The sequence below is a fragment of the Lolium perenne genome, chromosome 3 (genome assembly GCF_019359855.2).
Source record: "Lolium perenne isolate Kyuss_39 chromosome 3, Kyuss_2.0, whole genome shotgun sequence".
NCBI classification, from domain to species: domain Eukaryota; kingdom Viridiplantae; phylum Streptophyta; class Magnoliopsida; order Poales; family Poaceae; genus Lolium; species Lolium perenne.
This window is the reverse complement of record NC_067246.2, coordinates 307,959,662-308,031,750: the sequence shown is the minus strand read 5'-3', so window position 1 is coordinate 308,031,750 and position 72,089 is coordinate 307,959,662. Positions and strand designations below refer to the sequence as shown.

General features: G+C 44.2%; 3 protein-coding genes across 3 annotated transcripts; 2 read left to right on the top strand and 1 right to left on the bottom strand.

Moving 5' to 3' along the window:
* Positions 1-25,725: 25,725 nt before the first annotated feature.
* On the top strand, positions 25,726-27,187 carry LOC127338825 (uncharacterized protein At4g15970-like). The gene is made up of 2 exons (XM_051364794.2): positions 25,726-26,036; positions 26,161-27,187. Exons 1-2 carry the CDS (start codon positions 25,836-25,838, stop codon positions 27,079-27,081), a joined length of 1,122 nt encoding a protein of 373 aa, XP_051220754.1. The 5' UTR covers positions 25,726-25,835; the 3' UTR covers positions 27,082-27,187.
* A 31,068-nt stretch (positions 27,188-58,255) lies between these two features.
* On the top strand, positions 58,256-59,748 carry LOC127338824 (uncharacterized protein At4g15970-like). The gene is made up of 3 exons (XM_051364793.2): positions 58,256-58,514; positions 58,581-58,949; positions 59,092-59,748. The coding sequence occupies exons 1-3, from the start codon at positions 58,299-58,301 to the stop codon at positions 59,617-59,619; spliced, it is 1,113 nt and encodes a 370-aa protein (XP_051220753.1). The 5' UTR covers positions 58,256-58,298; the 3' UTR covers positions 59,620-59,748.
* An 8,592-nt stretch (positions 59,749-68,340) lies between these two features.
* On the bottom strand, positions 68,341-69,525 carry LOC127340249 (uncharacterized). Its single transcript, XM_051366021.1, has one exon. It carries the CDS (start codon positions 69,523-69,525, stop codon positions 68,341-68,343), a length of 1,185 nt encoding a protein of 394 aa, XP_051221981.1.
* Positions 69,526-72,089: the final 2,564 nt, after the last annotated feature.

Sequence of the window (72,089 nt, the reverse complement as noted above, 5' to 3'; positions counted from 1 at the left end):
CCCTTCCAGTATTAAGTTGCAAACAACAGACAATTGCATTAAGTATGGTGCGTAATGTAATCAACACAAATATCCTTAGACAAAGCATCGATGTTTTATCCCTAGTGGCAACAGCACATCCACAACTTTAGAACTTTCTGTCACTGTCCCAGATTCAATGGAGGCATGAACCCACTATCGAGCATAAATACTCCCTCTTGGAGTTACAAGTATCAACTTGGCCAGAGCCTCTACTAGCAACAGAGAGCATGCAAGAACATAAACAACATATATGATAGATTGATAATCAACTTGACATAGTATTCCATATTCATCGGATCCCAACAAACACAACATGTAGCATTACAAATAGATGATCTTGATCATGATAGGCAGCTCACAAGATCTAACATGATAGCACAATGAGGAGAAGACAACCATCTAGCTACTGCTATGGACCTATAGTCCAGGGGTGAACTACTCACACATCAATCCGGAGGCGATCATGGCGATGAAGAGCCCTCCGGGAGATGATTCCCTGCCGGAGGCGATCTCCTGAATCCCCCGAGATGGGATTGGCGGCGGCTGCGTCTCTGGAAGGTTTTCCGTATTGTGGCTCTCAGTACAGGGGTTTTCGCGACGAAGGCTTTAAGTAGGCGGAAGGGTAGGGTTGGAGGCGGTGCGAGGGGCCCACCCCATAGGGCGGCGCGGGCCCCCCTCTGGCCGCGCGGCCCTATGGTGGCGGCGCCTCGTCGCCCCACTTCGTAACCCTTTCGGTCTTCTGGAAGCTTCGTGGAAATATAAGACCCTGGACGTTGATTTCGTCCAATTCCGAGAATATTTCCTTTGTAGGATTTCTGAAACCAAAAACAGCAGAAAAACAGCAACTGGCTCTTCGGCATCTCGTCAATAGGTTATTGCCGGAAAATGCATAATAATGACATAAAGTGTGTATAAAACATGTGAGTATCATCATAAAAGTAGCATGGAACATAAGAAATTATGGATACGTTTGAGACGTATCAGTTTATCGTTACTTCATTTTGCTCGCTGCGGCGGCGCCATTGACGTAGAGAAGCGGAGCACTAGACTCCGATGTTGAACTCCGTGTTTGTATGAACAATCTCTGGCGCGAATCAAATGTTTGAATTTGCAGTTTATTTAACGCGTATCTGAACTGCGTGTGCTATTTTCGAACCCCAAATCCCCGTTGGGGTGCCCTGGATACGCGGATTTGGGGTTTGGGGTTTGCCGTATCTACTAGAGATGCTCTGAGCGCTGCCGCGGATGCAGTAGGCCGCCAGGGAGTTCTCGTTCCCTTCCAGCCGTGAGAGGTTGTGCCCGTAAGTGCTGTCATTGTGCAGTTGGTGTCGAACGCTTCCCTCGTTATCATCGTGGTGGACACTGTCAACTCGATCAGCTGCTCCGCGTGGTTGTTCTGTGCTGGCGTGGTGGGACCAGAGGAAGGACGCGACCAAGAAGACTACTTTCGCTGTGGTCCACGGAGAAGATGCGTGGAGGACGTCCACGGCGAGGCCATGCAAAATTTCTGCCCGAGGAACGTTCTCCGATCAACGAAGACCTGGAGGTCACATCCGTGTCCGCTCGCTCTCTGAGCCCACCAGAGCGACGCCCACAACCAGACCTGGCCGAGCGTCTCCTTGCGTCCTCGACTCTGGCGAAACCCGTCGAAAGCAAGTTCCGGCGATTGGAATTCTCGATTTTGATCGCAAATTTGGATTTATTTGGTTTGATGCAGGGCCACGATTGCTACTGTATTTAAAGACTCAAAAAGAGTATGAGAAGGGAAAACGAGAGGACAACTCGGGTCTAGCCAGGATACCAAAGTTTCTATATGATGGGTTTCCTTCACGAGCACGAACGGACCGACCTAACATGAGGGAGGGAAAACTGTATCGATTAACCAAACCACGGAAACACTTCGTACTTTATTATTAGGTATATATATAGATAGATATATTGGTTAAAAAAGTTCTACACCATGTGTCATCGTCCGGATTACCTAGGGTTAGATCCCCCCGTCTCATAGTAGCATTCGTTGGTGAAAAAGGGAAACGAGAGGAAACCCTGGCCTACCGGTCGCTCTCGGGCGACTCCGAGGCGCCCCCCGCGCCTCCGCCACAACCCCCTCCCAAACCTCGACGGAGGCAGCGAGGAGCACCCCTGGCTCGATTCTCCCCCAAAAATCCAAATCCCCCCAAGTTCCCCCCCTTCCTCGCGTGCCTAGGTGCGCCGCCGGCCCGGCCATGCTCGTCTTCGTCGCCCCATGCTCATCCACCCTCGGATGTGCTCCTTCTCGAGGGCCTGCTGGCGCGCTCGGCCCCTTTTCACGCCGGCGGCGCGAGTTCCTGCGCGCCGCGCCCTGATACGTCTCCAACGTACCTATAATTTCTGATGTTCCATGCTTGTTTTATGACAATACTTACATGTTTTGCTTGCACTTTATAATGTCTTTATGCATTTTCCGGAACTAACCTATTAACGAGATGCCGAAGGGCTAGTTGCTGTTTTCTGTTGTTTTTGGTTCCAGAAAGGCTGTTCGGGCAATATTCTCAGAATTCGACGAAATCAACGCCCAGAACCTTATTTTTCCCGGAACCTTCCAGAAAGTCAGAGGGGGACCAGAGGGGTGCCCTGGGGGCCCCACACGTGGTGGCGGCGCGACCCAGGAGGGGGGCGTGCCACCCTAGTGTGAGGAGGCCCCATGGCCCCTCCGACTCCGACTCTTCGCCTATTTAAGCCCTGGTGACCTAAAACATCGATACCGATTGACGAAACTCCAGAAAGACTCCAGGGGCGCCGCCACCATCGCGAAACTCCAATTCGGGGGACAGAAGTCTCTGTTCCGGCACCCTGCCGGGACGGGGAAGTGCCCCCGGAAGCCATCTCCATCGACGCCACCACCTCCATCATGCTCCGTGAGTAGTTCCCCCATGGACTACGGGTTCTAGCTATAGCTAGTTGGTACTCTCTCCCCCATGTACCTCAATACAATGATCTCATGAGCTGCCTTACATGGTTGAGATTCATCTGATGTAATCGGTGTTGTGTTTGTTGGGATCCGATGGATTGTTATATTATGATTAGTCTATCTATATAAGTTTGTGAAGTTATTGTTGCTGCAATCTTGTTGTGTTTAATGCTTGTCACTAGGGCCCGAGTGGCATGATCTTAGATTTAAGCTTTATACTTATTGCTTAGATTGTATCTACAAGTTGTATGCACATGTCTATGTCCGAAACCAAAGGCCCCAAAGTGACATAAATTGGGACAACTGGAGGGGAAGGCTTAGATATGAGGATCACATGTTTTCACGGAGTGTTAATGCTTTGCTCCGGTGCTCTATTAAAAGGAGTACCTTAATTTCCAGTAGATTCCCTAGAGGCCCGGCTGCCACCGGCTGGTAGGAAAAAAGATGTTATGCAAGTTTCTCATTGCGAGCACGTATGACTATATATGGGAAACATGCCTACATGATTAATAATCTTGATGTTCTGTCTTAATGCTATTTCAATCCTATCAATTGCCCAACTGTAATTTGTTCACCCAACGCTTGTTATTGGAGAGTTACCACTAGTATAGATAGCTGGGAACCCCGGTCCATCTCTCATCATCATATACTCGTTCTACATGTCATTGGAAGTAGTATCAACTATTTTCTGGTGCCATTTCTCTCATATTACTGCTACTGCTGCTGTGTTACTGTTACTACTGCTCTCATATTACTGCTACTTTCACATCACCCCTGTTACTAGTGCTTTTCCAGGTGCAGCTGAATTGACAACTCAGTTGTTAAGGCTTATAAGTATTCTTTACCTCCCCTTGTGTCGAATCAATAAATTTGGGTTTTACTTCCCTCGAAGACTGTTGTGATCCCCTATACTTGTGGGTCATCAAGACTATTTTCTGGCGCCGTTGCCGGGGAGGCATAGCTCTACTCATAAGTTCACCTGGGGAGTACACTCTACCTCTCTCTCTGTTTTATTTTATTTTGTTTTACTTAGTTTACTTCTGTCTAGTTTATTTGTGCTTAGTTTATTTCTGTCTAGTATTAGTTTGTCTAGTTTCTTTTTGTTTTGTTTTACATTTCCCTATATACCCAAAAATCCATAAAAATTTGAAAAATCGAAAAATTAAAAACTGTTTTGTTTTACAACCTATTTGGAGCTTATTGAATTATATAGTAATTATAGAGAATCAAGAACGGGAAAAGTTATGAGTGCTGTGATAGAAAAACTGAATACAATTGCTAAAATCTTGCTTAAACGCCATGATATAAACTGTTGCTCTAAACAGGATACTAAACATCTTAAATTTCAATGTGGCTTTAGTGAGGAAGTTTTAATTAAGAACTATAATTGGAATAGCTATCTTCATTTTGGGTTCGAAGAGGTAGAACAATTTGTCATATTTATGGGAGCCTCTGAGATAGAATCCTTCATTGCTAAAAATTATGAAACTTGTGTTGTTTGTAAGGACCTTAAAGATTATGTCTCTTCTATCCTTAATTTTTGCATAGAAAGCTACAGTGATAACCCTTATATCATTGATTATAAAGAGAGACTCATTAATGCACAAGAATGCACTCACAATTTGCAGGAACCAGTGGAAGAAGAAATTGATGAACATGAAAGCTAATTGGATGAAAAAGAGGAGGAAATTGATGAACCTGAAAGCTCATTGGATGAAAAAGAAGAAGAGAGTGATGAAAAAAAGGAGGAAGAATGGATTAGCTACCCATGCCAACCTTCTAATGAGAGTAACTCTTTATCTCTTACACTATTTGATTGTCCTCCATGCTTACCAAAGGAGGTTGAATGTTATGTTCCTGTGGATTCTCTTGCAATATTGCCTATGAGTAAAACTTGTGAGAATAATTATGCTACTGTTATCTATGATAATCCATGCTACTTTGATAAATCTTATGATAATGCTTTGTTTATGCCTGATGTCGAAATGCATGGTACAAAAGAGTTTTGCGTAGCAAATGTTTATGATAAATATCTAGATGATGGTCCTATGTTACTTGATAATATTAATTGTACTACTAATGAAAATGGGATTGGAAAGGTCTTGACTTTATCTAGGAGTCCCATATCTCTTGAGATTGATCAATCATCTTGTTATATTATTGCTAAAAGTGGGTTTGAAAGTTTTAATTCCACTATTTTTGAGCTTGAAGAAAATTATGTGCTTATGGATCAAGCATGCTTTATGTGATAGTTATATTGTTGAGTTTATCCATGAAGCTACTGAAAATTATTATGAGAGAGGAAAATATGGTTGTAGAAATTTTCATGGTACTAAAACACCTCTCTATATGCTGAAAATTTTAAAGTTACTCTTGTTTTATCTTCTTATGCTTGTCACTTTGTTCTTCATGAATTTATTTGTGTACAAGATTCCTATGCATAGGAAGAGGGTTAGACTTAAATTTGTTTTGAACTTGCTTTTTGATGCTCTCTTTTGCTTCAACTCTTATTTCTTGCGAGTGCATCATTAAAATTGCTGAGCCCATCTTAATGGCTATAAAGAAAGCACTTCTTGGGAGATAACCCATGTCTTTATTTTGCTACTGTTTTGTTGTGTCTTGGAAGTTGTTACTACTGTAGCAACCTCTCCTTATCTTTATTTTATTGCAATGTTGTGCCAAGTGAAGTCTCTAATAGAAGTTGATGCTAGATTTGGATTTCTGCGCAGAAACAGATTTCTTGCTGTCACGAATCTGGGTATGATTCTCTGTAGGTAACTCAGAAAAATCTGCCAATTTACGTGAATGATCCTCAGATATGTACTCAACTTTCATTAGTTTTGAGTTTTCTGATTTGAGCAACGTAAGTACCTCTTAAAAATTCGTGTTTACTGGCTATTCTGTTTTGACAGATTCTGTCTCTGTTTTTTGCATTGTCTCTTGTGGACTTTAAGCAAGGTTTTCTAGACGTGGAGAGCTGTAGCTAATGTTTTATTGAGTTCTTGCAATGTGTCACTACAGGGCTAAAGTGGATTAAAGTTTTTTTGAGTACTAACCCCTCTAATGAAGTTTATGAGAAGTTTGGTGTGAAGGAAGTTTTCAAGGGTCAAGAGAGGAGGATGATATATGATCAAGAAGAGTGAAAAGTCTAAGCTTGGGGATGCCCCCGTGGTTCATCCCTGCATATTTCAACAAGACTCAAGCGTCTAAGCTTGGGGATGCCCAAGGCATCCCCTTCTTCATCAACTTATCAGGTTTCTTCTATTGAAACTATATTTTTATTCGGTCATATCTTATGTGCTTTACTTGGAGCGTCTGTGTGTTTGTTTTTATTTTTGTTTATGTTTGAACAAATTCGGATCCTAGCAATCCTTGTTTGGGAGAGAGACACGCTCCGCTTTTTCATATGAACACTCGTGTTCTTCGCTCTTACTTTTAATGTTCAATGACAAAAGTTGGAAGCTATTGCACTCATTGTTATTTGGTTGGAAACAGAAAATGATTCATATTGTCTTGGATAATTTGATACTTGGCAATTTTTTGAGCTCTCAAGTAGATCATGATTAAGCTCTTGCATCATGTAGTTTAAACCTATTAGTGGAGAAATACCGCAGAGCTTGTTGAAACTGGTTTGCATGATTGGTCTCTCTAAGGTCTAGATATTTTCTGGTAAAAGTGTTTGAACAACAAGGAAGATAGTGTAGAGTTTTATAATGCTTGCAATATGTTCTTATGTAAGTTTTGTTGTACCGGTTCATACTTGTGTTTGCTTCAAACAACCTTGCTAGCCAAAGCCTTGTACTGAGAGGAAATGCTTCTCGTGCATCCAAAACCTTGAGCCAAAACCTATGCCATTTGTGTCCACCATATCTACCTACTATGTGGTATTTCCTGCCATTCCAAGTAAATACTTCATGTGCTACCTTTAAACCTTCAAAATGCTTCTCAATTTGTGTTGATGTTTTATAGCTCATGAGGAAGTATGTGGTGTTTATCTTTCAATCTTGTCATTTACTCCTGACAGACTTTCATAATGGACTAGTGGCACATCCGCTTATCCAATAATTTTGCAAAAAGAGCTGGCGCGGGGTTCCCAGCCCCCAATTAATCAACTTTCATTAATAATTCTCTTCACATGTTTTGCTCTGATTCATCAGTAAGCAACTTAATTTTGCAAATAGACACTCCTTCATGGTATGTGAATGTTGGAAGGCACCCGAGATTCGGTTAGCCATGGCTTGTGAAAGCAAAAGGTTGGGAGGAGTGTCATCCATAAATAATGAAACTAAAATACATGTGTAAACAAAAGAGAAGAGGGATGATCTACCTTGCTGGTAGAGATAACGTCCTTCATGGGAGCCGCTCTTGAAAGTCTGGTTGATAAGGTAGTTAGAGTACCCATTACCATTCGTTGACAACAACAAACACCTCTCAAAATTTTACTTGTATGCTCTCTATATGATTTCAAAACTTAAAAAGCTCTAGCACATGATTTAATCCCTGCTTCCCTCTGCGAAGGGCCATTCTTTTACTTTATGTTGAGTCAGTTTACCTACTTCCTTCCATCTTAGAAGCAAACACTTGTGTCAACTGTGCATTGATTCTTACATATTTGCTTATTTGCACTCATCATATTACTTTGTGTAGACCATTATCCATGAGATATGCATGTTGAAAGTTGAAAGCAACTGCTGAAACTTAAATCTTCCTCTGTGTTGCTTCAATGCCTTTACTTTGAATTTATTGCTTTATGAGTTAACTCTTATGCAAGACTTTTGAGGCTTGTCTTGAAAGTACTATTCATGAAAAGTTTTGCTATATGTTATCTATTTGTTAGCAACTATAGATCATTGCCTTGAGTCACTGAATTCATCTCATATGCTTTATAATAGTGTCATCAAGATTATGTAAGTAGCATGTCACTACAGAAATTACTCTTTTTATCGTTTACCTACTCGAGGGCGAGCAGGAACTAAGCTTGGGGATGCTGATACGTCTCCAACGTACCTATAATTTCTGATGTTCCATGCTTGTTTTATGATAATACTTACATGTTTTGCTTGCACTTTATAATGTCTTTATGCATTTTCCGGAACTAACCTATTAACGAGATGCCGAAGGGCCAGTTGCTGTTTTCTGTTGTTTTTGGTTCCAGAAAGGCTGTTCGGGCAATATTCTCGGAATTCGACGAAATCAACGCCCAGAACCTTATTTTTCCCGGAACCTTCCAGAAAGTCAGAGGGGGACCAGAGGGGTGCCCTGGGGGCCCCACACGTGGTGGCGGCGTGGCCCAGGAGGGGGGCGCGCCACCCTAGTCTGAGGAGGCCCCGTGGCCCCTCCGACTCCGACTCTTCGCCTATTTAAGCCCTGGTGACCTAAAACATCGATACCGATTGACGAAACTCCAGAAAGACTCCAGGGGCGCCGCCACCATCGCGAAACTCCAATTCGGGGGACAGAAGTCTCTGTTCCGGCACCCTGCCGGGACGGGGAAGTGCCCCCGGAAGCCATCTCCATCGACGCCACTGCCTCCATCATGCTCCGTGAGTAGTTCCCCCATGGACTACGGGTTCTAGCTGTAGCTAGCTGGTACTCTCTCCCCCATGTACCTCAATACAATGATCTCATGAGCTGCCTTACATGATTGAGATTCATCTGATGTAATCGGTGTTGTGTTTGTTGGGATCCGATGGATTGTTACATTATGATTAGTCTATCTATATAAGTTTGTGAAGTTATTGTTGCTACAATCTTGTTGTGTTTAATGCTTGTCACTAGGGCCCGAGTGGCATGATCTTAGATTTAAGCTTTATACTTATTGCTTAGATTGTATCTACAAGTTGTATGCACATGTCTATGTCCGGAACCAAAGGCCCCAAAGTGACATAAATTGGGACAACTGGAGGGGAAGGCTTAGATATGAGGATCACATGTTTTCACGGAGTGTTAATGCTTTGCTGTAACGGCCCCGGGTAATACCCCTATTGGAATTGCTTGTTCTTTTTCTTTATGCATCATCATGTCATCATGCATCATCTCATTCACAAGATTTTATCAAATAAAAACTATTTTGTTTTCCCCTTCTCATATGGTTTATTTAATAAACCTCCTCTATGTCTTTTCATCTAACAAAAACCTTAAAACCAAGACTATAAAATAAATAAATTATTTCCCCAATTATTTTCTATTGCTTGGGTTTTATTTGACAAGGATTTTACGAACCAGTTTTAAAATTAAAGAGAAAAAGGTTTTCAAAATAAAACCTAACCCCTAAAACCTCCTCCTCCCTGGGTTTCTCTCTCCCCTGGCCCATCTGCCTCTCTTCCTTCTCTCACCCGGCGGCCCAGACTCTCAGCCCACCTCGCCAGCCACCAGCAGCCCACCTCTAGCGCATACCGTTTCACCCTTTTCTTTTCCGTCGATGGGGTGTGCCCTGTTCTTCTTCCTGGCGAACGGCGTGAGCTCCCGTTCACGGCCACCTGCTCCCTCCCTCACGTGGTTCTCCCCCCTCCTCCACTTTTTCCTCTCCATAAAGCCGTCTCCAACGCGCAGGCAAACCCTAGCCTTGCTCCCTCTCCTCGCGCCGCCATCTCCCTCCTCCTTTTCTTCTCTGTGAGAAAACCACCGCGAGTTCCTCGTCGTCAGCCGGCCATCTCCGTCATCCCCTCGCTGCGCCGCCGCCACCAATCGACGCGCCTCGATCCCCTCTGCAACCTGGCGTAAGGAATCGAACCAAGGCGCCCTATTCCGACCGCTATTTCGCGGATTCCTCGCGCCGGACGTCGTCGTCCACCTCCGATTCCGGTGGCTGTGATGCGTCTCCGGCCTCCCCGTCTGCACGTCGAGCTTCAGAGTAAGCTTGTGCATCTCCTAGACACCGTCTTCCCCCTCGTTGCTTCCTGTTTGCCCTTCTCACCGTTGATGCCGACCGCCTTCCTGCAGATGCCTGTCACCGGCGAGCCTCCGGTGACCTCCAGCCGGCGGCGCCACCTCCTCCACGTCCGCGCCGACGAGGCGCACCTCCTGCAGCCACGCCCGCTTCCTGGAACGCCCTGTGTCGCCCGCGCGCGTCCACGCCGTGCCGCAGGTGGTCACCGCTGCTCCCCGCGCCGCGCACGGCATCGAACACCTTCAGCGCGTGCGCGGATGGTCCGCCAGCATGGTTGCCACGTTCTCAGCCTCGTCAGCGCCACGCGGCGTCCACGTCAACCCGCGGGGCCCAGCCGTCAGTGCCCCGGGCTAGCCCCACGCTGGTGAGAAACGTTCCCAGATCCAGATTGGATATGTTCCTTTTCAGTTTGCCCCTGTAACCTTTTCTTCCTCAACCCGCAGCCCCTGACGCGGATGTTTTTCATCAGAACCCCCTGCATGTTTGTAAAACAACCCGGGGTCCTTCCCCCTTTTCAGAAATTAAAACCGGACCCCTTTGCCTTTTAAAAATAAGTCTGTTTATCTATTTTCAATAATAAAAACTATTCTGTTAATAACTTTTAATTGGTAACTCGAAATAAAATGTTTTATATATGAAAATTGATCAGAAAAACATAAGGAACATGAATATGCCATCCATGCTTGCTGTTGCATCCTGCATCATAAAAATTCGTGGTAGTTTGCATTATCACCTAATATGGAACATATGGAATATGTGGGATATTATATAAATGTTGTCCCGGTTCCATTTAACTTTGTTGTAGCTCACCCCTGCCATGTTTGCTATGCTAATCCACCCTTAAATTTGTCGGTAGAGATGCAACTCCAATCTAATTTGTTTGTCCGGGGTTCCGACTCCGCTTAAATTGGATAAGTGCATTGCATCATCGTTGCCATGTCATGCATACCATCTTGATCATGCCGGTTCTTTATCCGTAATTGTAAGATTTGCATCCGTTGTTTGTTGTAGCATTTGCTTCTTCCCGGATAGGATCACGAAGTGTTGATGTGAGATACGACGAGTTCTCCGACAAGTTCTTCATCAGCTTTTCACAGGCGAGCCCTCTCTCTTCACCTATTATATACTCTTCCTCGCATTGCTATCCTTATGTTGCGCTTCTTTATCGAGTCACGTGTCCTATTCCACTTGTTTACCATGATAATCCTATATATATCATTCCTTACCCATAGCCGTTGCTTGATGTTTGAGCCTTGCGAGTCGTAGGCGTGTTTAGGCTCTATTGTTTATCTCGATCTGTTATCGGGATATGTTGGGTTGTTGGGAGGGTATCACATGCTATATCTATTGTTGGAGATACACATGCTTTACTTAATTGTTAACAACTAAAGTTGTAAGCAGAGGCATCTGTGAGCCCCTTTGCGAAAGCATCGGAACTTTGACTCGCTAATGTCCCCTAGGACCCGAGTTCTTGTTATCTGTTCCGAGATTGAGCGCTCTACCCGTACGTGGGGATGATTATCGGGACCCCCCCTCACCCTTTACCTTTTCTCAAGTCAGTTGAAAAGGGGGCCACAACCTTGGTTTTATTTGCCTATGCCATGTATGCCATGCTTTACTTCCTGTTGCTTTCGGGTGTTTACTTCCTGTTGCCTTCGGGTGTTTATATTCTGTACTGTACCCCGCGGGACGTTTAGCGAAAGCGTGTGGTTCGCATGCCTAGCCACCGTCGCAAACCCTGAGTCCGCTTCGGAGTACGGCCGGACTTCGTCACGGGTAGCTTAGTTGGGTGGCCCCCCTAGACTTTCTTGTTGAACTGGGAACGGTCTTGTTGTGAGACATCCACCTGTCGTAAGTGGGTCGAGCATAGGGCTGGAATTCGAGTCGAGCCGAGCCAGGTTGGCTCGATTCGCTAAAGCTCGATCAACAATCGAGTTAGCTCGACTCGACTCATTTAACAATCGAGTCGAGATTTGAAACTCGGCTCGACTCGCAAAGTTCGCGAGTAACTCACGAGTAGCTCGTTTAAAACTATCAAAGAGAACATGTAAAATGTATAATGCATTTTCCCAAATATTTAGGCATGAATGATGAATAACAATCATTAGAGCTACGGTACCAGAACAATATAAACCACAACAATCAATATATCAAGAGAATAAGATTGCTAAGTTGAGAAACCATAAATATATTTGCCCATTTTGGTGGGCTTAGGCCGACTTCATTTTTTACCGAGCTAAACGAGCTACTCACGAGTTCGATGAGCTCGGCTCGTTTAGCTTGAACTCGTTTAGCGAAAAATATGAAACTCGGCTTGGCTCGTTATACGCCGAGTTTGAGTCGAGGCGAGTCGAGTCGCGAGTTACTCGTTTAACTCACGAGTTTCGAGTTTTAATTCCAGGCCTCGAGCATGCGTATGGTTACATTTGGGCAACCCCTGCAGGGTGTACATCTTATCGATAAGCCGTGTCTGCGGTTATGGACGACTTGGAATTGTATAGCTTGATCATAGAACAACTTACATCGTTATCTTGTTGCTAATAATTTGTTGATAACTTGCGTAGTAATATAGCACTACTACAACCGATACCTAATAAAACTTGTCCACCGTTGAGTGCCTTTTACATTGCCTCTTCGCCTTGTTGGAGGGGATATGTGTATTTGGCTGGGTTATGTTTGTGTAGTATTTAACCTGTTACCTTATGCGCTCTCTTATCTTATCTGAGTAGACGGATGTTGTAGTGTGTCTCTATTGGTTATAGTTTTGCTGCCGCTAAACCTACCATATAGCCCCAGGCGATATATATATATACTCGCCCGGCGAGCATAGCCATTTCTAGTCTCGCTAAGTACGCGCTGGAGTTCGTTCCTTGGTACTTACTCTCGCCTTTCCTCTTTCTCTTTTGCTTCCTTCCTTTTGTCGGCAACCGATGGCCCGACTTTGATAGGTACGAGATGACGACGTTAGCAAGGTTACCCTTCCGGCTTGGCCTGGGCAGGGTTATGGACGCCACTGGTTATCTTCAGGACTCTTAGTCCAATTTGTATCTTGTCCGTACTCGGACGTATTTGATCTTCTGTATGATTCAGATCTTTTATATTTGTATCTTGACTCGTTGGAGTCGTTGTTGTAATATATGTCTCTTGTGGGCTCTATTGTAATCCTGTTGTAATGTTACCGCTCGTGTTAATTCCTCTGGCATCACGTGTGTGATTCTTCGCGCACGTCGTGTCGGAGGGCGTCTCTGAATCGATATCATGCGGATTTCGGTGGGTTCGCTGGGATCCTCATGGTACCGGTTCCGGGGCGTCACATTTGCTCCGGTGCTCTATTAAAAGGAGTACCTTAATTTCCAGTAGATTCCCTAGAGGCCCGGCTGCCACCGGCTGGTAGGACAAAAGATGTTATGCAAGTTTCTCATTGCGAGCACGTATGACTATATATGGGAAACATGCCTACATGATTAATAATCTTGATGTTCTGTCTTAATGCTATTTCAATCCTATCAATTGCCCAACTGTAATTTGTTCACCGAACGCTTGTTATTGGAGAGTTACCACTAGTGTAGATAGCTGGGAACCCCGGTCCATCTCTCATCATCATATACTCGTTCTACATGTCATTGGAAGTAGTATCAACTATTTTCTGGTGTCATTGCTCTCATATTACTGCTACTGCTGCTGTGTTACTATTACTACTGCTCTTATATTATTGCTACTTTCACATCACCCCTGTTACTAGTGCTTTTCCAGGTGCAGCAGAATTGACAACTCAGTTGTTAAGGCTTATAAGTATTCTTTACCTCCCCTTGTGTCGAATCAATAAATTTGGGTTTTACTTCCCTCGAAGACTGTTGCGATCCCCTATACTTGTGGGTCATCACGCCCCTGGCGAAGAACCCGCTGATGACTTCCTTCATCGCCTGGTCCTGCGCTTCGCCACCCTTGGCGGCGGGCGCCTGCCTCTCTGGTCCTCCTTCCCCGTGGTTCTGGCCGTGGAGGCCAGGGGTCTGGGCCAGGGCTTGCCGGCTGCGCTCCTGTCCTCTTTGGACCATCGGTGGTTCGACCGCTGCCAGACCGGTGGCCCGTGTCCACCTTGGTTGTGGTTTCCGCTGTGTGGGGGAGGTCGGCTTGTCCCGACGTGCATGCCTTTTCTTCGAGAGAAATCGCTGTTCCGGGCATGGTCCGGAACTGGCGGTGACGGCGCTCTCTGCGTCGTTCTTCCTCCTTGGAGGCACCGTTCTGGAGCTTCGCACGCGTCAGACAGATGTGCCTCTCGTCTTCCCGCCAGCCCTTGGGGTGTATCCTTCGAGGGCTAGCTGTTGTCATGGTGGCCCAGGTGGGGCTGCCTGGACGTCCTGGGGTGGCCTCAGCTAGCGTTGCCCTTCGACGACGGGGGTGGCACACCGGTGTCGTCGCCCCAGTCTCGGCTATCCGACGCCATTCAGCTGTGCTTGGTCTCGGCAGCACATCGCCCTTCGGCTTCGCCGAGGGCACACCGGTGTCATCGCACGGTCTCGGCTATCCGATGCCTTTCGATCGTGCCAGTGATGCTTATTCGTGTGCCCAATGTCTGGTGTCCACGTATTCCACTGCCTGTTCCTCTGGGCTGATTTCCTTTGGTGTCGAGGTATCACCGGAGGCCTCCCTGGCGGACGGCTTGAGGCCCTCAAGGCGGCGGTCTGGTTGTGACTTTGCTCTGGTTCGCGCCTTGTGGCATGACTTGATTCTGCATCGCCATTCGACCACGGGGTCGACACACCGGTGTCGTCGCCCCAGTCTCGGCTATCCGATGCCTTTCGACTATGTTTGGTCTCGGTTCTGCAGGTCCTTCGTCGTCGCTCGTCGGTCGCCTTTCCAAGTCGTGGTGCTCGTCCTTTGAGATGCTTGCCTCCCAGGGGGTTCGGTTGGCTTGGTATGTAACCTCCCCCCTTCCTTTTGTTCCCCGTTTCTAGTAGGTTTTTTCTGTATTTTTTTCTGTCTTCTCTCCCTTGTACCCCTGTATTTCTCCAATCTGTTTATAAGAACTTGAGCTTTCCAGGCTACTTTCGATGGAATGCAACAAGCGGTGGGGATTTCTCCCGTCAACCTCGAAAAAAATAGTAGCATTCGTTTCAGCTAGTCTATCTCTCCTTCTCTCAAAAATGGCGCGTATTCAATATTTTCTTAGGGTTGACTTTCTAGGAATCATCATGTGGACATAGTTTCTGTTCTACTCGAAGATTTGTCTCTCCTCCATAATTGTATTTCCAAGCTTCAACAAGTCACAAAACAAGTCAACTGTGTATGTGATAAAAAGTAACTCGTGCAAATTGCATAACAAGTTAGGAAATTTGTGAATTGCTAAAAATCATAAGCTGATACATATTTATGTTAGGTTACAAAATTTGGAACTTAGTATGCAGCTCGAATATTTACTTATCAAAAAGGTTCTTTCTCAACAATAGATATGTAAGATAAATCGAGAGAGAAATCATAATCTTTATCTCTAATGTTTATGGGAGATGTAGCAAACTTAGCATCAGGAGACAGTTTATATCTAACAACTCGCCTTGCAAGAAGAGTTTTAATAACACTTGCATCTCTAGTAGCATGACATTCTTCAATAAAGTTATCATCGAGTTCAATATAAGTTTCACCAAGATCATCACTAGGATCCCCTCTAGGCTCAGGTGAACTAACATGTGTAATAGTATTTTCAACATTTTCAATTTGTTTAGCTCTAGAAATTATAGTATCTAGAAAAGGATCTAATGAACCACTGTTATCAAGCACAGTAGAAGCATCATCAAAATCATCAGGAGCATTTTTAGATTCAGCAGAAGTAGCAGTATGTGTAGCATGTGGATGTGGCGGAGTAAGAAGCTTACTCATAACAGATGGCGAATCAAGAGCAACATAGGTGTTCAAAGTTGTACCTCTTCTTGTAGTGGATGGAAATATAAGGAATTTCGCTTCACGAGCCTTCCCCATAATAAATAAATTGCAGCGAACAATATCACCTTCAAGTGGGCTTATAAATAAAGCTATGCTCCCTGGCAACGACGCCAGAAAATAGTCTTGATGACCCACAAATATAGGGGATTGCAACAGTCTTCGAGGGAAGTAAAACCCAAATTTATTGATTCGATACAAGGGGAGCCAAAGTATATTGATAAGCTTTAACAGATGAGTTGTCAATTCAGTTGCACCTGGAAATAGACTTGCTCGCAACAGTTTATCAGTAAAAATAGTTTTATAGCAGTGGTAGTAGTGAAGTAACGACAGTAATGAAATAAAAACAGCAGTAACGATGATTGCAGTAGACAACATGATTAAAATACTGTAGGCACATGAATGGATGAACGGGCGCTGCATGGATAAGATAGTTCATATAATAAGCAAGACATGGGCATTGCAAGTAATAATGATAAAACTTCCTAGTATAAAATAATCTTAGGTGTGTGTTCCTATTTAGTCGTGCGTGCTCGCAATGAGAAACTTGCACGACATCTTTTGTCCTACCAGCCCGTTTGCAACGGGGTCTCAAGGGAATCTACTGGTAATTAAGGTACTCCTTTTAATAGAGTACTAGAGCAAAGCATTGATGCGTGCAGTTAACACACGTCCGTTGGGAACCCCAAGAGGAAGGTGTGATGCGTACAGTAGCAAGTTTTCCCTCAGTATGAAACCAAGATTATCGAACCAGTAGGAGTCAAGGAACACGTGAAGGTTGTTGGTGACGGAGTGTAGTGCGGCGCAACACCAGGGATTCCGGCGCCAACGTGGAACCTGCACAACACAATCAAAGTACTTTGCACCAACGTAACAGTGAGGTTGTCAATCTCACCGGCTTGCTGAAAACAAAGGATTAACCGTATAGTGTGGAAGATGATGTTTGCTTGCGAAGAACAGTAAAGAACTAGTATTGCAGTAGATTGTATTTCAGATGTAAAGAATGGACCGGGGTCCACAGTTCACTAGTGGTGTCTCTCCCATAAGATAAATAGCATGTTGGGTGAACAAATTACAGTTGGGCAATTGACAAATAGAGAGGGCATAACAATGCACATACATGTCACGATGACTACTATGAGATTTAATCAGGGCATTACGACAAAGTACATAGACCGCTATCCAGCATGCATCTATGCCTAAAAAGTCCACTTTCAGGTTATCATCCGAACCCCTTCCAGTATTAAGTTGCAAACAACAGACAATTGCATTAAGTATGGTGCGTAATGTAATCAACACAAATATCCTTAGACAAAGCATCGATGTTTTATCCCTAGTGGCAACAGCACATCCACAACCTTAGAACTTTCTGTCACTGTCCCAGATTCAATGGAGGCATGAACCCACTATCGAGCATAAATACTCCCTCTTGGAGTTACAAGTATCAAATTGGCCAGAGCCTCTACTAGCAACGGAGAGCATGCAAGAACATAAACAACACATATATGGTAGATTGATAATCAACTTGACATAGTATTCCATATTCATCGGATCCCAACAAACACAACATGTAGCATTACAAATAGATGATCTTGATCATGATAGGCAACTCACAAGATCTAACATGATAGCACAATGAGGAGAAGACAACCATCTAGCTACTGCTATGGACCCATAGTCCAGGGGTGAACTACTCACACATCAATCCGGAGGCGATCATGGCGATGAAGAGCCCTCCGGGAGATGATTCCCCTCTCCGGCAGGGTGCCGGAGGCGATCTCCTGAATCCCCCGAGATGGGATTGGCGGCGGCTACGTCTCTGGAAGGTTTTCCGTATCGTGGCTCTCGGTACAGGGGGTTTAGCGACGAAGACTTTAAATAGGCGGAAGGGTAGGGTTGGAGGCGGCGTGAGGGGCCCACCCCATAGGGCGGCGCGGGCCCCCCTTAGGCCGCGCGGCCCTATGGTGGCGGCGCCTCGTGGCCCCACTTCGTATCCTCTCCGATCTTCTGGAAACTTCGTGGAAATATAAGACCCTGGGCGTTGATTTCGTCCAATTCCGAGAATATTTCCTTTGTAGGATTTCTGAAACCAAAAACAGCAGAAAACAACAATTGGCTCTTCGGCATCTCGTCAATAGGTTAGTGCCGGAAAATGCATAATAATGACATAAAGTGTGTATAAAACATGTGAGTATCATCATAAAAGTAGCATGGAACATAAGAAATTATAGATACGTTTGAGACGTATCAAGCATTAACAATCCGTGAAAACACGTGATCCTCACATCATAGCCATCCCCTCCGGTTATCCCAATTATTGTCACTTTGGGGCCTCGGGTTTCGGACAACGATATGTGTATACAACTTGCAGGTATGATAAAAAACAATAATTATCCTCATGAATCAATAACATGTTCAGATCTGAGATCATGACACTCGGGCCGAAAGTGAAAAGCATTAAGCATAACAAGTTGCAACAATGTCAAATACTAACAACGGATAGTAGGCACTATGCCCATAACAATCTTATAGCTATTACATGAACAATCTTATCCAATCCCTACCACCCCCTACATCCTACAACGGGGAATTACTCACACATGGATGGGGGAATCATGGATGGTTGATGGAGAGGCGTCGGTGATGGCGGTGGCGATGATCTCCTCCAATTTCCCGTACCGACAGGGTGCCAGAACGGAGTTTCTGGTTCCCGGATTGGGGTTTCTGATGGCGGTGGAGCAGCGGAACTCTTTCTGGAAAAACGTCAAACCCCTCTCCGTTTTTATGGTCAGAGGCTTAATATAGTCGGGAGGAGAGGTCGAGGGGGTGGCCGAGGCAGCCACACCACCCATAGGCACGGCCAATCCTGACCCGCGCCTAGGCCAGGTGTGGGCCCCTCGTGGCCCTTCTCCGTCTCGTCTTCTGGCTCCGTGAGTCTTCGGGTGAAATATGGATTTTGCGATATTTTCCAGGAATTTTCCTAAAAGTTGGATTTCTACACAAAAACGAGACACCAGAGCAATTCTGCTGCGTTGGTCTGTGTTAGTTGTATTCAAAACACACAAATTAGAGGGAAAACAACAACAAAAGTGTTCGGGAAAGTAGATAGGTTTTAGACGTATCATGGGGCCAATCTTGCGCCACATCGCCGAATAATGTGATCACAGAGCACAATGACCACCATGGGATAGGTCATCATATTCAGTGACCGTAAATTACTGATTCCTCGGTACGGTAACCGTACTGAACCCACAATTCAAATACAAGGATTTCCCATGTATTTTACTCGAGGAAAAAGTCACAACGAGCTCAACATTGCATTGATTGTATTCACATCCAACGTTGGGTACAATGTCCATTTCCAAATCTTTAAAATGGTCGCTTAAAGCCTCTTCGGAGCCTCCCGAGCCACAAACGTAATCTAAAGCTGAGAATGTATATAGATGACATGTAGTATTTCAAACAATAGGTTCTTTTTTGCATGCTTACACATATGCATGTCTGAATTACAGTGGAAAAAATTTCCAAATAAGCGTCTCACATCACTTCTCTTATACGGTGTCTCAAGGTGTGTTCACACTTGTTAGTTGTGTGATTATTTATCCGTTTATATAACCTGACAACAAAAAAGAAAACCACTACAAACTACCGTAACTATTTGAAGATATAAATATCTAGAGTTGGAAAAATTATGTAAATGGGCCCAAGTGAGGCTAACACGTGCAAAGTGACATTTATTTGAAAATAAACGGATGTTGATTTATGTTAAATAATATCCTTAGTGCAAATGTGCATGTTTGTCCATCTTTGTTCTCATGTAGCATACACACCTTCTGCCCGAAGCTACAAATAAACAACATTTATAGATCACTTCACAAGTCCATGTAATGTTGGTCAGAAATATGCATTTCACTTTTCATATAATTTTTTGCATGAGAAGAACTAGTAATAAACAACTAGAACATCATTGTTATTTGATTGAACATGCCATTCTATTGAGGTGGTTTATGATCCGTCTATTGGGTAGGCATATGTACGGTTGAGATATGTGCACAATGTGCAGTTACAACCATTAGTTATACAATTGGACCTCCAAGTGCACGTGCCTCCTTTTTCACAAGGAGTATCATTGTTCTTCTTCTGGCATGTATCCTCGCAATTGTTGCGATCGCATGCCGTACCCAATGGAGGAAGAACTTGTGAAACACAATAGTACCTTGCATCTAGAATATTTCAGAAGAAGACACAAAAACACCGTTATAATTGCAATAATTTGGTAAATAGATATTGTTAAGAAATGTACTACACGACTGGATTGTACCTGATGGTAGCACAAGTAAGGTAAGAGTCATGAGCAGCGTAAGGGTCGCCCTCATGTTAGCTTAGCTATGGTTTTGATAAGGGATTTTGTTGATAGTTGTCGAGCTTGTAGGATTAAAAGGAGAATGTAGAAATGACAAGCCTTATATAGTGAATTAATGCTAATTATGTGTATGTTGAATAATTAATGCCATTATTGAACATTTATTGATGAATTAATTACATCCGCATGGTAGCGATGCTAGTCTTCCCTTTCTAGTACTGTATGTTGGATAAGGAATGCCATTTAAATTATACAGTGTTAAATCAATCACATTAAATGCATTAATAATTGTGTTGATAAACATTTGATAAATGTGGTGGTAATGCATAAATACCTATCAATTCCTGCATGGTCAAGGTGGTCAAATAAAGTCAACTCAAGTCAAGATCAACCAGTGAACGAATGGATATGATAAATAAGTCAAATATGAAGGCCCAAGAAAAAAAAAACCCGTTAGTATGTAATGTTAAGTGGGCAAGTCTAACTTAGAGGATGAACCACACCCTCTCTACGATCCACCATGTTAGGACACTGCACTTTGACGTTGCAAGATAATAAAGTACAACTAAATGCTAATACATATAAGGACAGAAACATGCACTTAGGACATTGCGTGTACCAAGCACAAGAAAATACATCTGAATATTGTACAACTACATGCAATAAAAGTAAATGCAATATATCTAAAAACAGAACAAAACACATAGTTAGGATAATCACTTATGGGGTCAAGGTAGCACATCTAATATATAATACGCAGATGGTAGCAAAATACATATAGAGAGAGAGAGAGACAATTCTTGAAACATAGTGTTTTATTTTGCGCCGATCAAAACATAGTAGTTGAATTAATGCAATCCATATATTTGGCATGTGACGTTGCACATATTCCACTTATGTCATTACAAAATTGGATTAATAATTTACCAAGACATATCAATATGTGATCTAATTTGAAGGCTCATATATTTGATAGTAGATATTGCAGTTGTTTCAAGAAAGCAATAAAAATGACATAAAAAGTCGAACCAACACATATCAATAGGAGATCTAATTTTATAGATGAAAATAAAGAACATAAAGTTAATGATTTGTAATTGGACGCTCGGTCCAAACATTTTTAAACTTTAGTACTCAAATCTACGAAAAAACCTATCTCACCCACGAGGATACTCGGGGAACACATAAGTGATGTGATACCCGGTAAGAAGATGATTTACTCTCAATGTGGCCCTTCTCACGTGAGGTCACTTAAAAGTCTTAAGAGATCTCTCAAAGCAGTGGTGGATCTAGGATCTGCCCAAACCCCAAGCCAATGTTAAATAAGTGTTGTAATTAGCCTAATTCTTATACCAAATGGTCTATTTGTACTAACTAGGAAAATTGACCGTGCGTTGCTATGGGTTGATTTTTTTTATTTTAACATGACGAAGTCCTATGTTTTTTTTTGAAATGGAGGCCATGCCCTAGCCTCTGCATCAATTGATGCATGCAACTTTTATTACTTTATTAAAATTGTATAGTTACACAAAGAAGTATTCAACGGTCACTGAGGGTCGATACATGAATCAACCATCGGAGTTAAGTCCTATGTAGCAATTGGTGTGATAGAAAACTCGACTCCAAAATTGATGAGCTCACGTGACCTTAAGCTTAGTTTTCCCTTTCTCATACTCTCCTTGGCAAAGTACATGCCACGACTATAAAAATATCTAAACTAAAATTGTCACTTTGGTTTACACTGATTTCGGCGTATTTTTGGGTCAGACATCGCATCGATGGTCTGGCTCGGATATTGGATCCAGGCTGCAACCCAAATCGCCAAACTGCCTGCATATATAGCGGTCGCCGGTCGGCGAGGCGGATGGGGGGCCAAACCCCATCCGCTCCTCCGCCTCTCCGCCTGCCGCCGACGAGCAATCCGCCCAACTCCGACATCAAATCAGCGCGCGCCGGTGACAAATCCCGGCTGCATGGTGTCCGACGGAGGTCGGGGAGGACGCGGGGGAGGTAGAGTGGGCAGCGGTGGCTTCGCCGGCGAGCGCAAGCTCACTGCTGCGGAGATCGAGCGGCAGCGGCGGACCTCCGACGTCGCCCGCATCCGTGGATCGTACCGGTGGCTGCACCAGGGGCTCAGGCCGCCGCGCGCCTTCGCGCGGCGCGAGTCGCAGTACCACCGCGACCTCGAGGCGTCAAAGGTCGCAGGTTACGCTACCGCTCAAGCTCCCACGACATGGAGGCGTCAAGCTGCAGCGTGCCGCGCGACCTACATCGCCCCGGCCTCGCGCCGCTTCGCCTTCTCGGAGGGCTCGAGCTCGAGCGGGCTGCCCCCACCGCCGTGGTTCGACCCCGCCGACTACGCGGTGGATGAGGACATCGCAGCAATCGCGACGAGGCTGGAGAAGGAGGCACCTGCAGTCAAGCCGGGTGACTTCGTCCCCGAGGCGGCTCTCAGCACGGTGAGGAAGCTCGTCGAGGAGAAGTCCGCGCGCGACGCTTATTAGGAACAGGAGTGGCGCCGCGAGCAGGTGGCGCAGGACGAGGTCTACATCGAGCTCGACAACGAGTAGGTTGTCAGCTCTGCCGCCGCGGCACGTAGCTCCGGTAGGTTTATCGTTACTTCATTTTGCTCGCCGCGGCGGCGCCATTGACGTAGAGAAGCGGAGCACTAGACTCCGCTGTTGAACTCCGTGTTTGTATGAACAATCTCTGGCGCGAATCAAATGTTTGAATTTGCAGTTTATTTATCGCGTATCTGAACTGCGTGTGCTGTTTTCGAACCCCAAATACCCGTTGGGGTGCCCTGGATACGCGGATTTGGGGTTTGGGGTTTGCCGTATCCGCTAGAGATGCTCTGAGCGCTTGGCGGTCTGTCCTCCCTGCTCCCGGATGAGCTTGTCCGCTCTGGGAGTCGTGGTACACGCCGCGGATGCAGTAGGCCGCCAGGGAGTTCTCGTTCCCTTCCAGCCGTGAGAGGTTGTGCCCGTAAGTGCTGTCGTTGTGCAGTTGGTGTCGAACGCTTCCCTCGTTATCATCGTGGTGGACTGTCAACTCGATCAGCTGCTCCGCGTGGTTGTTCTGTGCCGGCGTGGTGGGAGCAGAGGAAGGACGCGACCAAGAAGACTACTTTCGCTGTGGTCCACGGAGAAGATGCGTGGAGGATGTCCACGGCGAGGCCATGCAAAATTTCTGCCCGAGGAACGTTCTCTGATCAAGGAAGACCTGGAGGTCACATCCGTGTCCGCTCGCTCTCTGAGCCCACCGGAGCGACGCCCACAACCAGACCTGGCCGAGCGTCTCCTTGCGTCCTCGACTCTGGCGAAACCCGTCGAAAGCAAGTTCCGGCGATTGGAATTCTCGATTTTGATCGCAAATTTGGATTGATTTGGTTTGATGCAGGGCCACGATCTCTCCTGTATTTAAAGACTCAAAAATAGTATGAGAAGGGAAAACGAGAGGACAACTCGGGTCTAGCCAGGATACCAAAGTTTCTATATGATGGGTTTCCTTCACGAGCACAAACGGACCGACCTAACGTGAGGGAGGGAAGACTGTATCGATTAACCAAACCACGGAAACACTTCGTACTTTATTATTAGGTATACATATAGATAGATATATTGGTTAAAAAAGTTCTACACCCTGTGTCATCGTCCGGATTACCTAGGGTTAGATCCCCCGTCTCATAGTAGCATTCGTTGGTGAAAAAGGGAATCGAGAGGAAACCCTAGCCTACGGGTCGCTCTCGGGTGACTCCGAGGCGCCCCCCGCGCCTCCGCCACAACCCCCTCTCAAACCTCGATGGAGGCGGCGAGGAGCACCCCTGGCTCGATTCTCCCCCAAAAATCCAAATCCCCCCAAGTTCCTCCCCTTCCTCGCGTGCCCAGGTGCGCCGCCGGCCCAGCCATTCTCGTCTTCGTCGCCCCATGCTCATCCACCCTCGGATGTGCTCCTTCTCGAGGGCCTGCTGGCGCGCTCGGCCCCTTTTCGCGCCGGCGGCGCGAGTTCCTGCGCGCCGCGCCCCTGGCGAAGAACCCGCTGATGACTTCATTCGTCGCGTGGTCCTGCGCTTCGCCACCCTTGGCGGCGGGCGCCTGCCTCTCTGGTCCTCCTTCCCCGTGGTTCTGGCCGTGGAGGCCAGGGGTCTGGGCCAGGGCTTGCCGGCTGCGCTCCTGTCCTGTCTGGGCCAGGGCCAGGTCTCGGCTATCCGACGCCTTTCGATCGTGCCAGTGATGCTTATTCGTGTGCCCAATGTCTGGTGTCCACGTATTCCGCTGCCTGTTCCTCTGGGCTGATTTCCTTTGGTGTCGAGGTATCACCGGAGGCCTCCCTGGCGGACGGCTTGAGGCCCTCAAGGCGGCGGTCTGGTTGTGGCTTTGCTCTGGTCCGCGCCTTGTGGCATGACTTGATTCTGCATCGCCATTCGACCACGGGGTCGGCACACCGGTGTCGTCGCCCCAGTCTCGGCTATCCGATGCCTTTCGACTATGTTTGGTCTCGGTTCTGCAGGTCCTTCGTCATCGCTCGTCGGTCGCCTTGCCAAGTCGTGGTGCTCGTCCTTTGAGATGCTTGCCTCCCAGGGGGTTCGGTTGGCTTGGTATGTAACCTCCCCCCTTCCTTTTGTTCCCCGTTTCTAGTAGGTTTTTTCTGTATTTTTTTTCTGTCTTCTCTCCCTTGTACCCCTGTATTTCTCCAATCAGTTTGTAAGAACTTGAGCTTTCCAGGCTACTTTCGATGGAATGCAACAAGCGGTGGGGATTTCTCCCGTCAACCTCGAAAAAAAATAGTAGCATTCGTTTCAGCTAGTCTATCTCTCCTTCTCTCAAAAATGACGCGTATTCAATATTTTCTTAGGGTTGACTTTCTAGGAATCATCATGTGGACATAGTTTCTGTTCTACTCGAAGATTTGTCTCTCCTCCATAATTGTATTTCCAAGCTTCAACAAGTCACAAAACAAGTCACCTGTGTATGTGATAAAAAGTAACTCGTGCAAATTGCATAAGTTAGGAAATTTGTGAACTGCTAAAAATCATAAGCTGATACATATTTATGTTAGGTTACAAAATTTGGAACTTAGTACGCAGCTCGAATATTTACTTATCAATAATCCTACACCTACGAAATGGATCTTACGGGCAGTTCTTACGGACTGACGTGGAGTCCTGCAGTTGGTGGTGATTTCTATCGTCCCTTAAACTGTGCCCGCAGAGACAGTGCGCACGCTTTCCGTAGCTCCATCAATCCCAGTCCCAGAGGCCTTAGTCAACTTCGTCTTCTTGCCGTAGCGTACACGGAGTGACGTAAAGAACGGGCCGGGATCAGAGGTTCGCGTGTCGGCGCAGCAGCAGATACTGTACTACTATGATGATCGCCGGACAACCATGCATCGAGATCAATGGGTGACCTTGCATGGAATGGACCTTGCTTCGCCTGCGTATGGCCGTCGTCTGAAGAGTACATCACACCCAATTTGCACATGGAGTAAGTGTTTATTTGCAGACTCCATCTCGCCCTCTTCCTCGGTCGCGACAACATATTTTGGGGCGAGCGGTCGGGTTGCCTTCTTCTCCGCGGGGACTTGGTCCACGACATTCACTTGCTCACTTCGCAAGCTGATATAGCATTATTTGCCTCTATACCACCATCAACATTCAACAAGGGGTCGTGGCGATCGACATGGGCAGCCTGCACGACGGCGCCGGCGTTAGCCAGTCGGTGTCGTTCATCCTCGGGGCTCTTGTGCCCACCTTGCTACTCTTCTTCCTCGCTTCTGACCGGGTCGGCGAGAAGCTGGCAAGCATCTCAAGCTTCGCTAATGGATCAGCTCATCAGCAGATGATCCCAAATCTCCCCGGCAACGGATCGACCGGCAAAAAGGTTAGGCGTAACTAGCTCACCATCACAGTAAGTACATACAGTTTGCACTGTGTTGGTGCACCCGGCCGACTCGGCTGACGTCTAAATTCTGAAAGTCTTAAACATTCTCGGGCCACGTACACAGGGGGAGAGGTTATTCCCAGGGCTGGCGGAGCTGCTGCCGAAGGTGGCGACGGACGACCGGACAGTGATCATCACGTCGGTGAACGAGGCGTTCGCGCGGCCGGGCTCTCTGCTGGACCTCTTCCGCGAGAGCTTCTATGCCGGCGACGGGATCGCGCACTTCCTAAACCATACTCTCATCGTCGCCGTCGACGCCGCGGCCTACCACCACTGCCTGCGAGTGCACCCGCACTGCTACCTCCTCAAGGCGACGGCTAGGACGTCCATGAACCTGAGCTCCGCTAATGACTTCATGAGCGACGCCTACCTGGAGCTCGTTTGGGCCAAGCTCGAAGTGCAGCAGCGCGTCCTCCAGCTCGGCTACAACTTCCTCTTCACGGACGTGGACATCGTGTGGTTTCGGGACCCGTTCCGGCACATCGGCGTGCACACGGACATGGCGACGTCGTGCGACATCTACTCCGGCGACGCCGACGCCCTCGACGGCAACTGGCCCAACACGGGCTTCTACTACGTGAAGGCGACGGGGCGGACGGTGGAGATGCTGCGGCGGTGGCGGGCGGCGCGGTGGCGCTTCCCGCGGGACCAAGAGCAGACCATCTTCAACCAAATCAAGCACGAGTTGGCCGCCGCGGACGGCGATCTGCGGCTGCGGTTCCAGTTCCTCGACACGGCTATCTTCGGCGGATTCTGCCGGCTGTTCCGCAACGACATGACCAGGGCGTGCACGATGCACGCCAACTGCTGCTTCGGCCTTGGGAACAAGCTGAGCGATCTCCGGGACGTGCTTGCGCAGTGGAAGAACTACACGGCGGTGACGCCGCTTGGGAGAAGGAATGCCAAGGCCGCTGGGAGGAGCTTCGGTTGGCGCGTTCCGGCCAAGTGCGGGACGCCTGACAAGAGGGCGCCGATGGGCTCTTGATCCCGGTAGCCTCGTGTTTGGTTAATTATTTGCCGAGTCATCCTTTGTTGAAGGTGGTGAACCGCGACCTCTTTAGAGCATCTCTAGCACACCTCCAATTGGTCAAACCCGGATATTTGGAGGCTGGTTCGAGGATTTGGGTGTTTTTTGCCTAGTCCAAACACCCCAAAGTAATCAAACCCGTAATTTTATTGGAGATTTGTTGGCAGATCAAGCCCGCGGCCTTTCTAGTTGGGGTTTCAAAGGCATTTTTGTAGGCTAACCTAGATACAGTCAACGCTCTCGCGACAGCTCGCTCCAACATAGCTCGCCGATAAACTCGCCGGAGTCCGGTCAAATTCCGGCGAACTTCCACGTAATTCGACCGAAGAATAGGCAAAATCGAACCGCGCTTGCTGGAATTGGCCGCCGGTTGAATTCGGGCAGAGGTGGTCGAGAAGCGCGCCGAGGATGCTTGGGGCAGCCGAGCGCGGGGCGTGGGCGAGCATGGTCAGCAGCTAGCGGCGCGGGCGGGCTGCTGAGCGCAGCGTGGCCAGCAACCGGCATGCGGGCGGGCTGCTGAGCGCAGCGTGGCCAGCAACCGGCGTGCGGGCGCGGACGTGGCTAGAAGCCGGCGTGTGAGCGCGGGGCGGTCGACCGCGGGGCGTGGGCGGGCATGGCCGGCGCGGGGCGGCCGAGCGTGGTGACAAGGGATTAACTTGTCAATGCCTACGGGTTGTAGACTAGGGTTTTAGTTAGAAGTAGAGGGCAATTAGATCTCGAAGGTTTCAGCCGAAAAGTACCCGACGATATGAAAACTAGGGTTTGTGAGACAATGAATCGATGCTTTCTTTGTCCCTCGACTCCCCCTTATATAGGAGGTGGAGCCGAGGAATTCATGATGTACAAGTTACAGAGTTCGGGAAGGTTTCCAACTCCTCCCGTAATATTACAAGTGTTCTTTCCTGATACAACTCTAGCTTTTCTTAACTTAACAAGTTGGGCTTCCGAATTCTTCTTATCCTTCGGGTCGTGGGCCTTCAGTAAACCCCGGGTACCATCTTTAGCAGGCCCATTGGGGATGCCTATGTCACGTGGGTCGATGGCGTGGCGTGGCGGCGCGGGGTGGGTCGGGAAGAAGAAGAAGGTGGAGAGTAAAAAAGTGTCAGTGGGTTGGAATATTCGGGAATATGCAATTTTACAGTTTCTATTTACTGGGTCTGGGTCTGGTCTGTGGAGGCATTTTTCAGCCTCCAAATCGTGAATTTTTCAACCTGTGAACGCGTATTTGGGGTTTGCGGTTTGAGGTTTCTGCTAGAGATGCTCTTACGGAGGTTTGTACATGGTTGGAGGCTACGGCGAGGGATACTGATACGTCCAATTTGCATCACTATTTTATATCATAATTTGCTGTTATTCATTGATATATTTCATATTGGGACACAATACTTATGTTATTTCATCTATTTTGCATGTTTCATTATTATTGGAGGATCAAGCACCGGAGCCAGGATTCTGCTGGAAAAAGCACCGTCAGAACGCGATATTTCGGAAGATCAACTGTGGAAGGAAATTATACCAAAAATCCTATTTTTCAAGATGACGGAGGAAGCCAGAAGGGGGAGCCAGGAGGACCCAGGGTGGGCCCACACCCTAGGGCGGCGCGGCCCATGCCCTGGCCGCGCCGCCATGTGGTTTGGGGGGCCCACGACCCCTTTCGCCTCCTTTTCTTCGCGAAATCCTTCGTCCCGAAAACCTAAGCCACAGAGGGTACCTCGCGAAGAGTTACAGCCGCCTCTGCGGGGCGGAGAACACCAGAGAGAAAAGAGCTCTCCGGCGGGCAGGAATCCGCCGGGGAAATTCCCTCCGGGAGGGGGAAATCGACGCCATCGTCACCGTCATCGAGCTGGACATCATCGCCATCACCATCATCATCATCTCCACCATCATCACCGCCGTCATCACCGCTGGACACCGTCACCGCCGTAGCAATTTGGGTTTGATCTTGATTGTTTGATAGGGGAAACTCTCCCGGTATCGATCTCTGCTTGTTGTTGATGCTATTGAGTGAAACCATTGAACCAAGTTTATGTTCAGATTGTTATTCATCATCATATCACCTCTGATCATGTTCCATATGATGTCTCGTGAGTAGTTCGTTTAGTTCTTGAGGACATGGGTGAAGTCTAAATGTTAGTAGTGAACTATGGTTGAGTAATATTCAATGGTGTGATATTTAAGTTGTGGTGTTATTCTTCTAGTGGTGTCATGTGAACGTCGACTACATGACACTTCACCATTTATGGGCCTAGGGGAATGCATCTTGTACTCGTTTGCCAATTGCGGGGTTGCCGGAGTGACAAACCTAAACCCCCGTTGGTATATCGATGCGGGAGGGATAGCAGGATCTCGAGTTTAAGGCTGTGGTTAGATTTATTCTTAATTACTTTCTTGTAGTTGCGGATGCTTGCAAGGGGTATAATCACAAGTATGTATTAGTCCTAGGAAGGGCGGTACATTAGCATAGGTTCACCCACACAACACTTATCATAACAATGAAGATTATTTAGCCGTATGTAGCGAAAGCACTAGACTAAAATCCCGTGTGTCCTCGAGAACGTTTGGTCATTATAAGTAAACAAACCGGCTTGTCCTTTGTGCTAAAAAGGATTGGGCCACTCGCTGCAATTATTACTCTCGCACTTTACTTACTCGTACTTTATTCAACTGTTACATCAAAACCCCCGAATACTTGTCTCGAGCATTTACGGTGAATCCTTCATCAAAACTGCTTGTCAACACCTTCTCGCTCCTCGTTGGGATCGACATTCTTACTTATCGAAGATACTACGATACACCCCTATACTTGTGGGTCATCAAGACTATTTTCCGGCGCCGTTGCCGGGGAGTGAAGCGCTATTGGTAAGTGGAATTGGTAAGGAAAACCTTTCTTGTTGTGCTGATTTTATTTCTACTTTCGCTATAAGTCATTATGGAGAGATCTTCTCTTCAATTTTTATTTGGGAAATCTACTACTACTGCAACGGTAGTGGATGAGGCGCCAGGTGAGGAAGTAATACCATATAAAATACCTATGAAAATTATTGAACGTGTTATGGATAACCGCTATGAAGGGGATGGAACTGTCCATCCTGGTGATCATTCTTGTTTTTGCATGAATTATGCGGGTTATTCAAATGTGCAGGTATTGCTATGGATGAAGTGAGGAAGAAACTATTCTCTTTATCGCTGTCTGGTAAGGCGGCGCATTGGTATAAATTCTTGGATAATGGGGATTCTCTTGAATGGAATGATATTGTGCCCGGTTTTATTCTAAGTTCTATCCTCCAAGTGAAATTCATAAGGATCGGAATCGCATATATAATTTTTGGCCTCATGATGGAGAGAGTATTGCCCAAGCTTGGGGGAGATTGAAGTCTTTAATGCTCAAATGCCCCATTCATGAGCTTCCTGGTAATGTTATTATTGATAATTTCTATGCAAGACTTTCTTTTCAAGACAAGACCTTCTTTGGATACTTCTTGTTCTGGATCATTTACACACAACAAAGAAGAATTTAAAAGGGACCTTCTTGATCGGATCCAAGAAAATACTGAAGGTTGGGAGAACGATAAGGATAGAGAATCAGGTATAATTTATGATTATAAATGCATTGAAGCTTTTATGGATACTGATAAATTTCGTAATATGAGTGATACATATGGTCTTGATTCTCAAGTTGCTGCAAATCTTTATAAAGCTTTTGCCTCTCATTATGAATTGCCAAAGAAGAATTTTGATAAGTATCATGAACCGTATAAAGATAAAATTGATTCATCTATTAATAAATGCGTTGTAGTTGAAAGCTACGATCATGTTATTCCTAAGCTTATATTGAAAAAACTCCTTTCCCTGCTAAAATGAAGGAGTACTCTGTCATAAATAGTGCGGTTCATAAAAGTGAAAAGAAACCTGTAGAACACGAAGAACAAATAAAAGTTGAACCTCTTTGTTGCAATAGTTAAAGATCTTGTGACTGAAAATGTGGAGGATGGTCATATTATTTTCTGTGAAGATGCTTCTAATATTGTTTCACATCCTAATAAACCCAAACAAGCTAGTGTTCCTATGCTATCTGTTAGAATTGGTGATCATTGCTATTATGGTTTATGTGATATTGGTGCAAGTGTTAGTGCTATTCCTTATGAGCTTTACACGGAGATTATGCACGAAATTGATTCTTGTGAACTTGAAGATATTGATGTGGTTATTCAGCTGGCTAATAGAGAAACTATTTCTCCAATTGGTATTGTTCGAGATGTGGAAGTATTATGCGGTAAGATTAAATATCCTGCTGACTTTTTGGTACTTGGTTCTGCTGCTAGTGATTATTGTCCTATTAGTTTTGGTAGACCTTTTCTAAATACTTGTGGAGCTATTATAGATTGCAAGAAAGAGAAAATTTTGACTAAATTTGCTGGTGAATCTTATGAGTTTAACTTCTCTAAATTTACCAAAACTCCTTATAAAGCTGATTTGCCTAGTGATGATTTTAAAATGGAGCAATGTGCATCTATTGTTCTTGTTCCTAACAATCCTTTGCAGCAACATTTGGAGGATAGCGAGAGTGAAGTTTTTAGGAAAGAAAGAGATGAGCTTGAGGAAATTTTTCTTCGCCAACCCATTCTCAAGCATGATTTACCGGTGGAAGATTTGGGTACAACACCTCCACCAAAGGAAGATCCTGTTTTTGATTTAAAGCCTTTGCCTGATAATCTTAAATATGCTCATATTGATGATAAGAAAATATATCCTGTTATTATTAGTTCTAAACTTTCAGAGATTGAGGAAGAAAGGTTATTGGAAATATTGAAGAAGCACCGAGGAGCTATTGGCTACACTCTTGATGATTTGAAAGGGATTTCTCCTTCTATTTGCCAACATGCTATTAATATGGAAGATGATGCAAAGCCTGTTGTTGAACATCAGCGTCGTCTAATTCCGAAGATGAAGGAAGTGGTAAGGAATGAGGTATTAAGACTTCTTGAAGCTGGTATTATATATCCTATTGCTGATAGTAGATGGGTTAGTCCTGTGCATTGCGTTCCCAAGAAAGGAGGAATGACTGTTGTGCCTAATGATAATGATGAGCTCATTCCTCAAAGAGTAGTTGTAGGGTATAGAATGTGCATTGATTTTCGAAAAGTTAATAAAGTTACTAAGAAAGATCATTACCCTTTACCATTTATTGATCAAATGCTAGAAAGATTGTCTAAAAATACTCATTTTTGCTTTCTTGATGGTTATTCTGGGTTTTCACAAATTGCTGTTAAAGCTAAAGCTCAAGAGAAAACCACCTTTACTTGTCCTTATGGAACTTATGCTTATAGACGCATGCCTTTTGGTTTATGTAATGCTCCTGCTACTTTTCAAAGATGCATGTCTGCTATTTTTCATGGTTTTTGTGAAAGTATTGTAGAGGTATTCATGGATGATTTTTCCGTCTATGGGAATTCTTTTAATAGTTGCTTGCGAAACCTTGATAAAGTTTTGCAGAGATGTGAAGAAACTAACCTTGTTCTTAATTGGGAGAAATGCCACTTTATGGTTAATGAAGGAATTGTATTGGGACATAAAATTTCTGAGAGAGGTATTGAAGTTGATAGAGCTAAAGTTGAAGCAATTGAGAAGATGCCCTATCCGAGGGATGTTAAAGGTATTCGTAGTGTTCTTGGTCATCTTTGGGTTTTATAGGAGATTTATTAAAGATTTCTCCAAGATTTCAAAGCCTCTTACTAATCTTCTTCAAAAAGATGTACCATTTGTTTTTGATGATGATTGTAAGGAAGCTTTTGAAACTCTTAAGAAAGCCTTAACAACTGCTCCTATAGTTGAACCTCCTGATTGGAACTTACCCTTTGAGATTATGTGTGATGCTAGTGATTTTGCTGTAGGCGCTGTTCTTGGACAGCGAGTAGATAAAAAACTGAATGTTATTCATTATGCTAGTAAAACTCTTGATGCTGCTCAAAGAAATTATGCTACAACTGAAAAAGAATTATTAGCTGTAGTCTTTGCTTGCGATAAATTTAGATCTTATATTGTTGATTCAAAAGTTACTATTCATCACGATCATGCTTTGCAATTAGATACCTAATGGCAAAGAAAGATGCTAAGCCGAGGCTTATTAGATGGGTACTTCTTTTGCAAGAATTTGATTTACATATTGTAGATAGGAAAGGTGCTGATAATCCTGTTGTTGATAATTTGTCTAGATTGGAAAATATTGCTTATGATCCTGTTCCTGTTAATGATAGTTTTCCAAATGAACAATTGGCTGTAATAAAGGTGAGCTCGCGAGACAGTCCTTGGTATGCTGATTATGCTAACTTTATTGTTTCCAAGTACTTGCCTCCAACCTTTTCAGCTCAGCAAAGGAGGAAATTCTTTTATGACTTGAGGCATTATTTTAGGATGACCCACACTTATATAAAGAAGGAGTGGATGGTATTATGCGAAGATGTGTTCCCGAATATGGACAACAAGAGATATTGAGTAAATGTCATGGTAGTGCTTATGGAGGACATCACGCCGGAGAAAGAACCGCGCAAAAGGTTCTACAATCAGGTTTTTATTGGCCAACTCTCTTCAAGGATGCGAGAAAGTTTATTTTATCTTGTGATGAATGCCAAAGGGTTGGTAATATCTCCAGACGCAATGAAATGCCTATGAATTATACTCTTGTTATTGAACCGTTTGATTGTTGGGGATTTGACTTCATGGGACCTTTTCCGTCCTCGGAAGGTAACACTCACATACTTGTTGCTGTTGATTATGTTACTAAATGGGTGGAAGCTATACCTACAAAAAGTGCTGATGGTGAGACCTCTTTAAGAATGCTTTTAGATATTATTTTTCCTAGATTTGGAGTACCTAGATATATTATGACTGATGGAGGTTCTCATTTTATTCATGGAGGTTTTAGAAAAACTCTTGCTAAGTATGGTATTAATCATAGAATTGCTTCCGCTTATCATCCTCAAACTAGTGGTCAAGTAGAATTATCAAATAGAGAGATTAAATCTATTTTGGGAAAGACCGTTAATAAAACTAGAAAGAATTGGGCTAGTAAATTGAAGGATGCACTATGGGCTTATAGAACTGCTTATAAAAATCCCATGGGAATGTCACCTTATAAAATGGTTTATGGGAAAGCTTGTCATTTACCTTTAGAACTAGAGCACAAGGCTTATTGGGCTGTTAGAGAATTAAATAAAGATCCAAAACTTGCCGGTGATAAGAGGTTGTTGCAATTAAGTTCTCTAGATGAATGGAGAAGTGAAGCTATGAAAATGCTAAACTCTTTAAAGAGAAAGTTAAAAAATGGCATGATAGGAGGATTATCAAAAGAGAATTTAATATTGGGGATAAAGTCCTATTGTATCGGTTTCGTCTCAGATTCTTTGCAGGGAAATTACTCTCGAAATGGGAAGGACCATATGTTGTCGAGGAGGTGTATCGTTCAGGAGCAATCAAAATTAGCTCTCTCCAAGGCAATGCTACGCAAGTGGTGAATGGACAAAGACTCAAGCATTATATCTCAGGTGATTCCTATAATGTTGATATTGATATTATTCAAGTGGAAACACCGGAAGCTTTCATCAAAGGGCAAATTGACAGTCCGCCAGAACTCGACTTTGAATAGGTAACAGTACTGGTAATGAAAAGTACGCAATTTACTTTCCGAACAATATATTCGCTGTTTTTGGAAAATATGAAAAATTACGAGTTCGAAACGGAGTGGAAAGGACGCACGAGGGCGTGGCACCATAGGCCGGCGCGGCCTGACCAGGGCCCGTGCCGCCCTATGGTTTGGCCGCCCCGTCGCCCCTTTCCGACTCTGGTTCGATCTGGTACTTTCCGTTTGTCGTGAAAATTTTTGCTATATAATCCCCCGGACCCCCGGAGGTCCGTATATCGTTTTCTCGACGTGTTTTGTTTCGAGCTGTTTCTGCCAGGATCTGTTTTCAGTTTAGAAGCACCATGGTCTCCAAGAACAAGGGCAAGGAGTTTCCGGATGAAGATGATCGAGATCTTGGGTGGAAAGAGAAAGACAAGGACGTCAAGGAAGAGGATGAAGAAGAGGTGGAGGAAGATTCGCGCGCACACCCGCGTGCTACTATCGCAAGCATCAAGGTGGTGGACAACCCTTTTAGTGCAAACAAGAGCGCAAGAATTCGCACTGGAGGAGGGGTTCCATGTCATTACCTAGCTCCGAAAACATCTCCATCAGGCACTCATCACCCCTTCCACAATCTAATTTTCAATAATCAAATTGAAGGGACTCCCAAGGCAGCATTGCCTAGCCAGTGGGATATAGATCGCTCTAACACTGCAGGAGAGAAGGAGCCTGAGGCTGAAGAGTGGGGAAATAACTCCAAGAGCTGGGACTCGCCGTCAGACAGACTCTTTAACTGCGTCGAGCACAATTCAGAGATGATTCGCAATCTCATATACAGGATTGATGAGCTTCAGGAGCTTATTGAGAAGCTTGTCAGGAGTTCATCACCACCATCACCAAAGGAGTAATTCATCATCGGTATTGGCATCCCCTTGGTTTGTTCCAAGCTTGGGGGAGTGCCGCGGTATCACATTATCACTACCTTTTACTTTTATTGTCAAGTAGTGTCATATCATGAGTAGGGAAGTTATCATATAAGATGGGCTGTAGTTGGAAGTATCTCTCTTTAGTTGTCTATGTATCCCTTGGTGTGAGTTATCGTTATGGAATATTAATGAGAAGTCTTATCATTTACATATTGCACATCTTATTTTAGTTTGCAATCTCTACTATATGATTTACCTTGTTGTTAGTATTGGTATCACTTTGGGAGCATTAAATAAATCTATTTGGTTTTGGCAAACTTAGCATTGGTCAATAGCAACAACACTTTGAGGTTTAGTTAGAAAAGAGAAATACATATAGATGTTTCATTGTCTTTCTTTCTTGTTAGCTCATAGCTTATTATTCTGAAGTTAAGATTGTTTGTGCTTACAAGGAAGATGCATGATTGTTTCTATCATATGTATATTTGTTTGTTTCCCTCGACTCTTATGCTTGCTAATTAACCTTGCTAGCCAAAGACCTGTACTGAGAGGGAATACTTCTCGTGCATCCAAACCTTAACCCAAACCTATGTCATTTGTGTCCACCATACCTACCTACTACATGGTATTTTCTGCCATTCCAAGTAAATACTTCATGTGCTACCTTTAAACAATTCAAAACTTAGTATCTCTTATTTGTGTCAATGTTTCATAGCTCATGAGGAAGTATGTGGTGTTTTATCTTTCAATCTTGTTGGGCAACTTCCACCAATAGACTAGTGGCTTCATCCGCTTATCCAATAATTTTGCAAAAAAGAGCTGGCAATGGGATTCCCAGTCCCAAATTAATTAAACTAAATAGACACTCCTCCATGGTATGTGATTGATGGACGGCACCCGAAGGATTCGGTTAGCCATGGCTTGTGTAAGCAAAGGTTGGGGGGAGTGTCAGCATCATAATAAAACTAAAATAAAAAGGCACTCCTTCATGGTATGAAATTGTTGGCAGGCACCCGAGGATTCGGTTAGCCATGGTTTGTGAAAGAAAAGGTTGGAAGGAGTGCCACACAAAATGAAAATAATATGGGAGCCGCTCTTTGGAGGTTGTTTGGCAAGGGGGTTAGAGTACCCGCTACCAGTCATTGACAACAACAAACACCTCTCAAAATGTTACTTTTATTCTCTTTATATGATTGCAAAACTGAAAAAGCTCTAGCACATGATTTAATCCCTGCTTCCCTCTGCGAAGGGCCTGTCTTTTACTTTATGTTGAGTCAGTAAACCTATTTCCCTCCATCTCAAGCAAGCATTTGAGTAGTTGTGATCAAACCATTATATTGTGATTTGCTACATCATGTCTTTTATTCTTCCTTGTTTAGTACAATTTTTATCTGAATGAATATAGCTTTGCACGTTATCAATGATTATGAAGAGACCATTATGATTGAGTATGCAAGTTGTGCCTTATAAACTTTAACATGAGAGCGCTGCTCAATGAGATAAATATAATCTGTTAATTGTTCTCTGACCAAGAACGAAGTTTGCCATCACCAATTATGATTTCTTATGCACCTTTACTTGTGATTTCCTTATACTTGTTTCAAGTTGAGTTATAAGAGGTTGTTTACTATAATGTCTTGTGTGAATGAATATGATGCTTCTTGTCCGTATTTTATTTATCGACTCTTCACTCCATAAACATGTGGTCCTGTCTATCGAGCTCAGTTTCGCTTGGGGACAAGCGAAGTCTAAGCTTGGGGGGAGTTGATACGTCCAATTTGCATCACTATTTTATATCATAATTTGCTGTTATTCATTGATATATTTCATATTGGGACACAATACTTATGTTATTTCATCTATTTTGCATGTTTCATTATTATTGGAGGATCAAGCACCGGAGCCAGGATTCTGCTGGAAAAAGCACCGTCAGAACGCGATATTTCGGAAGATCAACTGTGGAAGGAAATTATACCAAAAATCCTATTTTTCAAGATGACGGAGGAAGCGGAAGGGGAGCCAGAGGACCCGGGGTGGGCCCACACCCTAGGCGGCGCGGCCCATGCCCTGGCCGCGCCGCCATGTGGTTTGGGGGGCCCACGGCCCCTTTCGCCTCCTTTTCTTCGCGAAATCCTTCGTCCCGAAAACCTAAGCCACAGAGGGTACCTCGCGAAGAGTTACAGCCGCCTCTGCGGGGCGGAGAACACCAGAGAGAAAAGAGCTCTCCGGCGGGCAGGAATCCGCCGGGGAAATTCCCCTCGGGAGGGGAAATCGACGCCATCGTCACCGTCATCGAGCTGGACATCATCGCCATCACCATCATCATCATCTCCACCATCATCACCGCCGTCATCACCGCTGGACACCGTCACCGCCGTAGCAATTTGGGTTTGATCTTGATTGTTTGATAGGGGAAACTCTCCCGGTATCGATCTCTGCTTGTTGTTGATGCTATTGAGTGAAACCATTGAACCAAGTTTATGTTCAGATTGTTATTCATCATCATATCACCTCTGATCATGTTCCATATGATGTCTCGTGAGTAGTTCGTTTAGTTCTTGAGGACATGGGTGAAGTCTAAATGTTAGTAGTGAACTATGGTTGAGTAATATTCAATGGTGTGATATTTAAGTTGTGGTGTTATTCTTCTAGTGGTGTCATGTGAACGTCGACTACATGACACTTCACCATTTATGGGCCTAGGGGAATGCATCTTGTACTCGTTTGCCAATTGCGGGGTTGCCGGAGTGACAGAAACCTAAACCCCCGTTGGTATATCGATGCAGGAGGGATAGCAGGATCTCAGAGTTTAAGGCTGTGGTTAGATTTATTCTTAATTACTTTCTTGTAGTTGCGGATGCTTGCAAGGGGTATAATCACAAGTATGTATTAGTCCTAGGAAGGGCGGTACATTAGCATAGGTTCACCCACACAACACTTATCATAACAATGAAGATTATTTAGCCGTATGTAGCGAAAGCACTAGACTAAAATCCCGTGTGTCCTCGAGAACGTTTGGTCATTATAAGTAAACAAACCGGCTTGTCCTTTGTGCTAAAAAGGATTGGGCCACTCGCTGCAATTATTACTCTCGCACTTTACTTACTCGTACTTTATTCAACTGTTACATCAAAACCCCCTGAATACTTGTCTGTGAGCATTTACAGTGAATCCTTCATCAAAACTGCTTGTCAACACCTTCTGCTCCTCGTTGGGATCGACATTCTTACTTATCGAAGATACTCGATACACCCCCTATACTTGTGGGTCATCAGATACTTTTCCCAACATGGGTGACAGCATAATTTACGGATTAGGCCACCTCTTTCACCTTAGGTGTTTTCAAGATTGATATGTGATGTCTACGCCCCCTCCTTTTCCTGTAGACAGTGTTGGGCCTCCAAGAGCAGAGGTTTGTAGAACAGCAGCAAGTTTCCCTTAAGTGGATCACCCAAGGTTTATCGAACTCAGGGAGGAAGAGGTCAAAGATATCCCTCTCATGCAACCCTGCAACCACAAAGCAAGAAGTCTCTTGTGTCCCCAACACACCTAATAGGTGCACTAGTTCGGCGAAGAGATAGTGAAATACAGGTGGTATGAATAAGTATGAGCAGTAGCAACGGCACCAGAAAAGTGCTTTGCCCAGGACAGTAAACAAGCAGTAGTAACGCAGCAGTAGTAACGCAGTAAAACAGTAAACAAGCAGCGATAGCAGTATTTAGGAACAAGGCCTAGGGATCATACTTTCACTAGTGGACACTGATGGCGTGTATTTCACACGTTCGTTGGGCAACCCCAAGAGGAAGGTATGATGCGCACAGCAGCAAGTTTTCCCTCAGAAAGAAACCAAGGTTTATCGAACCAGGAGGAGCCAAGAAGCACGTTGAAGGTTGATGGCGGCGAGATGTAGTGCGGCGCAACACCAGGGATTCCGGCGCCAACGTGGAACCTGCACAACACAACCAAAGTACTTTGCCCCAACGAAACAGTGAGGTTGTCAATCTCACCGGCTTGCTGTAACAAAGGATTAACCGTATTGTGTGGAAGATGATTGTTTGCAGAAAACAGTAGAACAAGTATTGCAGTAGATTGTATTTCAGTAAAGAGAATTGGACCGGGGTCCACAGTTCACTAGAGGTGTCTCTCCCATAAGACGAACAGCATGTTGGGTGAACAAATTACAGTTGGGCAATTGACAAATAAAGAGAGCATGACAATGCACATACATATCATGATGAGTATAGTGAGATTTAATTGGGCATTACGACAAAGTACATAGACCGCCATCCAACTGCATCTATGCCTAAAAAGTCCACCTTCAGGTTATCATCCGAACCCCCTCCAGTATTAAGTTGCAAAGCAACAGACAATTGCATTAAGTATGGTGCGTAATGTAATCAACAACTACATCCTTAGACATAGCATCAATGTTTTATCCCTAGTGGCAACAGCACAACACAACCTTAGAACTTTCTGTCACTGTCCCAGGTGTTAATGCAGGCATGAACCCACTATCGAGCATAAGTACTCCCTCTTGGAGTTACAAGCATCTACTTGGCCAGAGCATCTACTAGTAACGGAAAGCATGCAAGATCATAAACAACACATAAGCATAACTTTGATAATCAACATAACAAGTATTCTCTATTCATCGGATCCCAACAAACGCAACATATAGAATTACAGATAGATGATCTTGATCATGATAGGCAGCTCACAAGATCCGACAATGATAGCACAATGGGGAGAAGACAACCATCTAGCTACTGCTATGGACCCATAGTCCAGGGGTAGACTACTCACACATCACACCGGAGGCGACCATGGCGGCGTAGAGTCCTCCGGGAGATGATTCCCCTCTCCGGCAGGGTGCCGGAGGCGATCTCCTGGATCCCCCGAGATGGGATCGGCGGCGGCGGCGTCTCTGGAAGGTTTTCCGTATCGTGGTTCTCGGTACTGGGGGTTTCGTCACGGAGGCTATTTGTAGGCGGAAGGGCAGGTCAAGAGGCGGCACGGGGGCCCCACACCACAGGGCCGCGCGGCCAAGGGGGGGGCCGCGCCGCCTTGTAGTGTGGCCCCTCCGTGGCCCCTCTTCGTCTCTCCTTCGGACTTCTGGAAGCTTCGTGAGAAAATAGGCCCCTGGGCTTTGATTTCGTCCAATTCCGAGAATATTTCCTTACTAGGATTTCTGAAACCAAAAACAGCAGAAAACAGCAACTGGCACTTCGGCATCTTGTTAATAGGTTAGTTCCAGAAAATGCACGAATATGACATAAAGTGTGCATAAAACATGTAGATAACATCAATAATGTGGCATGGAACATAAGAAATTATCGATACGTCGGAGACGTATCAGCATCCCCAAGCTTAGTTCTGCTCGTCCCGAGCAGGTAAAACGATAACACAGATAATTTCTGGAGTGACATGCCATCATAACCTTGATCATACTATTTGTAAAGCATATGTAGTGAATGCAGCGATCAAAACAATGTATATGACATGAGTAAACAAGTGAATCATATAGCAAAGACTTTTCATGAATAGCACTTCAAGACAAGCATCAATAAGTCTTGCATAAGAGTTAAAGCAATAATTCAAAGTAAAGGTATTGAAGCAACTCAAAAGAAGATTAAGTTTCAGCGGTTGCTTTCAACTTGTAACATGTATATCTCATGGATATTGTCAACATAGAGTAATATAATAAGTGCAATAAGCAAGTATGTAGGAATCAATGCACGGTTCACACAAATGTTTGCTTCTTGAGGTGGAGAGAAATAGGTGAACTGACTCAACATTGAAAGTAAAAGAATGGTCCTCCATAGAGGAAAAAGCATCGATTGCTATATTTGTGCTAGAGCTTTGATTTTGAAAACATGAAACAATTTTGTCAACGGTAGTAATAAAGCATATGCATCATGTAAATTATATCTTATAAGTTGCAAGCCTCATGCATAGTGTACTAATAGTGCCCGCACCTTGTCCTAATTAGCTTGGACTACCTGGATTATCACCGCAATACATATGCTTTAACCAAGTATCACAAAGGGGTACCTCTATGCTGCCTGTACAAAGGTCTAAGGAGAAAGCTCGCATTGGATTTCTCGCTATTGATTATTCTCAACTTAGACATCCATACCGGGACAACATAGACAACAGATAATGGACTCCTCTTTTAATGCTCTAAGCATTCAACAACAATTAATTCTTTTCTCATTAGAGATTTGAGGATTGTTGTCCAAAACTGAAACTTCCACCATGGAACATGGCTTCGGTTAGCGGCCCGATGTTCTTCTCTCACAATATGCATGCTCAAACCATTCAACTCAGTGTAGATCGCCCTTACTTCAGACAAGACGAACATGCATAGCAACTCACATGAAATTCAACAATGAAAAGTTGATGGCGTCCCCAGTAAACATGGTTATCGCACAGCAAGCAACTTAATAAGAGATAAAGTGCATAATTACATATTCAATACCACAATAGTTTTTAAGCTATTTGTCCCATGAGCTATATATTGCAAAGGTGAATGATGGAATTTTAAAGGTAGCACTCAAGCAATTTACTTTGGAATGGCTGGAAAATACCATGTAGTAGGTAGGTATGGTGGACACAAATGGCATAGTGGTTGGCTCAAGTATTTTGGATGCATGAGAAGTATTCCCTCTCGATACAATGGTTTAGGCTAGCAAGGCTTATTTGAAACAAACACAAGGATGAACCGGTGCAGCAAAACTCACATAAAAGACATATTGAAAACATTATAAGACTCTACACCGTCTTCCTTGTTGTTCAAACTCAATACTAGAAATTATCTAGACCTTAGAGAAACCAAATATGCAAACCAAATTTAAGCATGCTCTATGTATTTCTTCATTAATGGGTGCAAAGCATATGATGCAAGAGCTTAAACATGAGCACAACAATTGCCAAGTATCACATTACCCAAGACATTTATAGCAATTACTACATGTATCATTTTCCAATTCCAACCATATAACAATTTAACGAAGGAGAAACTTCGCCATGAATACTATGAGTAGAAACCAAGGACATACTTGTCCATATGCTACAGCGGAGCGTGTCTCTCTCCCATAAAGTGAATGCTAGGATCCATTTTATTCAAACAAAACAAAAAACAAAAACAAACCGACGCTCCAAGAAAAAGCACATAAGATGTGATGGAATAAAAATATAGTTTCAGGGGAGGAACCTGATAATGTTGTCGATGAAGAAGGGGATGCCTTGGGCATCCCCAAGCTTAGACGCTTGAGTCTTCTTGATATATGCAGGGGTGAACCACCGGGGCATCCCCAAGCTTAGAGCTTTCACTCTCCTTGATCATGTTGCATCATACTCCTCTCTTGATCCTTGAAAACTTCCTCCACACCAAACTCGAAACAACTCATTAGAGGGTTAGTGCACATTATAAATTGACATATTCAGAGGTGACACAATCATTCTTAACACTTCTGGACATTGCATAATGCTACTGGACATTAGTGGATCAAAGAAATTCATCCAACATAGCGAAAGAGGCAATGCGAAATAAAAGGCAGAATCTGTCAAAACAGAACAGTTCGTATTGACGAATTTTAAAATGGCACCAGACTTGCTCAGATGAAAATGCTCAAATTGAATGAAAGTTGCATACATATCTGAGGATCATGCACGTAAATTGGCTTAATTTTCTGAGCTACCTACAGGGAGGTGGACCCAGATTCGTGACAGCAAGGAAATCTGGAACTGTGCAGTAATCCAAATCTAGTACTTACTTTTCTATCAACGGCTTAACTTGGCACAACAAAACACAAAACTAAGATAAGGAGAGGTTGCTACAGTAGTAAACAACTTCCAAGACACAAAATAAAAACAAAGTACTGTAGGTAAAAACATGGGTTGTCTCCCATAAGCGCTTTTCTTTAACGCCTTTCAGCTAGGCGCAGAAAGTGTGTATCAAGTATTATCGAGAGATGAAGTGTCAACATCATAATTTGTTCTCATAATAGAATCAAAAGGTACCTTCATTCTCTTTCTAGGGAAGTGTTCCATACCTTTCTTGAGAGGAAATTGATATTTTATATTACCTTCCTTCATATCAATGATAGCACCAACAGTTCGAAGAAAAGGTCTTCCCAATATAATGGGGCAAGATGCATTGTATTCAATATCCAAGACAACAAAATCAACGGGAACCAGGTTATTGTTAATGGTAATGCGAACATTATCAACTTTACCCAAAGGTTTCTTTGTAGAATGATCAGCAAGATTAACATCCAAATAACAATTTTTTAGCGGTGGCAAGTCAAGCATATTATAAATTTTCTTAGGCATAACAGAGATACTTGCACCAAGATCACATAAAGCATTACAATCAAAATCTTTAACCTTCATCTTAATGATGGGCTCCCAACCATCCTCTAGCTTTTTAGGAATAGAGGCTTCACGCTCTAGTTTCTCTTCTCTAGCTTTTATGAGAGCATTTGTAATATGATGCGTGAAAGCCAAATTTATAGCACTAGCATTAGGACTTTTAGCAAGTTTTTGCAAGAACTTTATAACTTCAGAGATGTGGCAATCATCAAAATTCAAACCATTATAATCTAAAGCAATGGGATCATCATCCCCAATGTTGGAAAAAATTTCAGCAGCTTTATCACAGGCGATTTCAGTTTTAGCAATTTCAGGCAGTTTTTCGCGCTTTGCATTAGAAGTGGAAACATTGCTAACACCAATTCTTTTATTAGTATGAGTAGAAGGTGCAGCAACATGTGTAGCATTAGCATTACTAGTGGTGGTAATAGTCCAAACTTTAGCTATATTCTTCTCTTTAGCTAGTTTTTCATTTTCTTCTCTATCCCACCTAGCACGCAGTTCAGCCATTAATCTTATATTCTCATTAATTCTAACTTGAATGGCATTTGCTGTAGTAACAATTTTATTATGATGATTCTCATTAGGCAAAACTTTCGATTTCAAAAGATCAACATCAGCAGCAAGACTATCGACTTTAGAAGCAAGTATATCAATTTTCCCAAGCTTTTCTTCAACAGATTTGTTAAAAGCAGTTTGTGTACTAATAAATTCTTTAAGCATGGCTTCAAGTCCAGGGGTGAACTCCTATTATTGTTGTAAGAATTTCCATAAGAATTACCATAGCCGTTGCCATTATTATAAGGATATGGCCTATAGTTGTTACTAGAATTGTTAGGTAAGCATTGTTGTTGAAATTATTATTTTTAATGAAGTTTACATCAACATGTTCTTCTTGTGCAACCAATGAAGCTAATGGAACATTATTAGGATCAATATTAGTCCTATCATTCACAAGCATAGACATAATAGCATCAATCTTATCACTCAAGGAAGAGGTTTCTTCGACAGAATTTACCTTCTTACCTTGTGGAGCTCTTTCCGTGTGCCATTCAGAGTAGTTGATCATCATATTATCAAGAAGCTTTGTTGCTTCACCAAGAGTGATGGACATAAAGGTACCTCCAGCAGCTGAATCCAATAAATTCCGTGAAGAAAAATTTAGTCCCTGCATAGAAGGTTTGGATGATCATCCAAGTAGTCGGTCCATGGGTTGGGCAATTTTTAACCAGAGATTTCATTCTTTCCCAAGCTTGAGCAACATGTTCAGTATCTAATTGTTTAAAATTCATTATGCTACTCCTCAAAGATATAATTTTAGTAGGGGGATAATATCTACCAATAAAAGCATCCTTGCATTTAGTCCATGAATCAATACTATTCTTAGGCAAGAGATAGCAACCAATCTTTAGCTCTTCCTCTTAATGAGAAAGGGAACAATTTTAGTTTAATAATATCACCATCTACATCTTTATATTTTTGCATTTCACATAGTTCAACAAAATTATTAAGATGGGCAGCAGCATCATCAGAACTAATTCCAGAAAATTGATCTTTCATGACAAGATTCAAGAAAGCAGGTTTAATTTCAAAGAATTCTGCTGTAGTAGCAGGTGGAGCAATAGGTGTGCATAAGAAATCATTATTATTTGTGGTTGTGAAGTCACACAACTTAGTGTTTTCAGCGTTGGCCATTTTAGCAACAGTAAATAAAGCAAACTAGATAAAGTAAATGCAAGTAAACTAATTTTTTTGTGTTTTCGATATAGCAAACAAGATAGCAAGTAAAGTAAAACTAGCAACTAATTTTTTTGTATTTTGATTTAGTGCAGCAAACAAAGTAGTAAATAAAACTAAGCAAGACAAAAACAAAGTAAAGAGATTGAGAAGTGGAGACTCCCCTTGCAGCGTGTCTTGAACTCCCGAGCAACGGCGCCGAGAAAATATGCTTGATGGCGTGTATTTCACACGTTCGTTGGGCAACCCCAAGAGGAAGGTATGATGCGCACAGCAGCAAGTTTTTCCTCAGAAAGAAACCAAGGTTTATCGAACCAGGAGGAGCCAAGAAGCACGTTGAAGGTTGATGGCGGCGAGATGTAGTGCGGCGCAACACCAGGGATTCCGGCGCCAACGTGGAACCTGCACAACACAACCAAAGTACTTTGCCCCAACGAAACAGTGAGGTTGTCAATCTCACCGGCTTGCTGTAACAAAGGATTAACCGTATTGTGTGGAAGATGATTGTTTGCAGAAAACAGTAGAACAAGTATTGCAGTAGATTGTATTTCGGTAAAGAGAATTGGACCGGGTCCACAGTTCACTAGAGGTGTCTCTCCCATAAGACGAACAGCATGTTGGGTGAACAAATTACGGTTGGGCAATTGACAAATAAAGAGAGCATGACAATGCACATACATATCATGATGAGTATAGTGAGATTTAATTGGGCATTACGACAAAGTACATAGACCGCCATCCAACCGCATCTATGCCTAAAAAGTCCACCTTCAAAGTTATCATCCGAACCCCTCCGGTATTAAGTTGCAAAGCAACAGACAATTGCATTAAGTATGGTGCGTAATGTAATCAACAACTACATCCTTAGACATAGCATCAATGTTTTATCCCTAGTGGCAACAGCACAACACAACCTTAGAACTTTCTCACATCGTCCCAGGTGTTAATGCAGGCATGAACCCACTATCGAGCATAAGTACTCCCTCTTGGAGTTACAAGCATCTACTTGGCCAGAGCATCTACTAGTAACGGAAAGCATGCAAGATCATAAACAACACATAAGCATAACTTTGATAATCAACATAACAAGTATTCTCTATTCATCGGATCCCAACAAACGCAACATATAGAATTACAGATAGATGATCTTGATCATGATAGGCAGCTCACAAGATCCGACAATGATAGCACAATGGGGAGAAGACAACCATCTAGCTACTGCTATGGACCCATAGTCCAGGGGTAGACTACTCACACATCACACCGGAGGCGACCATGGCGGCGTAGAGTCCTCCGGGAGATGATTCCCCTCTCCGGCAGGGTGCCGGAGGCGATCTCCTGGATCCCCCGAGATGGGATCGGCGGCGGCGGCGTCTCTGGAAGGTTTTCCGTATCGTGGTTCTCGGTACTGGGGGTTTCGTCACGGAGGCTATTTGTAGGCGGAAGGGCAGGTCAAGAGGCGGCACGGGGGCCCCACACCACAGGGCCGCGCGGCCAAGGGGGGGGGGGCCGCGCCGCCTTGTAGTGTGGCCCCTCCGTGGCCCCTCTTCGTCTCTCCTTCGGACTTCTGGAAGCTTCGTGAGAAAATAGGCCCCTGGGCTTTGATTTCGTCCAATTCCGAGAATATTTCCTTACTAGGATTTCTGAAACCAAAAACAGCAGAAAACAGCAACTGGCACTTCGGCATCTTGTTAATAGGTTAGTTCCATAAAATGCACGAATATGACATAAAGTGTGCATAAAACATGTAGATAACATCAATAATGTGGCATGGAACATAAGAAATTATCGATACGTCGGAGACGTATCAGACACTCTCAACATTGATCACATAACAGAATAGATAAATGCATACTCTACACTCTTTTGTTGGATGATGAACACCATTGCGTAGGATTACACGAACCCTCAATGCCGGAGTTAACAAGCTCCACAATTCAATATTCATATTTAAATAACCTTAGAGTGCATGAAAGATCAACACGACTAAACCAAGTACTGACATAGCATGCACACTGTCACCTTCACACTATGTAGGAGGAATAGATCACATCAATACCATCATAGCAATAGTTAACTTCATAATCTACAAGAGATCATAATCATAGCCTACGCCAAGTACTAACACGGATGCACACACTGTCACCATTACACCGTGCAGGAGGAATAAAACTACTTTAATAACATCACTAGAGTAGCACATAGATAAATTGTGATACAAAACACATTGCAATCATAAAGAGATATAAATAAGCACTTCACTATGCCATTCATAACAGTGAATAAGTATTCTGTGAAATATAGCCTAAGAGACCCACACGGTGCACACACTGTCACCTTTACACACATGGGACAAGGAGTCTCTGGAGATCACATAAGTAAAATTCACTTGACTAGCATAACGACATCTAGATTACAAGCATCATCATATGAATCTCAATCATGTAAGGCAGCTCATGAGATTATTGTATTGAAGTACATAGGAGAGAGATGAACCACATAGCTACCGGTACAGCCCCGAGCCTCGATGGAGAACTACTCCCTCCTCATGGGAGACAGCAGCGTTGATGAAGATGGCGGTGGTGTCGATGGAGAAGCCTTCCGGGGGCACTTCCCCGTCCCGGCGGCGTGCCGGAACAGAGACTCCTGTCCCCCGGATCTTGGCTTCGCGATGGCGGCGGCTCTGGATGGTTTCTCGTACCGTGGCTTTTCCGTATCGAGGTTTTAGGTCGAGGGGGCTTAAATAGGCGAAGAGGCGGCGTCAGAAGGTCAACGAGGCGACGACACCATAGGGGGGCGCGGGCCACCCCTAGGCCGCGCCAGCCTATGCTCTGGTGGGCCTGTGGCCCCCCTCTGGCCTCTCTCGTGTGTTCTGGATGCTTCCGGGGATTCTAAGATCTTCGGCGTTGATTTCGTCCGATTCCGAGAATATTTCCTTACTAGGATTTCTGAAACCAAAAACAGCAGAAAACAGCAACTGGCCCTTCGGCATCTCATCAATAGGTTAGTTCCGGAAAACGCATAATAATGACATAAAGTATGCATAAAACATGTAGATATCATCAATAATGTGGCATGGAACATAAGAAATTATCGATACGTCGGAGACGTATCAGCATCCCCAATCTTAGTTTCTGCTCGTCCCGAGCAGGTAAACGATAACAAAGATAATTTCTGGAGTGACATGCCATCATAACCTTGATCATACTATTGTAAGCATATGTAATGAATGCAGCGATCAAAACAATGGTAATGACATGAGTAAACAAATGAATCATAAAGAAAAGACTTTTCATGAATAGTACTTTCAAGATAAGCATCAATAAGTCTTGCATAAGAGTTAACTCATAAAGCAATAATTCAAAGTAAAGGTATTGAAGCAACACAAAGGAAGATGAAGTTTCAGCGATTGCTTTCAACTTGTAACATGTATATCTCATGGATAGTTGTCAATGCAAAGCAATATAACAAGTGCAATATGCAAGTATGTAGGAATCAATGCACAGTTCACACAAGTGTTTGCTTCTTGAGGTGGAGAGAAATAGGTGAACTGACTCAACATAAAAGTAAAAGAATGGTCCTTCAAAGAGGAAAGCATTGATTGCTATATTTGTGCTAGAGCTTTGATTTTGAAAACAAGAAACAATTTTGTCAACGGTAGTAATAAAGCATATGTATCATGTAAATTATATCTTACAAGTTGCAAGCCTCATGCATAGTATACTAATAGTGCCCGCACCTTGTCCTAATTAGCTTGGACTACCGGGATTATCGCAATGCACATGTTTTAACCAAGTGTCACAAAGGGGTACCTCTATGCCGCCTGTACAAAGGTCTAAGGAGAAAGCTCGCATTGGATTTCTCGCTATTGATTATTCTCAACTTAGACATCCATACCGGGACAACATAGACAACAGGTAATGGACTCCTCTTTTATGCATAAGCATGTAGCAACAATTAATTTTCTCATATGAGATTGAGGATATATGTCCAAAACTGAAACTTCCACCATGGATCATGGCTTTAGTTAGCGGCCCAATGTTCTTCTCTAACAATATGCATGCTCTAACCATAAGGTGGTAGATCGCCCTTACTTCAGACAAGACGAACATGCATAGCAACTCACATGATATTCAACAAAGAGTAGTTGATGGCGTCCCCAGGAACATGGTTATCGCACAACAAGCAACTTAATAAGAGATAAAATGCATAAGTACATATTCAATACCACAATAGTTTTTAAGCTATTTGTCCCATGAGCTATATATTGTAAAGGTGAAGAATGGAAATTTAAAGGTAGCACTCAAGCAATTTACTTTGGAATGGCAGAGAAATACCATGTAGTAGGTAGGTATGGTGGACACAAATGACATAGTGGTTGGCTCAAGTATTTTGGATGCATGAGAAGTATTCCCTCTCGATACAAGGTTTAGGCTAGCAAGGCTATTTGAAACAAACACAAGGATGAACCGGTGCAGCAAAACTCACATAAAAGACATATTGTAAACATTATAAGACTCTACACCGTCTTCCTTGTTGTTCAAACTCAATACTAGAAATTATCTAGACCTTAGAGAGACCAAATATGCAAACCAAATTTTAGCATGCTCTATGTATTTCTTCATTAATAGGTGCAAAGTATATGATGCAAGAGGTTAAACATGAGCACAACAATTGCCAAGTATCATATTATCCAAGACATTATAGCAATTACTACATGTATCATTTTCCAATTCCAACCATATAACAATTTAACGAAGAAGAAACTTCGCCACGAATACTATGAGTAAAGCCTAAGGACATATTTGTCCATATGCAACAGCGGAGCGTGTCTCTCTCCCACACAAAGAATGCTAGGATCCATTTTATTCAAACAAAACAAAAAACAAAAACAAACCGACGCTCCAAGAAAAGCACATAAGATGTGATGGAATAAAAATATAGTTTCAGGGGAGGAACCTGATAATGTTGTCGATGAAGAAGGGGATGCCTTGGGCATCCCCAAGCTTAGACGCTTGAGTCTTCTTGATATATGCAGGGGTGAACCACCGGGGCATCCCCAATCTTAGAGCTTTCACTCTCCTTGATCATGTTGTATCATCTCCCTCTCTTGATCCTTGAAAACTTCCTCCACACCAAACTTAGAACAACTCATTAGAGGGTTAGTGCACAATCAAAATATACATGTTCAGAGGTGACATAATCATTCTTAACACTTCTGGACATTGCACAAAGCTACTGAAAGTCAATGGAATCGAAATATCCATCGAACATAACAAAACAGGCAATGCGAAATAAAAGGCAGAATCTGTCAAAACAGAACAGTTCGTATTGACGAATTTTATTGAGGCACCAGACTTGCTCAAATGAAAATGCTCAAATTGAATGAAAGTTGTGTACATATCTGAGGATCACTCACGTAAATTGGTATAATTTTCTGAGTTACCTAAAGAGAATTTTGCCCAGATTCGTGACAGCAAAGAAATCTGTTTCTGCGCAGTAATCCAAATCTAGTATCAACCTTGCTATCAAAGACTTTACTTGGCACAACAAAACACAAAACTAAGATAAGGAGAGGTTGCTACAGTAGTAAACAACTTCCAAGACATAAATATAAAACAAAGTACTGTAGCAAAATAACACATGGGTTATCTCCCAAGAAGTTCTTTCTTTATAGCCATTAAGATGGGCTCAGCAGTTTTAATGATGCACTCGCAAGAAATAGTATTTGAAGCAAAAGAGAGCATCAAGAGGCAAATTCAAAACACATTTAAGTCTAACATGCTTCCTATGAAAAGGAATCTTGTACACAAATAAATTCATGAAGAGCAAAGTAACAAGATCAGGAAGATAAAACAAGTGTAGTTTCAAAAATTTCAGCACATAGAGAGGTGTTTTAGTAACATGAAAATTTCTACAACCATATTTTCCTCTCTCATAATAACTTTCAGTAGCATCATGAGCAAACTCAACAATATAACTATCACATAAAACATTCTTATCATGAGTCTCATGCATAAAATTATTACTACTCCCAACATAAGCATAATCAATTTTATTAGTTGTAGTGGGAGCAAATTCAACAAAGTAGCTATCATTATTATTCTCATCATCAAATATAGGAGGCATATTGTAATCATAGTCAAATTTATCCTCCATAACAGGTGGTACCAAAAGACTACTATCATTATAATCATCATAAATAGGAGGCAAAGTATCATCAAAGTAAATTTTCTCCTCCATGCCCGGGGGACTGAAAAGATCATGCTCATCAAAACCAGCTTCCCCAAGCTTAGAATTTTCCATAGCATTAGTAACAATAGTGTTCAAAGCATTCATATTAATAACATTCCCATTAGCATGCATATAAAGTTCCATGGGTTTTTTAATTCTCTCTTCAAACACATCATGTCCTAATTCAAGATAAAGTTCATAAAGATCTCTCATATTTTTGTTGTTTTCCATTATGCCTAACTAGTGTAAACAAGAAACAAAAAGATGCAATTGCAGGATCTAAAGGAAATAGCTTCGAGCACAAACACAATGGCGCCAGAAAAGTACTGTTACCTGGAACCGGATTATGAGTGCCTTTTACCTTTCCTCCCCGGCAACGGCGCCAGAAAATAGCTTGATGTCTACGCCCCCTCCTTTTCCTGTAGACAGTGTTGGGCCTCCAAGAGCAGAGATTTGTAGAACAGCAGCAAGTTTCCCTTAAGTGGATCACCCAAGGTTTATCGAACTCAGGGAGGAAGAGGTCAAAGATATCCCTCTCATGCAACCCTGCAACCACAAAGCAAGAAGTCTCTTGTGTCCCCAACACACCTAATAGGTGCACTAGTTCGGCGAAGAGATAGTGAAATACAGGTGGTATGAATAAGTATAAGCAGTAGCAACGGCACCAGAAAAGTGCTTTGCCCAGGACAGTAAACAAGCAGTAGTAACGCAGCAGTAGTAACGCAGTAAAACAGTAAACAAGCAGTGATAGCAGTATTTTGGAACAAGGCCTAGGGATCATACTTTCACTAGTGGACACTCTCAACATTGATCACATAACAGAATAGATAAATGCATACTCTACACTCTTTTGTTGGATGATGAACACCATTGCGTAGGATTACACGAACCCTCAATGCCGGAGTTAACAAGCTCCACAATTCAATGTTCATATTTAAATAACCTTAGAGTGCATGAAAGATCAACACGACAAAACCAAGTACTAACATAGCATGCACACTGTCACCTTCACACTATGTAGGAGGAATAGATCACATCAATACCATCATAGCAATAGTTAACTTCATAATCTACAAGAGATCATAATCATAGCCTACGCCAAGTACTAACACGGATGCACACACTGTCACCATTACACCATGCAGGAGGAATAAAACTACTTTAATAACATCACTAGAGTAGCACATAGATAAATTGTGATACAAAACACATTGCAATCATAAAGAGATATAAATAAGCACTGCACTATGCCATTCATAACAGTGAATAAGTATTCTGTGAAATATAGCCTAAGAGACCCACACGGTGCACACACTGTCACCTTTACACACGTGGGACAAGGAGTCTCCGGAGATCACATAAGTAAAATTCACTTGACTAGCATAACGACATCTAGATTACAAGCATCATCATATGAATCTCAATCATGTAAGGCAGCTCATGAGATTATTGTATTGAAGTACATATGAGAGAGATGAACCACATAGCTACCGGTACAGCCCCGAGCCTCGATGGAGAACTACTCCCTCCTCATGGGAGACAGCAGCGTTGATGAAGATGGCGGTGGTGTCGATGGAGAAGCCTTCCGGGGGCACTTCCCCGTCCCGGCGGCGTGCCGGAACAGAGACTCCTGTCCCCCAGATCTTGGCTTCGCGATGGCGGCGGCTCTGGATGGTTTCTCGTACCGTGGCTTTTCCGTATCGAGGTTTTAGGTCGAGGGGGCTTAAATAGGCGAAGAGGCGGCGTCAGAAGGTCAACGAGGCGACGACACCATAGGGGGGCGCGGGCCACCCCTAGGCCGCGCCAGCCTATGCTCTGGTGGGCCTGTGGCCCCCCTCTGGCCTCTCTCGTGTGTTCTGGATGCTTCCGGGGATTCTAAGATCTTCGGCGTTGATTTCGTCCGATTCCGAGAATATTTCCTTACTAGGATTTCTGAAACCAAAAACAGCAGAAAACAACAACTGGCCCTTCGGCATCTCGTCAATAGGTTAGTTCCGGAAAACGCATAATAATGATATAAAGTATGCATAAAACATGTAGATATCATCAATAATGTGGCATGGAACATAAGAAATTATCGATACGTCGGAGACGTATCAATATTTAATTCGCCTTTAGTTTTTTTTACTTTCATAATACTTGATACTTGGAAAAACGAATGTGTGTATCCTAGATATGCAAAAACCAGATTTAATTGCTTCATAAAGTAATAAAGCGCCCATTACCGAAAAATTTGTCGAGGCATCCCACCGCGCTGCTTAATTTGCACTTTAGCTCGAGAGATAAAAGGCTACTAATTCATTTAGACATTTGCAATTCTTCTAAGTTGACTAGAGTTGAACTCCAAGCGTGCTGATTCTTGGCTAGCTAAGAATTAACATAATTAGTAGTTCTTAGTAGAATGAAAATTAATCTTGTGCTTAGTAGACGGATGCAACGTCAAATTTGCATCGTGATTCGTTTATTAAGTTGCAAGTTAGGTTGCAGCTAGGATTTTTTTATTATTTTTCAATTACAAGTGGGTTGGGACTAGAAAAAATGTCTCTAAACCGTTAGATTTACTTCGTGATATGTGGTAATGGTGAGTTACAACATGCATCAATTAAGATTCAATGACCTTATTCTACTTAGAACGAAGTTAGTTCTCAGTAGGATGAGAACTAGTCACACCCAAGAATTAACTTAAGGATCCAGTTAAGTTGAAAATCAGATTTGCATCACAATAATGCCGTCTTATGAGTTATAATTGGTGTTGCAACTGAAATTTTTAGTTGCAAGTGAGGTTATAACTAAGATTGCAAGCGTTTTATAAGTCGAATTTTCCAATGCAAGCTGAGTTGGAGCTGAAATTTTGTATGTTGCAAGTCAAGTTGCAACTATTTTTTTTTAAATGGTTTATGCAGTACAAAAGTTATTCACGCAATAAAGTATATTCATACAGTGCAAAATTGTGAGGAATGCTATCATTTGATTGAGAGTTCAGCTAATTCTTAGTCGACCGGAAATTAGGCAACCCTTTACTTTTAAGTGTCTGGCTAACTTTCAAGTTCAAACTTTAAAAGCAACAAAAAATGGTACACACGTTGACTCAATTAAAATAACGTTAACCACATAACTGGATAAAACTGAGCAGACGCGAACCGTTTCGCCTCTCTCCTCTCCCAGGCGACAGGGCAGGCGACCTAGATCCCATCTACACCAACGCCGGCGCTGGCCCCCTCCCCCTCCGCTTGCCGCTCCGGCGGCAGGAGGGGAGCTCGTTCCTCCGTTATGTAGTCAGGGCTAGTTTTTGTCTCCTATGGTGCGTCGTTGGGGTGGTGGGAGCGGCGCCCGGGGAAATAAATCTGCCACAACTCCACTCCCACACTGGCGGCGACCTTCACGGCGGCGTCTCGGAGTTGTTGGCAACGTGTGCTTGTCGATCTTTCAGGTCGGCGGCTTAGTCTTCTCGCCGTTCTTCAGATCTGGCGATATCTGTTTCTCAACGTGTCACTGGCGTTTGTCGTTGTCCACGACGGCGCTGGGGGCCGGGGCGAGGTGGTTCTTCTGGAGCGAAGATGTTGGTCCGGAGGTGGTGGTTATGTCGTTCTTCTCCGACTTCGTCGACGGGAGGCGGCGTATCTTGGTCCAAGACAGCACGGGGACGTCCCCCGGTCGACGTGCCACAGCGACATGTGCCTCGTTGCTTGCAGTGGGCCTGTTCATCGACTCACAAAGCCTCAATGGCGATTGTGCTTTTTTGGATCTTGCAAAGGTGGAGGCTCGGCGTCTCTTCTTGCGTTCGTCTCGGCGGCGTTGGAATTGGACGGCGGCCGCTGGCTACGGTGGTTGCAGCAAACCCTAGAGATCGTTTTGTATTTCTCGATCTTTTAGGTTTTTATCTGCAAATTCAGGATAATCATTTTATCCCAGTTTGTCTTTTAGTTTCCACATGTGTTGCTTCATGTAAATTGGTGTTCAATTAATGATATATGTGGTTGCTCTCAAAAAAAAAAATTAAAATAACGTTTTGAAAAAAGACAGAGAGATGAACAAAAAGTATGTATATAAGAGCAGCTCTGAGCCGCGGCCTATTGGGCACGAGGGAGGATGAAACTACAAACCAAGGTCGAAGTGGAGTACTACGATGGAGCACCCAGGTGCCCATGCACCTCGTAATTTGAAAATTGAATAATTCTTTTTAAATGGTGTGTTCCAACTAAGATACTATCTGGAAAGTATGGTGGACGATGGCTAGGAGCTTACCGGATGTATCGGCCTGTACCGGTTGAGAACAAACCTCTATGTGAAATGGAACTGATGGGAATGATCTAAGAGACTAAACTATGAACTACTTCTCTAATCTATTCATATGATAAAAAGCTTGGCCTGAATTGGGTCTGAAAGTAGGTGCCCGGATGAACTTGGATCCCATGCTTCTTCGTGGGTTGCTTCTTTTATACCCTTGGCCATGGGCATTGCGGTATGGCGGAGTTGGGATGACGGTGCTAGACTCCTTGGTCAATACGTACTCTTCTCCTTATCATCGGCCTTCCAGGGAGTTTTGCACTGTAGGTGATGTCGGGGCGTACGACCCGGGCCTTCGTGCATGGCTACGCTTCCCAGGAGACTGGAATGTAACCCGATGGGGAAGTCGGTTTTCTCCTGTGTCGGGAGGAACTTGGGGGACGCGAATGCAGATGTAATCCTATTTGGGGATGCGACTGGAGATTCTATTAGAGCGGAAAATCGACAGGTTGTCTAAAATTGGAGGAAAAGATTGACTGGTGGTTGAAAATATTGTATTTAAAATGATTCAACCTTTTTCTATATGTAAAATACTACACTATATTATTAGTTTCAAAATTAGGTTCTCAAATAATTTGTAATTACTTATAAATCAAATGAGTTTCGAACTATTTAATGCATATAATTCAAATTTGAGCAACATGTATAAAATACCTCTAAATGTAAGGAAAATACATATTGTATTGTAGATGTGCTCTGCACCGTCCATCACGGCCTCGTGGTGCCGCTGTCTCCTGAATCCCCGTACACCTACCTAAAGAGCTCACGATAGGAAGAACAAAACTGGTGCCACATCCCACAGTTTCGCGCCTAATGAAGCCCAACCGAGGGATGAAGCCGTGCCACCTCTTTGTCGCATGGCTGCGGTTCACATCGCGCCTCCGCCCCTCGTGTTGTCCCCCGCGCTGCTGGCCCACACGACCATGTGAGCTCCTTCCTCACCAACTTTGGCAAATAAGGAAGCCCATCGCCACCGTGTCCTCCTCGGGTGGAGGGGAAGCAACCAAGATGCGGCCAAAGCCCTACCTTGTCAAACACGGCTACCTCAAATATTTTCTTTGATATAGATCACATATGGTTAGAATATTTTGCACATAGCAATAAAACTACATAAATGGTAAAGAAAATTTTGTTTCTATTCTTGTTCTCTCACAACCAATAGCCATGTATCATAACCTAATCATTATACAATTGCAACATTCATCGATCATATAGGGATAGATCGCCATAAGTCCCCATGCTTAGATCATTTGGCTAGGATAAATAAAGTTTTATTGCAATATTACACTTGCCGTAGGCTATAAATGATGATGCCCGACGGTGAAGCTAAAACTATCGGCTATAAAAGCTAATATTCGACCATGAAAAAAAAATCGTCAGATACTAATAGCCGAGAGTTAGTTTTTCACCATCGGGAAATTGGTCATACAGTTGTTTATTGGCATCATATCCGAGAGTTAGCCGATAACCGTTGGCCAATACTTCTACTATCGGTTATGATTATGTTCACTGACGGGCCGTTGGCTATAAATAGTCACCGTCGGAAAAAATGGGATATCTAGTAGTGTCCCTGAGGTTCGGCTTCAGAGATTCCCGAGGGAGCTGGCATTGAGGGGATTAAATCCCATCTAAATCTAAATTATCCCTAATCCCTCCCAATCAACTTCAATAACAAGGCCTCAGTCAACTTCGTGTTCTTGCCGTACGTACATGGAGTGACGTAAAGAATGGGATCAGAGGTTTCGCGACTCGGCGTGGCAGCAGATACGATACTCGCCGGACGAGAACCATGCATTAAACTAATGAAATGCAAATGGGAGCACTTGGATTGACCTTGTTTCGCGTGCATATGGTCGTCGTCTGTACGGCACACTTAATTTGCATATGAAGTAGTGTTCATGTTCATCGTTCAAGGAGTGTTTGCAAGTTACCTTCTTCTTCAGCTGACATAGTGACATAGCACTACACCTCTACCATCAACGAGGGTCGTGGCGATCGACATGGGCAGCCCGCACGACGGCGCCAGGGTCAGCCACTCCGTCTCGTTCCTCCTCGGGGCTCTTCTCCCCGCCCTCTTGCTATTCTTCCTCGCTTCCGACAGGGTCGGCGAGCAGCTGTCAAGCATGGCGAGCTTGGCAAACGGATCACCTCATCAGCAGACTACTCATGCCAACCTCTCAACCGATGGTTCAGCTGCCGAAAAGGTGCATATGTATGTGCAGTTTAATTTGCATTAGTGTGTAGCCCAAGATTACGAATTTGTATGCCCACATGCGCAGGAGGAGGAGGAGAGCTTCCCCGGCCTGGTGGAGCTGCTGTCCAAGGTTGCCATGGACGACCGGACGGTGATCATCACGCTAGTCAACGAGGCTTGGTCGGCGGAGGGGTCGCTCCTGGATCTCTTCCGCGGGAGCTTCCACGACGGCCAGGGGATCGCACACCTCCTCAACCACACCCTCATTGTCGCCGTCGACCCGGGCGCCATGCCACGCTGTGTGGCCGTGCACCCACACTGCTACTTCCTCGAGGTCACGGCCGCCAAGGTCAGCTCCGCCAACCGCTTCATGAGCAAGAGCTTCATGGAGATCGTCTGGGCCAAGCTCTCCCTCCAGCAGCGCATCCTCCAGCTCGGCTACAACTATCTCTACACTGTATGTTGGCTATGGCTAGCTGCATATCCATGCCTCTTAAGTTGTTTTCGCGAATGCATGTCTCTTAAGTTGTCATTTTTCCATTCCTCAAAGAGTGAACCGAAATATGGTCGTTGTAATGCGCAGTTAATGTTGTTTCCAGGATGTGGATATTGTGTGGTTCCGCGACCCATTCCGGCACATCAGTCTATACGCCGACATGGCCATCTCCACCGACTTCTTCAGCGGCGACCCCTACGACGCCGTGAAGAACGCGCCTAACACCGGCTTCTACTACGTCAAGTCGACGAACCGGACGGTGGAGATGCTGAGGCGCTGGAGGGCTGCGAGGTCGTTGCCCCGGCCGGGCGGCGGCGGCCCGACCAACGACCAGGGGATCTTCAATGAGATCAAGGCCGGCCTTGTTGCCGGCGAGCTGCAGATCAGGTTAGTGTTCCTAGATACGGTGTTCTTCGACGGTTTCTGCCGGCTCCACGGTGAGATGGACAAGGTCTGCACGATGCACGCCAACTGCTGCATCGGGCTCGAGACCAAGGTGCACGACCTGAGGAACGTGGTCGCCGACTGGAAGAACTACTCGACCCTTACACCGCCGGAGAAGACGGGCGACCAGCTCAAGTGGAGGTACCCTGCCGAGTGCCACGAGTCGATTAAAACACTTTTAGGGTGAAAATGCTAAATCAACGGGATGTTTGTTACGGACGAGGCTTACGGGAGGACCTTTTAGCTCCATTGACATTGATATCATCGTTAGTAATGTTTGTCAAGTAGGACGTGTGATGTGATGATGTGGTATGTATGGGCGAAGTGTCTAATTGTCCATCATTTTCTTCTCACAGGCTATTTTCATGTCCAAGGCAAGGCATTCAAAAAAAAAAGTTAAATATCATAGTTACAAAACAAATGTTATTTAGCTTGTTTTTACCTAACACTGAGAACACAAAGGGTGTGACTGGTTCCAGTCACACATTGTCAAGCCTAAAAATTAGGCAAATATGACGGCCACAAAATTGTGGCAAAAAAATAGGCACAACAAAGTGGGTAAAACCACACAATTTGGCAAAAAGTCACTCTTTGTGCGAAATGGACAAGGTCTGCATGATGCAAGCCAATTGCTACATCGAGGCTCGAGACCAATGTGCACGACCCGAGGAATGTGGTCGCCGACCGGAAAAACTACTCAAGCCTTACACAGCCAGACAAGACGGGCGGCCAGCTCAAGTGGAGGTACCCTGCCGAGTGCCACGAGACGATTAAACCACTTTTAGGGCCTCTCCATGGACATTGATATAGTAGAAGGCGACACTTCTTTCCCCATCGCTCCCAAACCACACATGCTCTCTCCGATCGCCTCCAGATCCAGGGTCGACTGGCCCCTCCCCTCTCCTCTCCGGCGACAAGAAGGGTGAGTGTCCCTTCCCTGTACAACTATATTTTAGGTCTAGTTTCTTATTGTGTCGTTGGCTCTATGCCGTTAGTTTCGAGTAGTTCAACGGAGCTTGGCCGCGTCCGGCGAGTTTGGCTGGTCATCCTCTTCTTCGTGGTGCTGGAACGGTTGGAGACGGAGGCGGAGAGGGGTTGTATTGCTGGCATCTCCGCGAATAAGGCTGATGTTGGTTCTCCAGATCTGAATCTGGAGGCATGTGGTGGTGCAACTCGCTGGGTTGCTGATTCCCTTCTTCTTCTCTTCAACCACCGAGGTGATGGAGGAGCGGAGAGGTAGGGAGAAGCTCCATGTCGACTTGCACGCCAAGGTTCACTTGCTACTATCTTCAGGAGTTCCTCAGCGGGGGACGTGCGACGGCAATGGCCCATCTTTCCTTCGCTTCATATGGCCGGTTGTCAACCCTCCTTTGCCACAATCTTGTGGTTGCTCAACCTCCAAGCCGCATGCCACTTTGGAGGATGTTCAACTCCGGCCAAAGATTCCATAGAGGTGATGCCCCAAGTGGTTTGTCTCCGGCGAGGGCATTGCTCCGGCTGTTGAGTTTTCCATGGCGTTGCAATGGAGAAGGATGCTAGGGACTCGATTGTTTTTGCTATAAAACTAAAGGTTTTGTTTATAATTTTCTTTTCTTTCCCTTCCTGTAACTTGTACTTCCACCGCTGAAATATAAGCAGCTGGGTCTTTCTGGACCCAACTCTTGTTCAAAAAAACATTGATATTGATATCATCGTTGGTAACGGTTGTCAAGTAGGACATGTGATGTGATGATGTGGAAATATATATATGGGCGAACGTCTTATTGTCCATCCTTTATTCTTCTCACATGTTGTTTTAATGTCCAAGGCAAGGCATTCGAACGAAACATAAGTTACATATAAAAGTTATAATAAATAAAAAGTTATTTAGCTTGTTTTTTCCTGACACTCATGAACTCAAACTAGGAACACAAATATCTTGATTGGATCCCAGTCACGCTTTGTTAAGCCTAAATATTTGGCAAAGGACAACCACAAAAGTGTGGCTAAAATATCTGGCGACACAAAGTATGGTAAAAATTGGCAAAGCGTTTTTTTTGTGTGTTAGATGGACAAGGTTTGCACGATGCATGCCAACAGTGGCATCGGGCTCGAGACCAAGGTGCACGATCCGAGGAACATGGTCGCCAACTGGAAGAACTAATCAAGCCTTACACCACTGGAGAAGATGGACATCGAGGTTAAGTGGAGGTAGGGATGGCATTCTCAGGGTATTGGTACGGGTGGAGCCAATCCATACCCGTACCCGTGTCTTCTAGTAAATCCGGGCGTCTACAACACATCAAGTTGAGCAAAAAATAATCTTAAACAATAATAAGTAACCATAATTTTTAAACATGGGCTCATTATAAGCACCAACACATCTTATGAACAATATCATATTACAAATAGCATCACATTTTCAGAAACAACAACACTTGCCCATAAACAACAACACAAAGGAGATGTCATGATGGAAAGAAAATATTGGCTGATACAGACCTAAAGTTAATTACTTTCTCCGGTCGAATACATAGTGTTGCGTGTATCTCTACGTCTCCAATTTGATATATATAATATGATCTATATAACATAAAATTATACATTTCCATTATAAAATGTAAAGTCTCAAGTTGCTAATGATATATTTGTTAATGGATATCTCATATTAAGTTGGTCAAATCGATGATTTTCTCCTTCCGTCCCGGTTTATAGGGCATGCACATCGCTAGATCGTCAATTTGATCAACATAATATAAATTATATAAAAATTCATATTATTAGAAAGTAAAACATGTGAGCATTCTAACATAATATATATCTAATATGATATCTTATAGTACGTTGATCTAGAAATACACGCAGTACCTATAAACCGAAATGGAGGTAGTAGATATATGTCCAGGAGTAACAAACCCGATCAGAGGGAGTAGCTTGTTTTTATTATGACATTGATGAGCGCAAACTAGGAACATCAGGATGACTAAAACTAATTGTGTATGACAAGTATTTAAAGAAAAAGATATGTAGATAAATCTATTTGGAAATTGATGGAATATATGTACATTGACCAACAAACCCTTCCACAGATTCAAAGGTGAAATAGATAGCAAATACTTTCTTCATTTTAATTAGGATGCATATTAATTTTGATCAAAGTCGAACTTTATAAACTTCAGCCAAATATATAAAACACTAGTTGAATGCCCGTGCGTTGCTACGGGTTCAGAATTTTTCTTTGTCACCATCAATATGTTTTGTAATCATCTTACTCTAGTAGTATTGCTATTTTCACTCGCCAAAATAACATGACCACTGTACTCCGTAGTCTTCCTACTCTAACAACTTGTTACATACTTACCACTTATCGCTATGGCACTTGTGGTTATGTGCCTATGTTTTCTACAACTTTGTCAAAACTCCCACCAGTCTCTCTTTCTCCCTCTCCCACTCCCTCCCTCTCCCCCTCTCTTATGACAAATTTGAATTCTGCTAAGTCACGTAGTGACATGCAAAACCTGGCTTCATTTCTCATGTTTCTTAGAATAGATATAACCTTGAACGATTAATAAGAAATAGAATGTTCACTAATTTATTTTTAACAGACCGCTAAGGTATTGCAATGTTAAAGGCAGAATTTTCCTTTACTCGCAAAAAAAGGCAGAATTTTCCTTTAAACCAAAGAAATTACAGTATATGTAACCTCCGTAGTCAAGAAATGTTTCCTTATATGTATCGTCCGAAAGGTTGTTTGTTTGGCTGCTAGATCCTTTCAATGACATTAAAAATAATGATAGCACTTCAGTAGAACCAGGCAGAGTCATTACTTAGTCATGAAAATAACCATCTCCTTTCATCTTAAAATCAGCAATGGTATTACTTTATTCTTATGCAGAAGAAAATGCCAATCAAATAAAATAGTTAAATATTGATACAGCATGTAGCATTAAATATGCATAATATGAATTAGAAATTGGCTAGCAATAGTGCTGATCATGGCCAAGAAATCAAGAGAGCACAATGTAACAAAGGATACCAAAGTAGTAAAGCAGTGCAAGGACACCTAGAATGACTGAAAACCCAGCAAGGATATAGTATTATAGTTACACTTCCAAACTAACTTGGACAGCTAGTAGCACAATATAGCAAGAAAAATCCCCATCCAGCAAATTAGGTATACCAAACCGTGGCTCTGCCACTTATTGTTACATAAATCTATAGTACCCAAAGAATTTGGTTGCTTCCTTCAACTCGACAAGGAGCATAAAATTAATGTACATGTTAACTCAACTAAATGATCATATCCAAATACAAGAATAATCAAACCTGACAATAAAGACGCTTTGATAAAACATAATATAATTGAATAATTTTAATATTTGGTGCCGGTGATAAAAGTTGCAAAAGGTGACCTTGCATTATGAATCTAGAATGTTTAAAACATAATTACATCTAAGTACAACAAATCAATAAAATGCGTGTAGTTCTTCATGTAACCATCAATGTTATATACAATCTAAAATAAACAGCAGTAGGAGAGAAGGAGAGTACGTATTGTATTCATTATCATGGCGGTATAATCATCTCTTAACTTTTATGGGCTTTGATGGGCATCTACCTACGCTCCTGGGCACTAACCTCCACTGTTACCTGATCTATTTTCAGAGGTCAATAAAACATAGCAAACAACTATTTAAAGTGTAGATAGTTGCGATAGAGGTGTTGAATTACTATTTAAAGCTCAGTTCTAGTACTTCTATAATTCTTCTACTGAGTAGCCTACCAACTATTTCCATCAGTTTCAACTGCTAGATGAACCATTCGTTACAACGTTGTTCTGTGTTCAGTCCATCCTACCTTAACAAAAGATACTGAAGAACACATCCGAAAATAAAGAGGAGAACAGTTTGTGTCAAACAAAACCTGAACCTATCGCTAGAGACCTCTGGGCCGACTCCAACAAAATGACCGGGCAGATCGATTCGTAGAAACTTGGCCTGAATTGCTTCTTGTGCATCAACAATCCCAGCTGAAACCATCTCAGTCACGATAGGCTAAAAGAAAAGAGAAGGAGTAGAAACAACAAACCTAGCTGTAGCCACCAATGAAACCACCACTCTTCTCCAGCCACTGCTTCCGCTTTGGGACGCGTGGAGCCGATCACGGCAAGCTGGTGGTCTTCACCGCCACTGCCTCAACCTGCCATGGCAGTTGCTCCTATCTCTAATGCATCATCACATAGCTGCTGACTTCAGGAGACCAAACTGAAACCTAAAACATACCTAACGTCAGAGAACAATCCCGGTAGAAATGTTGTGCTCCTAGATCTGACCTCGCCGCGTCCGCTCTGCTGCTGCATGAGATAGAGAGAAAAACAGGAGGTGGTGAGATGTGAGAGAGAGCACACATGTGGAGGAGGAAGTGTGAAGCCGGGTGCACCTGCACACTGTCACTCACAGTCGTTGGTGTCGCAGCTAGTGACCATGGGTCGTGGTCGATGCGGCCGTCTTCATCAACGTCGTGTCCACCGCTAGCTGAGAGATAGATGTAGATAGAGAGAGAGATAGAGAGGTACGTGCTCACCGAGACGTGCAGAACGTCCATCCTCACCACGTCCTGCCGCGTGCAAGCGCCACTGCGTCCGCTCCCCCGCCGGATGATCTTCTATTCTGATGTGGCGGCGACGGTGGGAGGGTTACAGAGGCGACGAGCGTGGGGAGCCTACGGCGGCCATGCAAGGGAATCGAGCGGCCATAGCGATATCGATTGATCTCGATCCATCGTGACTTGCTTGACTCCGTCATGGCTGCCGCGGCGCAGGCCGGTACCGGCGCGGGATGGGCGGAAGATCCGTTTCTACGGTGGCCCGAAGGACAGCAGGAAGAGGGAGGAGGCAAAACCTACCGCCGCCACTCGCCTGTATTTCTTCCCCTTGCATGGTGATATGAAAATGGTGCGGGGTTGCTTTGATTCATCTCGTTCTATAGGTGACTAAAATGCAAAAACGGCATGTCGGACGAAGGACGCGATGAAGAAGCAGCAGAATGCCTCTCGCCAAAAAACGGAACACTGATTGATGGCAAGTTCGTGCGCTAGTAAACTCGTCGTGGTTGCTTTCCATATTTGCCTATATGCATTACCAATTGTTTAATTGTTCCGTTGATTGTGGCTATCTGTGATTAGTGCTCATCACGTTCTGATTTTGGAAATAAACCAGTGCTCCAAAATCAGCGCTTCGGAGACTTTGAGGACATTAGATCGCATGGATGGTTAGTTATCAAGCGAGAAATGTTATTATGATTAGACAGCTCAAATCTCTCCAATCTTTGACTTCAAATATTTTTGATAACGTACCGACTGCAATATAATAGTAAAGATTTATCGTATAATTTTTTTTTTGATAATAAGCAAATTTGAATTAGTAAGAGATTTTTTAAACAACAAGTTTTGTCTAAATTCAATAGCTCTATCAAATAGTTTCCTGTATTATATTTTTTAATCGGTACAATGTTGAATGCAGGTTCAGAATTTAGAAAGGGCATAGTTGAGATGGTATGAACAAATTAGTAGATGATGATAAATAAAGGCATGAAAATTCGCTAGCCTTCTAAAGCAATTATTATCATCAAATCTGTAATCATGTCTATAAAATTGTCGCTTGTAGATTCAGTAGCGTATCAAAAACTTTCTAAAGTTATAAGGTTAGCGGTTAGCGAATAAACTTTCTGAAGCTGCATAACTTGTCTTTAGTTGTGCAATGTATGAACCTAAATTAACAAAGTCGTTGTGCAATGTATGAACCTAAATTAACAAAGTCCCATTTGCCATTTCTGTGGCTCAAAGTGGACAGATATAAGAGGATGAATTCGACTTACCATGTTGGCAGCCGACAAAGTGGAGGGCAGGAGGGCGCCAAGCAGCTGAGCCAGAACCAGAGTCGAGGGGTGTCTAAGGCGGATCAATGGATCATACAACTGAACGTCGAACCTCTGATCCGACAGAGACACACAAGATAGAAAGCAACAATCAATTAAAAGGGGATGGAAGATCCTTTGACCTCGCCCCATTCATCTCGGTGGACATCGCCGATCTAGGAGGAGATGGTGCCTACATCGAGGTCAACACCACCCGTGTTGCTGCCTCCGCGGATCCGTCGGCGGGATGGATGCGGGGAGAATGGCATGCGTTAGAGAGAACATGAGAGAGTCGCTCGAAGCCAACCCACTGTCCGCTCGCCCATGCATCGACTCAAACTACACACCACCGTCGCCCAACACCACGATCGCCATGGCCACCAACGCAAGTCGACATCAAAAGCATGCTCGCGGTCGACTCGTTCTGCGGCGCGACGTACATGTGGGCGGTTGGGGCGAGGGGCGAAAAGTGAGGGGCGGCGGCGGTAGGACCCTGGTTTATTGTTTTTTTAGGAAAGGTTTATTGTTTGTTTTGATAATGGTGAATGCGGTATATGCGAGAATTAAGGGCTAATATGAGTGAAGTAAATGGGAATTGTGACAAGTTTGGAAAGCAATCTCTTTACATAGACCTCCTTAATTCTAGCGCTGGAATTTTCACTCTCTTTTTATGGGAAAAGGGGTGACGTTATGTGCTTCCCATTTTTTCAAATTTCGTGATTGGGGCAATCCCTTGATTGTTGGTACGTAATATATTTCCTTAAATATTGCATTTGGGATGGCTAAAATTTTTGGTCGTAGATTTTTAATTGAACGATGCGGATGTGCTGAATCTTTGACATCAAACATTTTTGACGACGTACCAACTCACATATAATAGTAAAGATAATTTTTACATCTACAATATCAACTCAATGTTATTAGAACCATCGTGAAATATATTTTCATGTTATATGCAATTAATATTATGAAAGTTATAGCTGGTCAAAGTTTATCAAAACTAACATTTTTTGTATATTCAGGTGGGGACACCCCCCCCCCCCCCCCCCCGTGATTTTTTTTTAAAAAAATTTAACGGACGCAACGCTGTATGCGTCGTTGTGCCCGCAGCCACATGTGCAAAACTTTAGCTGTAGATTTAGGACTATCTTCTAAAAATTTGCAATGTTTGCTCTAGCATAACTTTTTTTAGATTTTTTTTCTACCATAACTGGACAGTGTTGCGATGTGTGCGGTGTCCCAACTGTCCGTCCGTTCAGGGGATGGGCTGGGCCTTTTTGTTCGACTAGGCTGAAGTATGAATTTATGTCCCCCAACAAGCCCTGTCTTCTAGTTTAGTCAAATGATTTCATGAGCTCATTGTCGATGACACTATGACAAGGAGTCAGGGATGCAACGACATGGTACAAGGACAATTGTGAGTGAGCGCTAGTCAACAAGATCTTAACTAGCTCACCTGCACATATGCTTTCGAATAACAGTACTACTACTAAATCTGAACTGATCAATTTCCTCGGGATGGTCACTGCAATTGCCAAACAGAGGGTCGTCAGTTCTGAACTGAAGTCACTTCGGCGACTAGGAGGATTGATGTTTGAAGATTCACTTGACAGGTCAATAAAATGTAAGGTCATGTAATTGTTCAGAATCAAAATTCGCCTCAAAATTGTCTGTGTTTTTTCTCCTGATGTCAAGGACATTATTCTCAAACAAAAAGGAGGTTAATTTTACTCTTTGAGAAAAACAACAGGGCTCTACATATTGAAGCACTGTTGATGAAATCGAGCAAGAAAAACAAGCACATGAATACATGATCAATATTAAAGTACATATAAGGGCTTTCATTTTCCTCCCAAACACACATTATTCCACAAATTATTCCACCGGCCCTAGGCCATAGTAACTTGGTGCACCGCTCAAACAGTTGAGAATTTCATGCTACAGAGATAAACCAACCGCAGATCCATATTAACAACAGAAGCTAAGAAAGAACAGAGAACTCGAGGATTGGGCGCCTAGTCATATTGTGTCGTCTTGTTCTGTCGATCCCTCTTGACGGCCAGGCTCATCTGCCTATCTCTGTCTTTCCTGAGCTGCTTCTTCTCATGGGTCGGCAGGTCCTCCTCCTCGCCACCGCCGCCGGCAGCCCTGGTGAGCCCCAAGTTGTCCCGGAAGAGTGGTAGGTTGAGGCTGAAGTGAGCGTCGAAGCCCTCGCCGATGTACTGCCTGAGGAAGTTGAGCTGGACCAGCTTCACCCACCGCTTGGGGACCTTGACGCAAGGCTCATCCGATTCCTCCGGGCGCTCGTTGTGCTTTATCTTCTCCAAGTCCTCGATCTTCTGCTTGTTCCTCTTGAGCAAGTCGTCGATCTGCCGGAACAGGGCGATCTCCTCGGCGTGCTCGTTCCTGTGCGCGTGCTTATCCTCCGGGAAGGCGAGCTCGGCCACCCTGCTCTCGAGCAGCGGCATGTCCCCGGGCCTCGACTCCGCTCGCCTGTCGTGGCCCCAGCGAGGCGGCAGGGGCTGGCGAGGCAGGATGTTGAGCTCGATGCACACGGCCAGGGCCTCGCCCGCCGCAGCCCTGACGGCGGGGTCGTCGGCATTGAGGAGCTTGGCGATGAGGACGAACGGGGTGACACGCACGGTGCCTCGCGCGGCGGGGAGGACAGCCGTCCACGCGGACACTGCGGCGGCCAGGACCCGTGGGACGGCGGCGGGCCCGGGCTCTCCCATCACCTCCCAGATGGCCTTCAGGGTGCGCCTGGCGTCCGCCGGCCGTTTCGCGCAGGCGAGGGTGGCCGCAGCGAGGCAGCCGATCGCGGCGACCGCCCTCTCCGCGTCGGACGGCGAGGAGGGAAGCATCCCCGAGAGGCGGTCGACCTCGAAGAGCCTGTCGAGGACGGGGACCTCGACCTTGGCGCCGACGGTGAGCGCGTAGAGGCCGACGGCGCGGTAGGCGTCCCTGCGCTCCGTGGCGGACCCGCTTTTGAGGAGGTGGAAGCAGCGGTCGACGGCCTGCTCGTACTCGTAGTGGTCGTAGCGGTAGTCGTCGGCGGACACGAAGCCCTCGAGCGCCGCGGCGAGGTCCTTGAGGCCTTCCTCGCGCACGACGCGCTTGTTCTGGTGGAGCGCCCGGATGCAGCTCTCGATCGAGAACGCCGGCGCGGGAAGCTCGCCGGAGTTGGAATCGACGCACGCCATGGAGACCTGAATGCGGCAAGGACCGGATCGCTTGGTGTAGTGGGTTGGGTGAGGACGGCGAGGACGGCGGCGCGGTATATGTAACGGCCGGAGTAGCAGGACGAGATCTGGCAATCGAGTTGTACAAGGAAGCGGCGGGCGTTTCGTAACGGCCACGCACCCACGGCCCAGTTTCAACGGGAAGGATGACGGTGGAGCAGGACGTTTCGTGGCGGCCACGAACCCACGGCCCATTTTGACGAGGGCCGTTTCGTGACTGCCACGCAACCACGCGCAATGAGAACAGGGGTAAATTGTAAAATGGCCTGTTTGTTTGGGGCCGCGGGTGGGCAATCCCCGAGTGGGCCGGTCAGATTTGTGAAGCTTTAATTTTGTCACCATAATTCTCTGAAAAATACCCCTGAAAAAAGTTCTCTGAAAAATCATTCTATAAAAAAGGTTCTCTGAAAGAAAGCTGTGTTGCCATAATCATCAACATCGCATACTGAAAGTACATCTATGTTCACTAATGCAATTTTGAGTGTAGTTCACATGCTAACTTGATAAAGTCTTGGAGGGCACTTAAAATTTGAGAAAATTGGCACTACCTCGAAAATTTGATTTTGCATTTACTTTTGACTGAGAGATATGGTGTACTATACAAAGGATCACATATGTTCCCACTTCTGATCTCCTTGGGTCAAAGGTATAAATATGGGTGTGGCTATTTCTCGATCAACTGAGAACTAACTTTGTTCTCACGCTTAGATGATATCATCAAATTTAAGTTGCAACTCATCATTAGCATAAATCACGATGCAAATTAAATGTGTAAGACTTGAGTGAGCACGAAATAAGATGACCATTGCACTTACTTTCTATACTCTGTTCAAATCTTTTGGAAATCTTTGGTGCTTTGAGTGATTCATTTTTGATATCTTTTGCAACCGCTCAGTATTAAAGTACTACCCAACTGATGTTACCCTTTGGTTTGGTTGGTGTGCACCTCCTAGCCAGCTAGGAGTCACTTGAAAACCTTCATGTTATGTATAGGAGAAAAGAACTCTATGCATGCCGAAAATTGTGTATTTTATGTGAAGATCTATCCCTAGTGATTGGGCATACACTTTTTGTGAAGATCTTTCCCTAGGAATATGTGGGTATGTCTGACCGTTGAATTGTGTTCTTATGATTACGTGCTTAATCCTTATCCGCTTAGGATGAGAGAATGCGCTATTAATCACGTCTTTGTATTTGGGACCCTCTCAACTAAACGCCTTTATGTTCATGCAATTTGCTTTTTCGCATATCAGTATGCATGCTTAGGATATATGATGTAGGATGGAAGTTGCAAACTCTCTCAAATAATTCCTCATATATCCAACATGTTTATCTCTTTTCTTGACACAAACACTTTTCTTCGAACCACCATACAACCAGGTACCAGGAGGGCCTTTCCCTTTCCCCTATGGCATGGTATAGTATGAAAAAATATGCTTCAGATGGCTTTAGATTGGATTTTAGAGAAATTTTGCTTTGTGCCCCCTAATTGTGAATGATCATATCAAACTCCTTTTGGATCCTTCCTCTACCCCTACATAGAACCCTTGCCTAGACCCCCACCCCCCCTTGAACTAGTCAGAAAACGAGATGGCAAGGGAAAAAATTCCACACATATTTCTTTCCTCCAAATATTCCGAGACATTACGTTTCCTGGCACATTACTTTTCCTTATAACATTCGATTTTTTCCTTTGCATATTTTTTCAATAAAGAGCACTTTATTACTTAAAAGGTTAAAAATTACACCCGATGTCTGCATAACTATGTAGACGGCCACAACAAATCCATCCAAATGAAAAATAAAAGAGCGAAATACATGTAATCATCAAGAAAATATGTAGCGTTGTTGCCTGCCAAAACCCACCGGCGAGCAGCGACGGGCAACACGGAGAGCCGGGAGGCTCCCAGGACTGTTGGTGGGTCCTGGTCCCTCGGGCGACGGCCCGCAATGCTCCGGCACACGTCCAAGCTGGTGCAAGGGCGTGCCACCTGACCTATACCTGGTCAGGAAGGTGATGAGTTGCTTCGATTAATTTCCTGCATGGCAGACATGTAAACATTAAATACGAGCCTCGATCGGCTCTCAGGTTATCCTGTGAATCGGCTCAGGGAGCCGATCCACCCATGATTCGTATTGGATCTACGATAACATGGTGGTCCTGCTTGATCAATATAAGCTAAAACGATCTACGACGATTTCGGGTTTTCACCACATAACCGGAACGTCCTACACGTAGTTGAGCCTGGCAGACACGAAAGATAACAGAAAACCAGCCCTACAAAAGGCCTAAAAACCAACATGGAGTTGATTCCCGGAACGTCCCTTCTAGGATCAGCAAACCGTACCTTACGCACTACTGGATCATTCAACCCGTTTGCAAGGCCTAACCATATGGATATCAAACTAATCCTTGAAGAACAAGGAACAACCGTAACAGATCGAATCTACTAAATAAAGACTAAGCAAGTTGCTGCCCTTACACCTAAGATGGGTGCAAGGGCAGCTAGATATCCAGGGGTAGC

What these genes read in the sequence shown, in the direction of transcription:
- LOC127338824 (XM_051364793.2), top strand. Translation starts at nt 58,299, where the DNA reads ATGGGCAGCCCGCACGACGGCGCCAGGGTCAGCCACTCCGTCTCGTTC. An exon ending in CCGAAAAGGTGCATATGTAT is followed by an intron (nt 58,515 to 58,580) that starts GTGCAGTTTAAT and finishes CATGCGCAGGAG; the next exon opens with GAGGAGGAGAGCTTCCCCGG. An exon ending in GCTACAACTATCTCTACACT is followed by an intron (nt 58,950 to 59,091) that starts GTATGTTGGCTA and finishes TGTTGTTTCCAG; the next exon opens with GATGTGGATATTGTGTGGTT.
- LOC127338825 (XM_051364794.2), top strand. Translation starts at nt 25,836, where the DNA reads ATGGGCAGCCTGCACGACGGCGCCGGCGTTAGCCAGTCGGTGTCGTTC. An exon ending in ACGGATCGACCGGCAAAAAG is followed by an intron (nt 26,037 to 26,160) that starts GTTAGGCGTAAC and finishes CCACGTACACAG; the next exon opens with GGGGAGAGGTTATTCCCAGG.
- LOC127340249 (XM_051366021.1), bottom strand. Translation starts at nt 69,525, where the DNA reads ATGGCGTGCGTCGATTCCAACTCCGGCGAGCTTCCCGCGCCGGCGTTC.